The sequence below is a fragment of the Mytilus galloprovincialis genome, chromosome 7, assembly GCF_965363235.1.
Source record: "Mytilus galloprovincialis chromosome 7, xbMytGall1.hap1.1, whole genome shotgun sequence".
NCBI lineage: Eukaryota > Metazoa > Mollusca > Bivalvia > Mytilida > Mytilidae > Mytilus > Mytilus galloprovincialis.
The window spans coordinates 19,868,549-19,940,637 of record NC_134844.1 but is presented as its reverse complement, the minus strand read 5'-3'; the positions used below and the strand labels follow the sequence as shown (position 1 = coordinate 19,940,637).

The 72,089-nt window shown below is 31.7% G+C and overlaps 2 protein-coding genes across 5 annotated transcripts; both read left to right on the top strand.

Moving 5' to 3' along the window:
* Positions 1–10,345: 10,345 nt before the first annotated feature.
* On the top strand, positions 10,346–26,824 carry LOC143082489 (glycoprotein 3-alpha-L-fucosyltransferase A-like). Of its 2 annotated transcripts, none has more exons than XM_076258183.1 (3): positions 10,346–11,147; positions 21,399–22,508; positions 22,991–26,824. In XM_076258183.1, exons 2-3 carry the CDS (start codon positions 21,439–21,441, stop codon positions 23,358–23,360), a joined length of 1,440 nt encoding a protein of 479 aa, XP_076114298.1. In that variant the 5' UTR covers positions 10,346–11,147; positions 21,399–21,438; the 3' UTR covers positions 23,361–26,824. The 2 variants fall into 2 exon arrangements, with proteins under 2 accessions (XP_076114298.1, XP_076114299.1); XM_076258184.1 differs by lacking the exon at positions 10,346–11,147 and adding an exon at positions 11,427–11,539.
* An 11,836-nt stretch (positions 26,825–38,660) lies between these two features.
* LOC143082488 (putative ammonium transporter 1) lies at positions 38,661–69,136 on the top strand. Of its 3 annotated transcripts, none has more exons than XM_076258181.1 (11): positions 38,661–38,931; positions 42,240–42,329; positions 42,923–43,006; positions 43,425–43,519; positions 44,156–44,293; positions 44,895–45,128; positions 45,590–45,728; positions 63,865–63,959; positions 66,017–66,143; positions 66,664–66,804; positions 68,760–69,136. In XM_076258181.1, exons 1-11 carry the CDS (start codon positions 38,754–38,756, stop codon positions 68,876–68,878), a joined length of 1,440 nt encoding a protein of 479 aa, XP_076114296.1. In that variant the 5' UTR covers positions 38,661–38,753; the 3' UTR covers positions 68,879–69,136. The 3 variants fall into 3 exon arrangements, with proteins under 3 accessions (XP_076114296.1, XP_076114294.1, XP_076114295.1); XM_076258179.1 differs by having other exon boundaries at positions 42,779–43,006; XM_076258180.1 differs by lacking the exon at positions 66,664–66,804 and having other exon boundaries at positions 42,779–43,006.
* The last annotated feature ends 2,953 nt before the right edge of the window (positions 69,137–72,089 follow it).

Below are 72,089 nucleotides of genomic sequence, written 5' to 3'. Positions count from 1 at the left end.
AAAACACTATTTGAAGCTTCAAATTTAAAGTAAAGCACAATCCCCTCGTTCTCTCGCCTTATGCTGTTTTTGGTTATTATGTTGGCTTAACGTTGCTTTTGTTTTTCTATGAGCCTAATAATTCGTCGGTTGTTCTGTTGGCTTAGCACTGCTTGGTTTTTTTTCTATGTTCCTAACACTTTGTAACGTGTTTGGCTTATGAACTATATGTTCGTATCCGTTTTCACAGAATCTGAGACACTCCAATATCAATCTTTTAATTAACTCAAAAACCCAACTACAACTTGGAGGCTTTACTTAAAACTACAAGACCAACTTTGAAACTTAATAAAGAAATAACACTATTTACACAAATAACTTTGTATCAAAAAGTAGTCTGAAAACTAGAACCTCAATTTATCCTTGATCCTTTCAATGACTCCGAGGTCCCAACTGATTTGACAAACAATTATATTAAACTTAAGAATAAGCTTCAAAATTCCTAGGTTCCTGAAACACCTAGTTCTGAGACACCCAGTCTCTGACACAACTAGTCTCTGAAGCACCTAGTTCCTGAGACAACTAGTTTTGAAGCACCTAGTCCCCGGAGCACCTAAGTCACCAGATTATTACAAGCTATCTGTTCGAGGGACTGCGACCATTCCCGAGAGAAATTACAGTTTCGGAACAACGCGGTAGCCTGCAATAATTGTAATACCTAGTCTCCGAAGCACCAAAGTCACCAGACTTTTACAAACCACCTGTTCGAGGGACTGCGACCATTCCCGAGGGAAATTACAGTATCGGAACAACCCGGTAGCTTGCAACAATCGTAAAGACTTCAAAAACCGCTTGCTTCAAAACCACAAGCTTTCAACTCAAACTAGGTTTACAAACTTTCCTTTTAAACTACTTTATTGGCTGGTATCCACTTTCCGATGTTCATCCGTCGACGGCCAATTAATAAAAGAGCGACTTGCAATGAATCGGTGTCTTTATGTGGGTCGTTTTCAAAAAATGTCGAATTTTCAGTACACCCATGCTAACTTTTTTATTTCTAATGGAAATTTCAGTTGTAATGGTTTAAATGAAAGCTTGTCGGATTTGTGATTCAGAACATTAATAATAAACACACCTTGCATCTATTTTGATAAGATTAAACTGCATTTAAGACCCATTTTGGGGGTATTTGTCTGCGTACAGTGTCAGAAAAACACATTTCAAATGATTTTTTTGCGATTTTCTGATCGCCTTGATATCTACAAAAGGGACTTTTTAGGAACGTTAAATATTACTCTAACGAAAATTCGTAGCTTCTATATCATTGTATGTAACATATTATCTACAAACTAAATTGAATCTGCGTACAGGAGGTTCATGTCTTTCCTGTTACCGCTACTTAAAACAGCCGTGAAATTATTCTCCCTATGAATATTGAATCAGTCAGTGTTGATTTCAAAAGTTCAAAGTAATCTTTACATTTAAAACGCCTCGTTTCTTGAACGACAGTGTAGAGAAAAGAAATTTCAAGACATTTAGTGAAAAAAATAGAGCGTACTTTTTTTTATGTCTATGCTGTTACCATCAATTTTGATTAAATACACCAACAGTATATTTGTAAAAAGTGCAATAACGTGTTGGAAACCAAATTCACAATAGAAAAACATAATCACTTCACCAAAGGGAGTAGTTATTTTACAACAGCAATCAAAAACGAAGAAATTTGTCTATCCTGTTATGTCTATCCTGTTACTATGGTTGCTATGGTTACAGTAACAGCATAGACAATTGTAGACAAAAACGTCGTTAATTTTTTTATCTTAACATATAGGTGCAAAACGAATGAAATATTTCGTTGTTTGAAGTCATCTTAAGGTTATAACGTCTTAATCTTCCCAATTCAAGCATTCGCAGGTGCAATACTGATATCGGTAACAGGATAGACAAAAAGGTAACAGGATAGACTTTTATATAGTAATATATCAGAAACGTACGTTCCTGTTACCAATGAAATATAGAGAAAAGTAAACTAACTTATGAGGGATTTACTTGATGTTGGGTTTATTTGAAAGGGTGAAAAAATGCAAAACAATATAAATTGCTATCTTAGACTTGCATTACTGGTGGTAATTTTTACAACCTTTGAAAACCAATTTTTAGAGGCATTTTTCAGTACAACCTGGAAAATTGGCAAATAATCTATTATATTACAGAATGAATATATATAGAAGTTTATTCTCTTGAAAACCATCTAATTGTCTACGTAAAACAAGCTTAACATTTTATCTAAACCTTTTCTTAATAACCCAAAATTTCTTTTGAAAATGGTAACAGGATAGACAAAATAATGTACCACCGATCAAAAAATGTTTCAACATATTCTTGTATGACATCATTAAGATTGCATCTTTTAATATGTTGTTCTTAAAGTACTGTTTGTTATGATTTGCTTATGTAGAGGGTTGTTTGAATAAGTAACTTTTAATAATTTTTTCAATTTCAAAATTCGACATTTTTTGAAAATGACCCATATACCTAGAGCGCGGACCTCGAAGAGAGCACCCTAGCAACAATTAACGCGTCTCATAACAACCAAGGATAAAAGACTGATTTTATATGTATTATTCGTTAACGCATTGTTCAAACGGGTAATTTATTATGGATAATAATGCAACGATAAATTACAAATGTTGTCTTATGCCTAAACTGCATTTTTGTCACAACTTCGTCGGTTTTTCTGTTGGCTTTTCACATATTTTGTTTTTTCTATATGCCTTTGGTGGTTGTTATGTTGGTTTTACATTGATTTAATTTCTCTATGTGCCTTACACTTTGTTGAATGTTTTGTTGGCTTAACACTGTTTTTGTTTTTCTATTTGCTTCAAACTTGTTGGTTGTTCTAATGGCTTTACACTGATTTCGTACTGACGCAACGTCAGATATTGCTACCATTTAGTGTAACAGAAAAATGACGTTAAATTGAAAACGCAAACTATCTAATTCTTCCTGCTTTCTTTTTTTGGTAACTGCAAAGTATAAAACACAAGTGTAAATGCCGTGAGAATCCAATCCAATATGATTTTATAATTAACATAGGAAATGCAATTTAACTGCTAGTAATTATATGTGTTTTTGGAGGAATATTGCTGCATTATATATTCAACCCGAGTATGATTTTATTCAAGCAGCAACATACAATAGCTTATAGTTATGATACTGAAGTTTTCTTACTTTTTGATCGTCTTATAGATGTGTATTTTTTTAATGTGTGCATCATTTCGTTTTGTTGAAAGCAGGACATTTATATTTAGTGGAGGAAGGAACAAGCGAATGCAGTTTATGCCGTCCCTAAAGATAGCATAACGCTTCTGGCGACGTCAAATTATGAAAACGGACAAACTTGCAAGACATTTTCATTAATCCGTTTTTTTTATAGATAACCCTGTAATGTTAATGCTATTTGGTGTACCAACTTCAACTTTAAAAGTACTTTTTATTGGTATGGTTATCAAAGCCGAAAAATAATCTTCACGAAATCAAATCTCTGTTTTTTTTGGCCGAAAAAGTTTTGTGAAGGCATGAAAGTTTAACTCGGACATTTCCGCAAGACATTGCAAATTTATTGTTTTGAATTGAATATGTAGCTCAATTTATTTTTCAATTCGAATTTTGGAAGCTTACACTTAGTACAAAACGATCGTGCTTACAATTTAATGAATTTTCTGTCAAAATTTTATTTTTGAACTGAAATGTTTGAAGTTTCCAAATTAAATTTCCGATGGGACATTTCCGTACATCATATTCTTTTGAAAATATGTATGCAAATTTAAATGGAGACAGCCATGTTAACCAATACTGAAATATATCTAGTCATAGAATGTTCATGCAAAATTTCGAAGAGTTGCGTGAACATTTCGCGAATTGTGCGAGTTTTATGTCCCGAGTTTGTTACATGGGACAGCGTTAAGTAAACGTTTTTCGGATAATCTGTGTCTTCCTAAGCCTATGACTATTATATTCTTATTCTTTCTCTATCATAATGTGAAAATGTAAGAATCAATCTTTATTTTCATGTATAATTTGAAATATTTATTTCAGCATTTCTATAAAAAATTTCCGGTCAAATATTTACTTAACGCTATTTTTCGTGGTAGTAGCAATATCTAACGTTGCGTCACTTCTATGTGCCTTACACTTTGTTGGTTGTTCTGTTTGCTTTACACTGCTTTTGTTTTTCTACGAGCCTTACACTTTGTTGAATGTTGTGTTGTTTTTTGTTTTTCTATTTGCTTAAATTTGTTGGTTGTTCTGTTGACTTCACACTGATTTTGTTGTTCTATGTCTTAGCACTTTGTTGGATGTTCTTTTGGCTTCACACTCCTTTTCTTCTATGTGCCTTACACTTTGTTGGTTGTTCTGTTGACTTTACACTGCATTTGTTTTTTTCTATGTGCCTTACACTTTGTTGGTTGTTCTGTTTGCTTTACACTGCATTTGTTTTTATATGTGCCTTATACTTTGTTGGTTGTTCTGTTGACTTTACACAGTTTTGTTTTTCTATGTGCCTTACACTTTGTTGGATGTTCTGTTAGCTTTACACTGCATTTGTTTTTCTATGTGCCTTACACTTTGTTGGATGATCTGTTAGCTTTACACTGCATTTGTTTTTCTATGTGCCTTACACTTTGTTGGTTGTTCTGTTGACTTTACACAGTTTTGTTTTTCTATGTGCCTTACACTTTGTTGGATGTTCTGTTAGCTTTACACTGCATTTGTTTTTTCTATGTGACTTACACTTTGTTGGTTGTTCTGTTAGCTTTACACTGCATTTGTTTTTCTATGTGCCTTACACTTTGTTGGTTGTTCTGTTAGCTTTACACTGCATTTGTTTTTCTATGTGACTTACACTTTGTTGGTTGTTCTGTTGACTTTACACAGTTTTGTTTTTCTATGTGCCTTACACTTTGTTGGATGTTCTGTTGACTTTACACTGTTTTTGTTTTTCTATAAGTCTTACTCTTTGTTAGATTTTTTGTCTGCTTTACACTGTATTTTTTAATTCGTATTTGCCTAACACTTGTATTTTATTATTTCTATGTTCCTAACACTTTGTAGGTTGTTCTGTCGGATTTACCCTTCTTTTGTGTTTCTATATGTCTCACACTTCGTCAGTTGTTCTGGTGGCTTTACAATGTTTTTGTTTTTCTATGTGTTTCACTCTTTCGGTAGTTGTTCTGTTGAATTTACCTTTTGTGTTTCTATGTGCCTTTCAATTCGTCAGTTGATTTGCTGGTCTATTGCTGAGTTAATTTGCTTGCTTACTATACACTGTATTTAATGCCCTGTTTGCTTTACACTGCATTTGTCGTCCTATTGGTTTTACTGCGTTGATTGTTTTATTAGCACAGCTTTTGTATGTTTGTCTTATACTGATTAAGCTGCCTATGTCTTACAAAAATTTATTGTTTTGTTGGTTTTATAAAGATTAATTGTTGTTAATACACTGATTTAGTTGTTCTTTTCTGCGGACTTCTTACACTGAGTTAGTTGTTCTGTTGGTCTTACACTGATGCAGTTGTTCTATTAATCTTACACCGAGTTAGTTGTTCAATAAGTTCTCAAAGTTTTATTCTAAAATGCACCCGCTAACAAATATTCCAGTAAGAAGTGACTTGAGCACTTAAACATAGTGGCATATGCTTATTCAAAACCAGAAAAAGTGGCATTTGAATTACAAAAACAACGCGAGTCCCACGTCGACTTATAGTAAATATGATCAAGTTTACGCCAGTAGGGATGATAATCAAAGCCAATGATTTGATTTGATCGTCGCCAGTTTTTCTATGGCAAGATATGTAATAGAACCTTTGATAATAACTTTATTCTCTCTCTGACTGATAATTAAATGTTGTACTATCAATTACTCAGTTATCAAACATATAAAATGTAACCAAGGACACGCGCTTTTTGGCGAAGTCAATTGAATCGATACAAGATACCAATTTGATAAAATATCTGACCAGATTAAACAAATATATACTTCAGACCTAGCAAAATAATTGACAAATAGCAGACAGTTAATGTTTACAGTAATTACAATTCCTAAAAACGGATGACTATCCTTATGATTATTGACAAGATGCTATTTTGATAAAGATGTTTCCTGAATTAAAACAGAAAAATATAGAAATGTTATGTCAAAGTGTCAATATTAACAAATGGAGGATTATATAGAGTGATGTTGTCGTATATAGAAATTATACTGAAGCGTGTATTTCGATTTGGAAATATTCCAATTCTAAATTTATTTGACAGTATCCATATAGGGCGTTTGTAAAATCATAACTTGATTGGAGTCATAGTAACAGTATCCAGTAGCCTGTCAAATCTGTTGTAATTTTAAACCTCACTCGTGGCAGGAGGTGATCTTTTAAATTGCTAATCCTTCTCCACCTATAAATTCAGTGCGCCATGATTATTGTATAGTCATTGGTATTTAACACCAACGATTAACAAACCAACAAATAAACCTAGGTTTTATGAATTTGTCGCTTCTATCGGTGTAACTAGTCTGACAATGGTGTCATACGCTTTGAAAAGGACTGTAAACGTTAATATTTTAATCCATAAGGAATCAGATTTACTACATGTATGCTGATATTGCAAGATTTATTTAATGTTTTTCACCACTCATTCTCAAAATTGAAAATCTTCTGTTTGTCATATTCCTCATAAAGATATGTTTGCCTTGAAGAACATTTTATATAAGTACATACTATGTATTTGTATGTCGTGTTGTTTATATATGTTTTTTTTCCTTGTTTTGTATTGTTTGATACGTCAGTCTCTTCATTTAGGCAAAAAAATGTCACTAGAAACAACATTCAACATCTTCTCTATTCGGATTGGAGTAGATCAATAAATCTCATTTATATGCACATATATTTGAAACATCTAACTGATATTGCACGACTGTCTTTAACATTTATATATGCCCTTAGGCTATAAGATGACGATCTTTGTATTTCACGATCCATTAGCTTTAATTAATGTTTTCATCTAGATCAAATGGTGATAAAGTTTATTGTCAAAAATCATTCTCCAATTTTAATTGTCTTCTACAATCATGTTACTAAGTGTAAAAAATCTTTAATCAAAAGTATGAGTCAGACATGGTCTTTACCAGTGCATTCTTTAAATATTAAAATTAACATAAATGGTCAGTGATCAGTTGCTGAGAAACCTCAAATTGTTCTTTTCCCAGTTGTGTTGGAGTCACCTCTATGATTCTCGTTGTTTGCCATTTCTGATGTAACTGTTATGATACGGTGATTTAAACTACTGATTCCCAGCATTCGGAGAAGATACCTTAAAACGTCATGCTATGCCTAGTATAATTTATTTAAGAATTCTAATTATTATATAAAAATGAGATAAAGAGCTTGATTTCCTGACCTTATCGTTGGTTCTGTCTGTGATGCTTGCTTTTTTCGTCAATTGTAACTTATAAGTTAGGACATCAGTTTTTTTTTTTTTATAGTTTGGATTGCTTATATTTTTCATATCGGGTCCATTTATGGCCGACTATACGGTATAAGTTTTCTCGGTGGCCTTTTAATACTTCATTTGAACTTTGGTGGATTTTTGTCTAATTAGTATTCATACCACATCTTATGATTTGTATACTTATTTATTTTGTAACTTTTAAGAGCAAAGCAAAAATGACCAGTATTGCTTAACCTCATACGATAGTCATCAACAATTTGTTTGCAGTCATATAATGTCAATATCACCTGTTTGAATTTATATCTACAAAAAATGATGTCGTTAAATGAAATTGGATACCCTGCATTTATCATGCTTTTCAGTAACATATGGTCAAAATTGCGGATAAAACCTATTATTGAAAACTATTATTCTGCATTGACAATACTATCTAGATGTAAATTAGATACATAGTACATCCAATCGGGCTAACGCCTTCAATAAATATCTTATATTTATTTACACACATGTTATAGTGTAAGGACATTAGCTATATTTTGATAAATCATTTTTTAATTAAAGACCAACAGTTAAAAACAGCAAGTGAGACATGTTTAAGTATTAAGACTAAGCATAAATATTCATAAAAGCAAGATAAGGCAAAAGAAACATGTTTCTTTCTAAAACAATATAACAATTTACAGAAATTCTCATGGCAATGCGTCATTTTTTCTTTCACTACTCTTTTTTTTTTTATACCAAAATGATGATATTATTTGGGAAAAAACCTGATGATGTATAAATCGGATTTTTTTAAAAATATATCGTCTTGAGGTTTGAAAAGCTTTTACTTGATGGGACAGATAAGTTATAAGATGCTTTCAGCGATCTCAATCATAGGGAAATGGTAAAACGCTGTTTTAGTTCCATTTTAGAAGGAAATATATGGTTACTTTGAAACCAATGTCAAACTATTTCATTAATCATTATATATTTTATAAGAAAGAATTGAGAAAATTGAAATATGTAAGCTATTCTTTTGGAAATCTTTGAACCTTTAGTAATAAATCAACGAAGTATTTTGTTATCTAGTGCGGCTTCTGATTAGGTGATACGGGATTGAAATTAATCTTAATCTAAAGCTTATCCATTTAGGTTAAAGTTGAAAAAAAACAACCAGAAACTCACATTCACACGATTTGAATGGGTGTATTTTGGACAAAATGAACCTGAGGAAATGTGAATTTGATTAAAATCCTAATGGATTGATTGATTGATTGATTGATTGATTGGTTTAATTATTGCCAATCGCAGTGACGTAGACTTTGTTTGCGGTTGAATGATAAACAAAGAAAACATGTTACTTGTAATTGAAATATAAAGTACGCCTTGGGTACTCAATTGTCAACCGATAAGGTTCGACTTGGTGATTTCCGTTTGATTGGCTAAATCATCATGACAAATGGTTAATTCAGTATGATACATATTATGCCCAGGACCTTTTATCACTTACCATCGATACAATGTTATGTCCGTTTTATCATACACAACATCCAATAATTGCTTTGTATAGAATGTGATAACAATAGATAACGACGAGGAACGCTGTAAATGAATATTGATATCACCGAAAACAGACCATAATTCTGCACTTTTAAGATCAGCGCCACAAGAACAGTAATCGATTACAATGGTATCATGCAACGTTGGAATTCGGAAACTTCTATATATATCATATATACTAGGAAATCAATTTCTAGAGTCAAAACAATATTTGTGCATTGTTGGAAAATGTAAAATTTATTTAACAGGAAAAATCAAACTTTTCTCTAAGAGAATACAAATAAAATATGTATTTTCTTATAATGTAAGTTCACTGTATATTGTTGTACTCTTCAATTGAAAAAAAGTCCTAGCTGCGTTTTATGTTCCTGTCCCAAAAATTAAAATAACAAAAACACCGAACTCCAATGGAAATTTAAAACGGAAAGTCCATAATCAAATGGCAAAATTAAAAGCTCAAACGAATTGATAACAACTGTTATATTCCTGACTTTGTACAGGCATTTAATGGTACATCAAACCTGGTTATACAGCTAGCTAAACCTCTCAAAACAAAACAAGCAGACATTAGTTAACCCTAGCAGCGTTGTTAATGTTCCTGTCCCAAGTTAACCATAGCCGTGTTCTTTGTGCTCCTGTTTCAAGTTAACGATAGCAGCTTTCTTAAGTTCCTCTCCGCGTTTGACACTAGAAAGCATAAAAGATACAAAGTTCAGATTCGAGAGTACTTGCAGTTACTGGAAGTAAGTTCAGAGCAAACAATGATTAAAAAAAATCAATTATCTAAGACTATAATAGCAACCAGTACACATCTAACTTCCAATGGATTAAGTGTAAAGACTTCTTTAAGACAGAGAAAAACATCTCTGCTATGCAAAAGTATAGTTATCGACAGAATTTAGTAAGGGGTTATAATTAATTTGTTGTCACAAAATGATTTACTAGTAAAATATAGATTACGTTCATAGAAATCCAAAACGTCTCTACAGAGACAGCTGGCATATCGGGCGGGTTTGCATATATCAACACCGTAAGACGGTACCAAAAAGAACATCATTGTCTAGAAAAGGGAACCTTCACAATGAAAAGTGTCCCTTTTGTCGTTATGTTTTGTGTTGTGTTTCCCCGTGTAAAACTGAAGTATCATAATCTGGTAAAGGACCGTTATTGCTGTTTATATGTGACTTCTTTAATGTTACTCCACTGGATAAATTTCTGCATCGCATATTTTGTCTCAAATTTGAAGAATACTTCGAATTAAAGTAACTATGTTATTTTCTTGCATTTCAGACGTCATCCAGTATTAACAAGGTAAAGAACAAAGAAGACCATGTACAAACGTGAAAAATCACTCACATTATATATCTACACCTAATCGTTTTTAATCTTGACATAACTACTAATTAACAAACAAGCCGGTAGGTCACCGAACCTGTAGTTTAATAAATGAACAGTTATATCAAAGAAAAGTCTGTTTCTACAGTCATATACATTCCCCTACAGGAACAATCTTAAACCCCAGGGCCCAGACTGAATCGTATCTTGCAACTAAAGAGGATGATTTGCACCTGACTAATGTAATACATTTCTTCTAATTGTATGTTGACATGACTGCTTCGCTAATATTTTAATACATTGTTGTGTCCTGATTACTGAGGGATTAATAATTAATCAGAAGAAAATTGTTTCTCGCATGTATTGTAAAAATCTAAGCAATAAAGTCTATCGCGACGAGCGATCGATCCGGCTAATCTTTTGAATGTGACGAACAAGTGTATTACGGAGCATGTTTGGATAGGACAATAAGTTTGTATTTAAATATGAAATAATGTTTTATTGATGGATTTTATAGAATGGAATTATGGCTATCACATGATCTGGTTTATATTTAGTTTTACCTGTTCCGAAATTTACCTGTATTGAAATAACGTTTTAGTGTATATCAAATACCCAGGAGAAGGAATTTTATTTATAAACACTGGCTGTCATGGATGACTGCAGATTTGTGTGATTGAAAACGATCTACAATGTCGTTTTGGGGTTCAATTTGTGCAACTATAATCGCCATTATCCACCCGGAACAAACCATGGGATTTATCATGTCCATGTAAAATAAGCAGGTAAGTCAAGTTGACAAGGTTACTTGTAATGTGTTTTTAATCTCAAATTGGATGCGTTTTCGTTAATCAGAAAAAGGAGAATGATTTGAATTTAGCAATTTAGAAAAAATTGAGAACCCATGAAAGATTATAGTTCTTAACAGAAATCAATACCCGCACTGTTTACTGTTGTGTTTAACAGGTTTTGTATTTATTACCTAGCTAGTTCACGTTCGTGACACTACAGGTAATGAACATACAGGCAAAGCAAATGTACTTTAAAAAAATAAGAAGATTAAGATATACACAAAATAAAACAAATATAACATCCTGTTTAAGGCGATTTTTAGTATCGTGTATTGCTGTGTATTAGATGCACTGAATCGGATATGGTATTCATTTTTATGTGGCAGGTTAGTCTGTGTCTAATTTGACGAAATGACACCATTATTTTACACACTTAAATAACATTATAAGTTCAAATGTTGCGTCCAATATTACTCATTTACATTTTCCCCCGTGTTTATCGAATCAAGAATTTATAACTTACATAAATATACGCTCTGGATTAAATGTAAGAAACGAATATGTAAATTTTAAGAGTAATTGATTAGCTGGTAAATGTTATTTTGCGTGATATGTTATAAAAAATTAAGTTATTCGACATTTTTTCATGCAACCAAAAAAATATTTTCGCACAGATGCAACTTGTTCTTGTAAGTGAAACGTGTTAAAAATAAGGTCTAATCTGAATCCAAACGAACTATAAAACGTGTAAGTACGTGTATATATATTACATCGATTTTGACACTTAATGTGATTTTATAATTCCAATGAGAGATATTTATTAATGAATTGATAAAAATCAGTCTTTATTTTGATTGAATAAACCGTTGTTGCACTAATATATCACCTACCGGGACACGTTAGATATGGCATGTGAGAACTCGTGGACAGTTCTGTAATTAACGGTCGGATTTTATCTACTATAAATTAACCTATCATATTCATTAATTATTCAACATTGTAACAGGATCTTGTAAATTACATTAACCAATATATAGTCCAACCAATATATAGTTCACATATATTTATTCACACACTCATTGCCTGATCCAAAAAAAAGGGGGACCATTGGTTGTGCCCCTTTTTTTTCTGATTTTTATTAATTAGAAAGTAATTGTTTGAATATTTCATGGTGTTCTTGGATTTTAACCTCATTTTTAAATGGCTGGATCCGCGCCCATAGCTTCAATTCTTCAAACTTTAAAACCCACACGTGGACAAAACAGTAAATGTGTTTAATGCCGTCACGAAACCTCACAACTTTAATATGAGGAAATAACAGCAATATAAATATATCAGCAAAAGATATGTGTGCAATGTAAACACGCTTCGATTTTCTAAAGTTGAAACCACATCAAGCATTTAATTCAAGACATACAACACAATATATCTCAGTTCTGGTACACATTTCAAGAACCAAATACATTATTGTATTATAATCTGTGTACAAAGTTCATAGATATATATAAATCACCGTTTTCTAACAAAAGGTCAAAATAATCCAAAGAATATGTGAACATGTGTATAAACAGTTTAAAGTAGAATAAATGTAGTACTATTTAGAGTAGGCCGATAAATCTATTCCGATGTATTTTATGACGACCAGTTTCCAATCTGACTGGCACCATCCGACATAAAATTAGACCTAGGCTTAGAATAAAATTTTGTTTGTTTCCCCAATCCCAACCGACCCTGCAAAAACATTGATACTCATAAAATTTTCTTGACAAATCTAAGACTTATATTATTTCATTCATTTCTGATTTTCAGGCTTGCTGGATTGATCGATAATGTCAAGCTTTGTGGAAAAAACAAAATCATTTCCCTACCTACCTACCCAAACCTTGCTTGGCAGGGTCGGGATTGGGGAAACAATCAATATATTAATCTAAGCCCTATACGTTTCTATCGATTACTTTTAAAGAATTGAATGCTTCTTTTTGAAACTTTATGGGGGTGTAAAAGCGTTGACCGGAGTACATTTTGTATGAAGCGGGGAAGCGCTTCAGAATAAAAATGTGCGCATGGCTCAAAATAGAACACAGGGGTAAAATGTTTATTTTGGCTTATATCTTTGAAACCAAAGCATTTTATAGAGCAAATCTGATATGGAGTAAAATTGTTGATCAGGTCAAGATCTATCTACCCTGAAATTTTCAGACGAATCGGACAACCTGTTGTTGGATTGCTGCCCCTGAATTGGAAATTTTGCAGCTTTTGGTTATTATCTTAAATACTATTATAGGTAGAGATAAACTGTTAGCAACAATAATGTTCAGCAAAGTAAGACCTACTAATAAGTCAAACATGACCAAAATTGTCAGTCAATCCCTTAAGGAGTTATTGCCCTTTATAGTAAATTTTTAACAACTTTTCGTCATTTTTTGTAACTTGTACAAAAATCTTCTTCTCTGAAACTACTGAGCCAAATTTAACTTAACTTGGCCACAATTATTATTGTGGTATATAGTTTTAAAAATGTGTCCGATGACCCCGCCTACCAAACAAAATGGCCGACATGGCTAAAATTAGAACATAGTGGTAAAACGCAGTTTTTGCTATATATCTTTAAAACTAAGACATTTAGAGCAAATCTTTCAAGATTGTCCATCAGAATAAGAAATATCCCCTCACAAATTTTCAGATGAATCCTACAACACGTTGTTGTGTTGCTTCCATAAAATTGGTAATTTTAAGGAAATTTTGCAGTTTTTGGTTATTATCGTGAATACCATTGTAGATAGAGGTAAACTGTAAACAGCAATAATGTTCAGCAAAGTAAGATCTTCAAATAAGTCAAACATGACCAAAATTGTCAGGGGACCCCTAGGGTAAGGAGTTATTGCCCTTTATAGTCAATATTGAACAAGTTTTTGTCATTTTTGTAACTTGTACAAAAATCTTCTTTTCTAAAACTATGGACAAAATTTAACCAAACTTGGCCACAATCATTACTAGGGTATCTATTTAAAAACAAAAGTGTCTAATGACCCCGCCTACCAACCAAGATGGCCGACATCAGTAAATACAGTTACAGGTGAGCGACACAGGCTCTTGAGAGCCTCTAGTTATCTTACACCACATATACTTGATTTTGAACGATAAGGGTAGTATCTTTTGTAAGCTTGCTTGCTAGCTGAACAACGAAATCAGTGTTAGCTTGATAAGTAACTAGCTTATTTTGGACTAAGCCAACAGTTTAGCAGAGAAACAATCAACATTACTGTGGAAAAGTATTAAACATTGTGAAACCAGTTTTATACGTCAGTATAAAATATGTTTTCAATCTAAATTTAAAAGCTAGTATCAATTATACATACTGTAGGTGTTGTTGATTTGTCAATATAATTTTAGTCAATAACCTCTGCTCGTTTATTAATAGATTTTTTTGCATGTGCAATTATACTCTGTAAAGTATTTAATGATTTAGGGAAGGTAGTCCCCTAACAAATAATGATTTCATGGTTCAGCTAGCAAGCATGCTAACATAAAATACCACTTGTTCTACCACACGCGCAAGTCCATGTGCAGAAAGTAATACTCTCAAGTAAAACTCTCAAACATCTCCGTAGTTTAAATTTAAACTGTGGGATTCTAGTTCTAAACAGTTAATCTAACAATTTATTATTGTATGCAACATATACCTGTTTGTGGATGAACGAAAAAGACCCCATATTCTGATCAAAGTCTATTGTCTCAACCAAAACAATGGTTAGACCTTATTCCGATCATAGTCTATTGTCCCAAACATGACGTTGTTTAGACCTTATTCTGATCATAGTCCATTGTTACAATCATCACTTCGGTTAGATTTTATATTCCATTATCCTGAGTTTTATAAAGAGTAAGTGAGGGATAAATTCCAATAAAAAGCCAGCTCTACTTTTTTTAATAAATCATTTTTTAAAGTTTATTATAATGGCAGACTTTTTTTCTGTAAGAAGTACACTGCATTGATTTGCACATTGACCTGAAATTATATGTAGAGAATAGACTATTTTCATTACACATAGCTGTACAAGACGAAAATATACGAACATGTATTTAAAAAAATATGAATTTAAAAATTATTCTACACCAAACCAAAGATTTTATGAAAAGTAAAGCTATCTATCGCCATGTAGATACATAGTATTCAAATATTATTTATCTTGAGTAATAAAATTTACAATGTTTCATTATATCTTGGATTCTGATAATAATGAAAAAAGAGTCATATACATTCGTCAAAATGAATCCTACGTTTTAGACTGAACGCCAAAGGAAAAGTCGTGTACGCTGGACAAGGAAACAAAATTACCTTTACAACAGTTCAGCATGGGGCCACATTAAAAAAAACATTGTACGAATTTTGTATAATACAACTCTACGTCGAGGGTCGGATTTAACCTCCCCAAGTAAATATTCATGTCTACCAGTTTGATATGATTTAATTTGTAATATTTAATGCATTGAACATTTCAAGTCTTATGTTCAAAATTCTGGACACTGTACAGCAAGCAACTGGGAAGGCACACCAAACTTTAAACATCATCAGATATGTGGAATATAAGTACCATACTCTAAATAATAATGTTAAAGATTTGTCAAAAATGTCATTGAATATTTTCTTTTAAAGCATATGGGAAGGTGAAACTTCATGAACTGGCGAAATAAAAAAAAAAAAAAAAAACGGAATTTGGGATTAATTTGGTTGAAAATGTTGAGTAACTTCTTTAATGAACGCTTCTCTTTACCTTCTATTAATAGTTCGATTTGTAAAAAAAAACCACAATTAAACACTTGATAAATATTGATGAAGTTATCCACAAATTACATACGTTCATGTGCTGTTAATTGATAAATTATCTGTCCCATCTGGTACAACATTTTATAAGATCCAATACATAATATAAAGGTTAGTAGGGAGAATGAGAAATAAAATATAGGAGGGTCCATGATGATGAAAGTAGCACTCTGACCTAGCATAAAAAGACGATTGAATATTTTTGTGACGATTTTTATAATAAAAAAGAGAGGATACGTCCTCACCGGAACTCGCCCCTCTTCTTAATTTGTACTACTGGTGTCCTACAAAAACATATAAGATGTAAGTTATGCATGTAATTCAAGTCAGTACTTAATGATGATCCTTAATGTGAAAACAGATTTTTTTAAAAACTTTAACCGCTGTTCTTATAAATACTTTGATGATCCTTCATAGCAAACATCAGAAATTATGAAAATAATAACCATGCATTGCATCTGAAACAAATACAAGAAATATGTTTTTTTTTATTATTTTATCAGATATTTTTATTCATATTTATAAACGCCCACTTCTGTTTGTGATGATTTTGCCTTCTGTAGCTGTATCGTCCAAAACATCAACACATGTAAGTTTTTGAATGAAATTGACAACCAATGCCCACGTTATTTCGACACGAGCAAGCACGATATCTTGAATACTTAAAAAAAACGTTCAGAAGGCAATGAAAAAGATGGGCTAAATCCATTGTCACATTCCAAGATGAGCCTCACGCATTTAGTCACCGACCGCATCGGCCCTCGGGGTCATAGCTACTTTCTCTCTCAATTTGCTGTCTTTTTTATGTAAAATTTAAACGAAACGGTAGCGAGATTTATTGAACAGTTTTTATAATTGACTATAAAATAGAGTTTTACTCTATAAAAACACAATGTGAAATATTCGATTACCAGAAATGTGGAATAATTTTCGTATTTGGTTTTAAGATGTACCAAAATAAACGTCAAAACATAAAATCGGACTCGAACATGGTTGTCAACGTTTTCCGTTTAAAAAGTTTTAAAATAGTTAGTAATAATAATAATCATGAAAATAAATCTTCAAAACATAAAAAGTAAAGAGTGTAAATGATCTCACCAAACAATAGTTAACGAGTATACGGGGAAATTTGACAATAGATTTTGATATGACATCGGCTGAATCAAGTTTTAGACTCTTCTAAGGAATAATCAGATACTGATTTAGAGTATTCGTCAAATTAGCTAAAAGATTTGCATGTCAAAATACGTACAGAATACTTAAGTCCCGTAAAAAATAAAACGACCCCCCCCCCCCAAAAAAAAACCCCAAAAAAAACGAAAAACAAACTGCCATCTTGAATATTGACAAAACTCAAATATCCGCTCAAAAAAACTTTCAAGGCACTTCTCCTTAACTTCTTCTCTCCCTCCAGGTTTCAAAAAGCCATTTCCTTGCTCTTCAAAACTGCAATGTGAAGCACTGGATAACATTTTAATCATATCGAATAATTGTTGAGAATGTTTTAAGTATTCAGTTTAAACAGTTAAATATTAAAATTGTAGTAGGTTTGAACTAGTTTTTTGTCGAGCCTGCAACTTTTGTTGCAGAAAGCTCGACATAGGGATAGTGATCTGGCGGCGGCGGCGGCTACGGCGGCGGCGGCGGCTACGGCGGCGGCTACGGCGGCGGCGTTAGCTAACTTCTTAAAAGCTTTATATTTTAGAAGGTGGAAGACCTGGGTGCTTCATACTTTGTATATAGATGCCTCATGTTACGAAGTTTCCGTCAGTCACATGTCCAATGTCCTTGACCTCACTTTCATGGTTCAGTGACCACTTGAAAAAAAAGTTCAAATTTTTTGTAATGTTGAATTCTCTCTTATTATAAGTAATAGGATAACTATATTTGATATGTGCGTACCTTGCAAGGTCCTGATGTCTGTCAGACAGTTTTCACTTGACCTCGACCTCATTTCATGGATCAGTGAACAAGGTTAAGTTTTGGTGGTCAAGTCCATATCTCAGATACTATAAGCCATAGGGCTAGTATATTCGGTGTATTGAAGGACTGTAAGGTGTACATGTCCAACTGGCAGGTGTCATCTGACCTTGACCTCATTTTCATGGTTCAGTGGTTATAGTTAAATTTTTGTGTTTTGGTCTGTTGTTCTCATACTATATACAATAGGTCTACTATATTTGTTGTATGGAATGATTGTAAGGTGTACATGTCTAGCGGGCAGATGTCATGTGACCTTGACCTCATTTTCATGGTTCAGTGGTCAAAGTTAAGTTTTTGAGTTTTGGTCTTTTTATCTAATACTATATGCCATAGGTCAACTATATTTGGTGTATGGAAATATTTAATGATCTTTATGTCAGTCGCGCAGATTTTATTTGACCATGACCTCATTTTCACGGTTCATTGCAGTGTTAAGTTTTTGTGTTTTGGTATATTTTTCTTAAACTATAAGTAATAGGTCAACTATATATGTTGTATAGAAGCATTGTTAGCTGTACATGTCTGCCTGGCTTGGTTCATCTGACCTTGACCTCATTTTTCAAGGTTCATTGGTCTTTGTTTAGTTATCTTGGTTAATGTTAAGTTTATGGTACAGTTGTTATAAAGCTTAGCTTTTTACTTGGGACTATCAACATAATATCAATGATTAGTATAGAAGGCGAGACATTTCAGCGTGTGCACTCTTGTTTATTTTGACCATGTGTGTGAAATAAAATGAGTTATTGGGCATACATTATTTAAATACATGCACAAATGTTTACAAATGTAATGATCTTTATACGTGTCGCTTAAGGCAACTATGGGCCCATGATTTTTAATCGTGACCTTCTTCTGCTTGACCAATTTAACCAGTAACTGTAACTTATTATTAGATAAAACATCCGTTTCCTAGAGCTGTGTACATCACTTAATTCAAGGTTGTACCACGACCGTTCACAGATAAAATCTCACAATTTATTCTAATAACTTTAAAACACAACGTTGAACTTTAGAACGTCCTTGTGTTTATTGGAAACATCAGGATTAGTACTGGAAAGCTGCATGTTGATATCGATTAACTGAGTCATTATAAAATTTAATTCGAATATATGCACTTTAACTTTTTTCTGTGAAAGAACGGATACTCAAAAATGCCGATATGAATGATTGACGGAATCCAGGGTATACTTTGGGAGACAGGAGACTGACCCTTGTGAAAGGAAACACCCTTCAAATATATATAAGATGTGGTATGAGTGCCAATGAGACAACTCTTCTGCCAAGTCACAATTTGTAAAAGTAAACCATTGTAGGTCAAAGTACGGTCAACAATACGGAGCATTGGCTCACACCGAACATCAAGCTATAAAGGGCCCCAAAAATGACTAGTCTAAAACCATTCACGGCCTAGTCTATATAACAAAACGAGAAACGAGAATCTCTTATGAACCACATCAACAAACGGCAACCACTGAACATCAGGTTCCTGACTTAGGACAGCTGCAAAAAAAAAAAAAAATGCAGCGGGTTTTAACTTTAAACGTTTAATAGGTACCAACCTTCACCCTCACCTGACACAATAGTGTAACATCACAAAATAGAAATACACACTGTATAATATTAATTGAAAGTGCTTAACCCAATCTAACGACATTAAAACACAAGTGAACAAACACTGAACGAATAAATTTGATCTATGATACAATGTAAAAGCAAAATCAAGAAAATAAGGGGTGAGATTTAAAACAATTTCAGAATGACAACCATAACCTCAATCATAATACCGCCAAAAATGAAATGTGTCCACAGGTAGATGATTTTGTTTAGTGGCGGATCCAGAGGGGACGATCAATGCGTTTGAATGGGGACATATGGTTGGAACCTCCCATTCGTCCTTGGTTGGGAACCTCTATTTTTGAAAATGTCTCGTTCTTCCCCTGATCTTATAAGATATAGAGACTGAGTATAAACGAAGAACGGAAATATCGACAGGCAGTAGGATAGTTAGGAGTTTACCTCTATATAGAAAAATTGACATGGACGTGTAGTTAACCCGTTTGAAAAGAATACAAATTTAGTTATTTTTTTATTTACTGATGACAAAATCTATATTTGTGCGAATGTAAACTATATTCAAAGATCTAATTACAACATTTGTAATATAACCTTTACTAATAAGTTTGTTTAAAGATTTCGATGAGTTTACACGGATCACATATTGATTTCCGCGCTTTTAGTATGTATTACTGTAAAATTAACTAACCAAATCTTTGCATCTATGAAAGAATTGAGTAAACGTTATAAGTAATGGTAACGAAAAAAGTAAAATCATAAAAATACTGAACTCCGAGGAAATTTCCAAACGGAAAGTCCCTAATCAAATGACAAAATAAAAGATAAAACACTTCAAACAAATGGACAACAACCGTCATATTCCTGACTTGGTACAGGCATTTTCTCATGTAGAAAATGGTGGATAGAACTTGGTTTATTGCGATAAACATTTCGATCACTTGTATTCATTTAGTTATTACAAAACAACAGGTATAACATCATTAGTTTTTCACAGTATTTTTATGTATGATGTGTATTATATTGATATTAGCCGATTGCATTGAGTGTGTAGGTACAGGTGATATCTTTATTTAGCCTTCTTGCTATAGCTGAACACGGTTCAAAATCATTATTAGGTTCGGTAAACTACCCTTCTTTTGAGATCAGACTAGTCCGAGAGATAACCAATCTATCTGACCACTTCGAAAGGAGGGTAGTATACCTTACCTAACCTAATAATGACTTCACGGTTCAGCTAGCAAGCAAGCTAACCAAAGATATCACCTTGACCTACACAAGCAATGTAATTGGCTATAATGTTGAACGATGTTTATTTTATTACACTGCGAAGTAATCTATACCTTTTTTGGAAAAGTTAAACATGTTCAACAATTAACATTTATGTTCCCATATCTTGCTATAAAGCTTCAACAATATGTCAGAAACTGCTTTTAGGTATCGGATTTTTTCGAAAAAAAATCAAGGAAAAAAAAAGTATAATGAATATTACCACTAAACTTCGTATGCTCATCAACTGGCTCATATCAACGAAGTCCGGTTCAAAGATTTCACAATCAAATAAGTATTGATCACCAAATAGAGGAGAGATACTATGTCGATGTTTTCTTTCTGATAATGGATGATGGACACAGAAAGTTGCCCATAATTGTACTGTAGTTTGAAAACTTACTGGAATTTAACCTGATCTGAATGAAAACTTTGTTGGGAAAAGAACATTTTCCTGCCTTAACAAAATGCACATAAATTATGTCCTTCAAGCATAAATTAACTTGTTTTATCATAGACAGCAATTTTGATATGATCGATCGATAAAAAGGTAACATACTGCTTAATGTTAAAAGATATTTCATTTATGTTTTCAGATTATATGAAATTATGATAGAAGTTTAGCACCTATGGAAAATGAGATTTCATTTAAGGAAACTAGTGACTTACGTTGTTGCAGCTTTGGTTCTGTTTGTGGTTATTAATTTTTATGGTAATAATACATGGATGTTTGAAAGTAACGAAGCGCCATGGGGACCAAGTATGACCAAGCACATCCCAATTAAGCCAAAATATTCCGGGAAAATAGTGCACGAACATGTGATTCTTGGCAACAAAAACCATTCCAAAAGTAAATTTGCTAATGCATCTAAATTAGAGCCTGAATTTGGATTAAAAAGAGAGGAAGCATTTGTCCTTGAAGACAAAGAAAAAAATCCTTTCGGAAAGAAAGTCTCGTATGATGGTGTTGAAGGTCGCGTGTGGTTCAGTAACGATTACTATGACGATGATCGAATTGTGGCTCAAATGCGATATAAACCTCCGCACATTATCGAAGCAGAGAAGAAAAAAGTACAAGTGCCTTTAAAGACTATATTATTATATCATGGTTTTGGTGGTTGGGCTTTAAAAAAAGGCCAGAAAACATTTGAAGATCAACAGTGTCCCGTCCAACAATGTACAGTGACAGATGACCGTCGGTCAGCAGAAACGGCCGATGCTGTCATGTTTCATCATTCTCCGAGCAAACCATGGACTAAACGACCAAATAATCAGATATGGATATTATTTTTGTTAGAATCACCTTATCATACACCAGGTCTTTCAGGTTTTAATAACGTATTTAATTGGACAGCAAGTTATAGACATGATTCTATAATAGTTGCACCTTATGAAAAAATGGTTCCACACGACCCAAATGTGATAACGAAAAAGCAAGATAAAAACTATGCAGTTGGAAAAACAAAAAAAGTGGCATGGTTTGTTTCAAACTGCGGAGCTCGTAATGGACGCAGACAGTATGCAGATGAGCTAGGGAAATATATACAAGTCGATATTTATGGAGCATGTGGTCCCTACAAATGTCCGCGCCATAACTCAGAACATTGTTTCAATATGTTAGACAAAGATTATAAATTTTATTTGTCATTTGAAAACTCAAACTGCCGTGATTACATCACTGAAAAGTTTTTTGTCAACGGTTTATCGTAAGTATATTATCTTAGACAATTGCTAGTCACACAAATAGTATTGTACACCCCAAAATAGAAATAGGATTCACATAATGAGTATTCATGATACATCTTAAAAATTGATAGCTTTGCAAGCATTGTTATTGTTTTTTTTCCAAAGAAGCATGATTTTTTAAATAAAGTCACACCAAATGTGGCATTGGGTATCGCTATACCAGACAAATACATATATTTTAATGTAACGAGATCTGTTCCTGTTTGGTTTAATTCCAAACACAATTGTATTGCTTATATATACATTTATAAAAACTTATTGTGTTACAACCTGTAGATGTTATTTTTATGACCGTATTTGTTCACTAGTTATAATACTTAACTATACAATAAAATATGAAATATGTTTGGGAATGTGTCAAAGAGAACAACCTTACCAAAGAGTAAAAAGAATATTTATTTTGTATGAGATATATTCCATATTGCATTTTATTTTTTTTTAGACATGACGTTGTCCCAATAGTGATGGGGGCACATCCAAATGATTACAAGCGAGCAGCGCCACCACATTCATACATTCACATTGAAGATTTTGATTCACCTAAAGATCTGGCTGAATACCTACATAAACTGGACAAAAATGATGATTTATATAATGAATATTTTCAATGGAAAGGTACAGCAGGTACAGTGAACACTTTCTATTGGTGTAGGATATGTTCTATGTTACATGCAGCTCCTAGTCATAAACCAATGTCATACAGAGATATAAACCGATGGTGGCGAGGTGATGGGGTCTGTATAGGTCAAAGCAAATGGAAAGATCAACCAGAAAGAAAAGAAATAATAGATAATTATTTTGGAGATGTTTAAATTGTTCTTTTCTTTTCTATACAGAGGATAATCTTAAAACATACATTTATTGAGGGTTACTGCAGAGATATAGTACCCTATATGTGACTCTGGTTACATTAATACATGTAACTTTGTAAAATTATTTACAGTAAGGTGAGAAGATCTGGAAATCCAAGTTAGTGACTTTTAACCAAAGTTCTTAGTATGATTGGTATTAAAGAGGGGCTTTTACATTATGCTAGATATGGTAACATTGAACAAATATTTGTTTCTTTGCAACATGTTTTAAACAGGTAAATTTATTATTATTAAAAGAGGGGTTCAATCTAGTATGTAGATCAATGATAAATTTTTTTTTTCAAAAATATTTTTTTTTATATACATACATTTTTTGTTGATTTAAGCTACACAAGACACCTCTTTGTCTCAACTTGAAGAATACATTTATATATAACTTCTTCATAATTTTGACTTTGTTACTGCTGGTTTTAAGTTAAAAACAAAATAATGTATGCAAACAAATTTGTACATAACATTTTGTGCCACATGCAAAACCACATTAGTACATGTAATTTACTAGGTACTCATTTAATTCGTTTGTACATGTTTCTGAACAAGAGAACAAGTTTGGAATGATTGTTTATAACAATACTCATTTTATATTGCAATGAGAAATCCCAGTTTCAAAAGTTCAATTTATTTTCATTATAATTTTTTATTATTTTTTTGCTTGTTTATTTATTTGTTTGTTTGTTATGACTTTCTGATAAGAAGAAATATGTTATTTTGTTTCTATATTTTAAGTGATTTAAGAATATTTACAAGAACTTGTTAATTTATTATGCTTTTTCTATGTTATTATTTTCAATTTCAAGCAACTCAACTGAGATTTATTTTTGAAGTCGAGTAGAGTTGAGTGAAAATGTGATGACATCATAACCCAATGTCATTGGTGTTGTAAAATTCTTTAAAAGTATTGAAATACAGATTATTTGGACATTTTTCAACGGTGACAAAGTATCTGAACTACATCTCAAATATTTAAAGAGTATACATTTTGATAAGCTTGCAGCCAAAATTTACCAAAAGCTCTTTTTTTCAGATCTATAGATAACATTACTTTAAGGATATTCATTTAAATGATTTATTAATGGCCACTGAATGTCAAATTTAGACTTTGCTGAGTTCTTTGAACCATGTTTTTTTAGGTGGGGAATTGTTTCACAATGATACATCTTTTAATCCTTTTCCTGTCTATAAAATATAATTCAATTTTAACAGAAATAATTCTCTACAAACGATAATAAATAATAATCCTAATAAGGTCCAACAGTTGAAATGAAAGCTCATTGTCTTGCATTTGAAATCAGCCATCTAATCTGAATGCAAAAGAAATTAAATAAAAACTGATGATTTTTTTTAAGAGATCTGAATAAGACCAGTGATCTGAATTTTGAACCTAGAATTCAATATTGTTGTTGATTTTTCTGATTTTAGAGAATATACTCAGTACTAAATGGGATTAATAGTAATTTTTCTGACATAGAAGTCATATCTTTTTGTTGAACAATTTGTTTTTCTGTAAATTGTCCTACAAACTGTATATGTCTTTGTAATTTGGTTATTAATGGATAGTAGAGATGTTTCATTGCCAATCATAATATCATATCTCCTTATATTTAATTTAACAGTAAATGTTAAGTTTATTTTTTCAGGTTTTTGTTGTATGCTTGCTTTGTGTTTTTCTTCTTTCTTTATTTAGAAATAATGATAGATGGCTTTGATTCATATGTGATTGTATGTTGTTTGTGTTGAATTCATACCTTCAAATATTTAGTTTTCAAAAGGTTCACATAAACTTTTTGAAAGTTTGGAACTTGTGTTTTGTTAAATGTGTTTGATGGTATTTTTATGCATTTACCTGTTCATATGACTGCTTTAATTTATAGTGCAATGTCCTAAGCATTACTTTTAATTGTGAATTTAGAATTTTTGTGATGTTTTATTGTTATTACCAAAATTGCACATGGATAGATTTTACCAAAAATATAAACAAACATTTATTAATAGCATTATTGGTAAACCATTTTATTCCAACAATTGCAATAATAAATACACACACCTAAATTTATAGCAGTGTTTTTTATGATCTTTGCATTGTTTTTGAATACCTTATATTACATGTTCCTGTACACATTCCATATTAATTTATTTCTACTATGAGTTTGATATTATACTTTATAAATTCCTTCTCAATGAATGATAAGAGAATATTTGAAAATCTTATATATACAACCAAAGAAAAACCAATTTGAGAATGCATTCCATTTTACACATTTATACATTATAGTTATTTACTTTGTTGTCTATATCTTTTATATTTATTCTTTGATATTTGTTTAACCACTTTTCATTTTCTATTTCTGTCATTTTTTTAACAGCATTTCAGTTGTTACATTTTTGTTTATTTTGTTTCACCTGTATTTTTTCATAACTGTACATTCCAGATTTATTGAAAGATAAGCAAACATTTTTTTAAATTATAGTAATGTAAGAATTAATATAAAAAAAAATGTAAATATTTATAACTTTATGTTTGGTTTAAATTCAGTTTTCACTTTCATATTCATAAGTTTTCATTCAAATATTTAGTTACGTTATTAGCATAAGTAATATATCTGTTGTACATTGCATCATCCAATGTGTTTACTGGCAAAACATACTGACTGTTTATTCCAAGTTGTTTTTATGGATAAAACTATAAAAAAACTACAAGACTCTGAATGTTTGAAAAAACAAAAAGGTATAACATTGGGAGTTACAAAACCAAAGAGAAATGAAAGATGAAGGGCACTTTAGCAGAGATTGTTGATTCAGATGGGACAGTTTTATCACGTTTATAGATTAAAATTAGAATAATTAAATGGCTTTATGTGTTTGTGCTGGATTTATAATGTTTTTGGATTTTAAACAGATTTCCCACTAATTTGAAATGGTTTTCCTTAAATTGAAAAGGATTTTTTTCTTTCTGGGGGACATAAATTAATAAAGAGGTACTTCACCTTATTGTTTTTGACTAGCATTGCTTTAAACTTTGGTTCTATAGTACACTGAACAACACTATAAGATATCCAAAGAAACATCTGAAAATAAAAACAATATTATTGCAGGATGATCTGAATGTCATATACAGCTGTCTGAGTATAAATTCACATACCATGTTAAAAAGACATGGAGTTTATTGCAGCACCCAATTTGTAATAAAAGCACCTTTTTCATTTACTTAAAAAGTAACATGAGAATATATTTTTCAATTGATTGTTGTTATTGTGTGAATGTTTAAAATTGTTAACGGGTTAGTTGTCACTGTGTATAGATGTAATTTGCAAAATTGAATCCTGTTAAAATCTTTAAGAGAATTTGTATTCTCTTATTATCCATAACTTGTGCCTTTTTAATGAAAATAAACATATTTTTGTTGACTTTGTGTTTCTTATTTATATGATGTATTAAGTTCAGGCGATGGAATATCAGTAAATTACAAGTTAAAAACAAGGAATGGAATACAAGTTAAATGAAGGGAACTTTGGCAAGTTATATTTACCAAGTACGTTATGTATGTGTCAGGATTAGAAGAATAGAAATTTTATTTTAAATCAGAGTTTCATGCACATTACAAACATAAGCTCTGTGGAGCTTTTTGCCGACACATCTCTGATTCCACCAATATATCTATAAAATATCAGTACAAATGTGAATCAAAAACTGTCCCCCGAATGTTTGATGAAATAACAAATAATTGTGAGTTCACAGCTTATGGGAAAATAAAGAAATCTTCAATTATTTAAAACTTTTAAAATGCTAGATTTTGAAGTTCACAAATAATCGATCATACATTACTTTCATGGCTCAGTTTTTGTGAACATTTTATTTTATAAAATAGTTTCAGGCACTTTGTAAAGTGCCTTTAAGTTGTTTAGGCATTTTAACAAATGCCTTTAAAGATTAAAATGCTTGAATCATAGAGGCACTGAAGGAAAACATATTTTCGTATCAAGCATTTTACGAAATGTCAACATTTAGAAAATGAATGTAACATATTTAAGTTCATGGAGCACATGCGTATAACACACTTTTTCGTTTTAATGATGTCAAATTACCATACGGTCACAGTCTTTGTTGTTGGTGTATTAGACAATCAGTTGCCTTACTAGCAGTGCATGAAGAATTTTATTAAATGAACGTTTTATGGCTTTTAAAACTCCATGGCATAACTGTGTTCTTATTTCGAAGTTATATGGTATATTTTTCACCTAGATGTTTCGTAAAAAACCAAGGCGGTGACCCTATTAATTTTTCTACACCAATGAAACTGAATATGATGTACCAACAGCATATCATAAGAAAATCTATGAATTTGAAATCTGAGACTTCATGTTTTCAAGGCAAATTTAAGAACGTTTTTATTTACAGCCGAATCAGAGGCGGTATGATTAAAGCCACAATTCGGTCATGAAATTACCAAACAAAAGTTTTTACTTATGTGTTTTTATTATTTATTTAATATTGGAAAGGATATTTAATGATATATTGAAAACTTTTGCGTCGATAGAGTAAAACTCTCTTGTGACGCTTACATTACTCTTATCAAGTCAAATATCAAAGACACAAACACTACACACTGTTAATTACTGTCAGAATAACCATAGGTTGATTCGTGGAAGACTCAAATGTCTATTAAAAGTCTAAAAAAAATACTAGGCTTTTTATAATTTAGAACCCTAGATTCCCATTTAATCAGACCGTGCGAGGGCTGTACAGCCATTCAATGTTGTTTAAAACTCCCCTCATCAGGTGTCCTTTTTTATGGAACAACTGTGCTTCATTTAATTGAATGATTTCTTTCTAGTGCTTTTCTATGTATTATTCATAAGAACCTTTCAAAATTTGATTCATCGGAAACGATTATACACTATGGCCCTGATGTCTGATCGTGACCTTTTTCACTTCACAAATAAACAACGTAAAACATAAAGTTAAACATCGTCCAGTATCCCCAAGCCCTTTATTACACACATCATTCAAGATATTATCAGGCCTATTACTATAAATACATTAAAGTGCAATTTTATATGTAAATTTCACCTAAAGTGTCTTACCTTAAAATGTATATGTATAAGCAACAAACAAGAGTAACCAATTATGCTCTACATTTATTCTCTCCAGTCGTCGACATTTTGAAATTTATGACTTTTGAACTTCATTGATTTGATTTTCCAACTATTATATTTACTCATCACAGGCATAGATTACCTTAGCCGCATTTGGTACAACTTTTTGGAATTTTGTGTCCTCAAAGCTCTTCTTCTTTAAACTTGTTGGGCTTTCTAACTAATTTGATCTGAACGTCACTGATGAATAAATAAAGGCAACAGTAGTATACCGCTGTTCAAAACTCATAAATCTATGGACAAAAAGCAAAATCGGAATAACAAACTAAAACTGAGGGAACCGCATTAAATATTAGAGGAGAACAACGACACAATATTAAAATGTAACACACACAGCAACGGACTAAGCATTAGACAACATCCGATGAGTCTTATGTAGACGAAACGCGCGACTGGCGTATCAAATTATAAGCCTGGTACCTTTGATAACTTTTATTTCGAATGCCACGCACGAGGGGAATTCAAACGCGCATCTGATGTTACAAATTATAAGACTAGTATCTTTGATCCGTTTATATTAACTGATACCTATCTAGCTAGACACTTTCAGTAGTAAACAGGAAAGAAACCCATTGAACTATATTATCAAACGTGTCCCATGGAATCTTGCAACTTATCAAAATCAAATTTTTAAGAGGAAACAGTCAACTCATTGAGCTTTACATCATATACAAACTCGAAACGTAATCAAACTAATTGCTTCGACAAAGTAAAAATCTCTTGAGAAGCTTACATTACTGTTAACAAATCATATATCAAAGACCCAGACATTACACAATTTTAATGACTATCAGAATAACCATAGGTTGATTCGTTGAAGATTCAAATGTCTATTGAAAGTCGTCAAAAATACTAGTTCTTTTTTTATAATTTAGAACCCTAGATTTGCATTTCATCACAATCAGGCTCATCAATGGCACTTTAATCATTTTTTCATTTTTAGTCATGGCGTTGTCAGTTTATTGTCGATTTATGAGTTTTACTGTCCCTCTGGTATCTTTCGTCCCTCTTTTTTAATCAATATGAGGGGCGAAAGATACCAGAGTAACATTCAAACTCACGAGATGAAAATAAACTGACAACGCCATGGCTAAAACTACCAACTGACAAGTAATAGTACACAAAACACAACATAAAAACGTAACACTTAGCAACACGAACTCCATCAAAATATAGCGGTGCTCTCAGATGCTCCGAAAGGGTAAGCATATCCTGCTTCATAAGTAGAATCCGTTGTGTTGCGAAAGAAGTCATAAAGGTATTTAATTACTAAAACAAGAAGCCTTCAATATTTATATAATTACATTCATATTATAACATGAAATCACAAGTTAACTATGCTTTTTGTTTTTCTCCTTATGTATTGTTGTAACGTTTTCTTTTGGTGCACATCCAGGCATGAGTGTTACATTTAATTATTGCCAAAAACTACGGATTCTATAGGAACATATAGGTAATGTTATTGTAGCGCTGTACGATATTTTCGTTTGGTCTAAAGGAGATTTACACAAAATTATTATATTTTGCAATTAACTCTGAAAAAAATCATGTTATAGTCGTTGATAAATGTTGATAACAAATGTATATCTTTAGACCTGAAAAGATATTAAAAAATCTACTTAATCGACCTGCTATAAAAACACATCTGCTACAACTCTTATTACCGTTTATTAACTTTAATATAATCATGAAGTAGTATCGGTGTAACAGGTTGCTGCAATAGAATAATACACTTATTTGGTAATCATAAGAAAAGATCAAATGTCCCTTTTGAACATTAATAAATGTTATCTTTACTTGATAAATAAGTTCATGTTTAATTTCATGTTTCAAGTCAAAAAGTCGTTTTCCTGTCATAAAAGTTACTTTTCATCTACCTAAATAATAGGTATATTTTTGTTTGTTATATGTTTATATATGTTTTGATTTTCTGGTTTTATGACCGGTGTTTTTGTATCTTTTAGGTGGATTCACTTATTTTCATTTACCATTTATATTGTTTTAATATGTTATACTATAATATAAAAGTTTTAAAAGCTATATAAAATTGAGAATGCAAATAGGGAATGTGTCAAAGAGACAACAACCCGACCATAGAGAAGACAACAGCAGAAGGTCACCAACAGGTCTTCAATGCAGCGAGAAATTCCCGCACCCGGAGGCGTCCCTCAGCTGGCCCCTAAACAATATACTAGTTCAGTGAAAATGAACGCCATACTAAACTCTAAATTGTACACAAGAAACTAAAATTGAAAATAATACAAGACCAACAAAGGCCAGAGGCTCCTGACTTGGGACAGGCGCAAAAATGCGGCGGTGTTAAACATGTTTATATGGTTACTTTTGCAATATCCTAAGTTTTTTATATAGTGTTTTGTAGACTATTTGTCTGTTCGTCGTTTTACTTTGAACTATTACATTGTCAATAGTATTGAAATTGCATCACTTTACATTATAGTTAAGTTGAACTATATCATTTGCACATGATAGTGTTTTTAATATCCAAATCAAGAGAAAATGCTGTTACATTCAATAATACCAAGATTGTGATACCGTGGATTTGAAATATCTAGTCTTTAATCAAGATATAAAATTGAGAATGGAAATGGGGAATGTGTCAAATAGACAACAACCCGACCATAGAAAAAACAACAGCAGAAGGTCACCAACAGGTCTTCAATGTAGCAAGAAATTCCCGCACGCGGAGGCGTCCTTCAGCTGACCCCTAAACAAATATATACTAGTTCAGTGACAATGAACGCCATACTAATTTCCAAATTGTACACAAGAAACTAAAATTAAATTAATATAAGACTAACAAAGGCCAGAGGCTCCTGACTTGGGACAGGCGCAAACATGCGGCGGGGTTTAACATGTTTATGAGATCTCAACCCTCCCCTATACCTCTAGCCAATGTAGAAAAGTAAAGCATAACAATACGCACATTTAAAATTCAGTTCAAGAGAGTTTAATCAAGAGATATTCTTTTTCTTAGAAGATAAAAAATTCAAATCCATAATTGAGACAGAAACTTGTTATATCCTATACTTATAACTTATGCATAACTACAAAAGATTAAACGGCATTATTTTAAAAAACCTTAATATCCATTCGTTTGAAGTCTTTGTGCTTTGTTTACATTTGATTAGCGACTTTTCGCTTTGAATTCGGAGTTCAGTAATTTTGTTATTTTACTTTTTGCTACATCATATTAATACACGCTGCAGTATGATTTACCGCGCTGTTTGTTAAAGTTATATCATATATCATTTTCCTTTTATTTACATCTTTTTTACTTAACCTCCGCTAACACCATTGCCCTTTGGAGACAGGTACATTAGAATCTTGTTAACCCTCGGTTTTTTCTTTATATTAATCGACGTTATTATATCGACTACACCAATACCATAGCTAGAAGATATTATGTGGTTATAGTATTTCACACGTTTCGCTCATAGTAGCACTGAACAAATTTAAAAGAAAAAAGAACACGTTATCAACAACTAATAAATATCTTTTATTAAGTGAGGCAAAACAAAATAGTGATGTCTTTATGATCACAACTCGTGGCAAATAAGCCTCTGAAAAACCAAGCATATAAATTACAAAAGGGTGGAGGAAAAACTTGTTCAATTTAGATATTAATCTTAAATTAATTTCTTTCGCTTCTTCTTTATGTCATTTACATCAAAAGAATGATGCAATATGCATCTAATACGATGAATACACGATTCTATGATTTACTTATCATTTATATAAAATAGAAAATGCATTTTATATCTGTCTGTGTAATTCCCTGTTTTAAACATAAACCTTCTCATTAATTGTATTACATACACTGATCTCTTAGCTGCATTTAGGGTAAAGTCGTTTTCATTTATTTGTCAACTGGATGACAATAATTCATGTATCTATCTATAAAATACTGATCATTCTATGATCATTGCATGATCAAAGAAATGATTTAGGGTCAGACTTACATTAAACAAACTCATTAAAATAGGTTGATGATTTGTACGCCAGACTCGTATTTCGTATAAAAAAAGAAAAAAAAAGACTTGTGATTGAGTGACACCCGATCAAACAAGTTAAAAGTCCAAATCGAGTACAAAGTCGAAAAGATTGGAAAACCCGGAATTCTGAGAGGATTTGACAAAATTCTATTCCTGGGGTAGAAAATCTATAGTATTTAGAAGAATTCAAAGTTTTGTAAATTGATCATAAATATGACTATCATAGTGAGGCAAATCATTATGCCGATGCTTTTATGAGTGCAGCTCGTGGTAAATATGTTACTAAAAATAATGTATATGAATTACAAAAAAGTGGAGGAAAAAACTATTTCAATGAAGATATTGATCTTAAATTATTATCTCTAGTCATTTCCATGTAAAATAACGATTGCGATACAAAAAAACATATCTTGCGATACGTCATATCTTTTCGTGATTTACTTATTATTTATACAAAATTTAAAATGTATAGATATTTAAGTCCTTCTGCATGATTCCCTGAAGGAATTGCTTTTGGAAATAACCAACCCAAAAATTATCAATGGTAAAAAAAACTTCTCTTAATACCAAGTTATAAACACAAGTCGTATCCCTTTAGTTTCTAATATCTCTCCGCTTTATTTGGAGTAAAACCGTTTTTATCTTTTAATTGTATGTCATAAAAATAAATAGATAAATAGATAAATAGATTTTATTTTACAAAATAGCAAAGAAGATGAGTCTTATGTAGACAAAACGCGCGTCTGGCGCAAATATAAAATTACAATCCTGGAATCTATAATATGTTTATTGACTTGTCTCATTGCATTGCAATATATAGGATCAAACTATCAAAAAAATCCTGAACAGTACAAGGTTTGTAATTTTATTCGTCAGACGCGTATTCCATCCACAAAAGACTCAGGATTGACGCTCGAATTAAACACGTTAAAAAGGCTAAATTAGGTTAGAAGTTGCAGAATTCAAAAGTTTTGTAAACAGCTAATTTATTACTAGTAATATGGCCTTATTCATAAATGCTGACTACCGGGATGGTTGGTACTTTATGGGAGAAAACCTCCACCAACAGGGCATCGACCTAGTGTTTGTAAAACAATCTCACCAAACATATCAGGTTTATAATTTTCTACGCCAGACTAATGATGAAAAATTGTATCAATCAAAGAACCAAGAAAATTGCTTTGATTATGGACTTTCTGCTTTGAACTTTCGTTGGAGTTCAGAATTTTTGTGATTTTATTTTTTAGTTAACCAATAAACAATTGATAAAGTGACCGATTTCTAATATATTCATTTTACAACATTTTTATCACAAAATTCACAATATCACACTTTATGTAGACACCTTTGAGTTTTAAATGTTTTAGTTTCCATCCTTTAAGCTTCGAATGATAAAAGTAATTCTAGAAACACGTCTCGTCAGCACAGATTTTGGCGTCTTATGTTTTTTTTTTGTCGTTTTCTATTTGTGTTTTTTTTTTTTTTTTTTTTGTTTGTTTCAAAATACGAAATCAAAAATGATATCCCATAGTTTTGATAATGGCCCACCTGAAAGTTGTCATCAGATAGTTGTATCGGGTCTGTTTTCTAAGGTATCGTTTTTTTATTTTTTATTTGGTGTTCAAACTAAAGTGCATACATACATTTTTGCAAGATATAAATGAAATCAAATTGAATTTGAGACTCTGTTATTTTCATTTTAGATATCTAAAGTATACATGTCGCCGATGTGATATCTCAGTATATGGTACTATCCTAAGAATATTTTGGAGTTCATTTAATATACAATTATATTCAAAATAAATAGATTCCATAATTTTCCCATATCTGTCGACAAAGGACTTGTGTTTGTATTTATTAGAAAGATCTAAATATTCTATAGTTTCCAAACTTGTATGCTTCTAATTTGCATTGAAGTTCGGTTGTCCGTTATCCTTTTTTTTTTTTTTGCCATTTTACTGATACTGTTTCAACGGTAGATAAGAGGGTATTAAGATGTAAAACACCAGAATTTCAAATTATTGCTGATTTAACAATTATTTTTTCCGCATGCTATCTACATCCTCTTTAAGTAATTGTATGTTTCAAAATGCATAAAATTAGTTTTTCAAAACTATTATCAGTTGACATCATGTACTATACACCATTCAAAATTCAAATGTCAAAAGTCAATACAATTTTCAGCGATGATGAACAAATTCGAAAAATGTCAACGGTGACGATTTGTTAAAACCATGTCAACACGAAGGGTTGCCCTAAAAATACAAACAACAAATATCAACTCCAGGAGAAGCACATGCTTATAGGAAATGAACAACCAAAAAGGTCAAGCCCATGTGAAATTAACAATGCAAGGAAGTCAACATCATGAGAAAATTAAACGAGAAAGTCCAGTAAAGAAAATATACTGACTAATGCTTATCCGATGGAAATTTGAAGAAATTGCCTGAAGCTTTCACATGTGTCAAGTTCACACACCACAATTAATAAGCCGTTGTAATTAGTAGTGTGTATCGGGCAAGAAGCGAACATGTTTTTTTTTTTAAAGGAGGTCAAATTGCCAGTTCGTTAGTTTTAAGATGTTGTATTGGATATTTGACATTGAAATAAATGACATAAATCTTTTTTGGCACACATGTTTGGAGTTCTAGGTTTTCAGCGCCCATCAGCTTTGTATTAGTTTTGGTCAGCTAGGGTTGAGTCTTAGATGTAAGCATATTAGTATCTTGCATGAGTTCACATTCAATTTGGTGTTGGTTATTGAATGCATTTTAGAATTATGTTGTTCATTGTTTAATCATTGACAGTGTCTCCTGCGTCTACTTTAAAATCTATATGGCTTTTGAAACACACAAAACTTGTGCTAATGTTCAGTGAAAAATGTCATAAAATGAAATTATTTTCAAAATTTGTGATAAGTGAAATATGATAAATGTGACTTAGTGTTATGGTAATTATATGTGCATCTCATCAGTACCTTACATACTAATATTGTGTCATTAAGCTGATATTTTGCAATTATATTTTGGTGAAAATATGATAGTAATATATGTTTGCATTTCAATCACGAAGAACTGTGTTAAATGATACAGACAAAGGGTAAAAGGGAAGAACTATAATGTAAGAAATAATGATAGTGGACATGTGGGATATGCGACTACATATATGTCTCATGTAATGTTAAATACTACTTCACTGTGGTTGATACTTATGTACTTGTCAAATGATTATATGTGTCATTTCTGATAAATGAAGGCAACGGTAATATACCGGTGTTCCAAAGTCTCAAATAGATTGAGAGAAAACAAATCCGGGTTACAAACTTAAGCCGAGGGAAACACATCAAATATAAGAGGAAAACAAAGGAGCAACCGTAACATTGATTGCAAAAGAAACCAAACACCAACATACCGACATACATAGAAACGAAATATTTGATAACAACTGCCATATTCCTAACTTGGTACAGGACATTTTAAGAAAACATGGTGGGTTGAACCTAGTTTAATGGCTAGCTTAACCTCCTCCTTTATGACATTGTTAACAAATGAAGCTAAAATGACAACACTACATGACATAAATACAGTACAAACACACGCTAGAATATTCATCACAGAGAAACGCAAAAACAAATAATATAATAGTCAACACAACATACTAACCGCAGAACAACAACAAACATATTCCATCAACGACAGACACCACATGATATCACAAACAGTGACGCGCTTACGTAACCAAAATGCAATCTTTATATAAATATTTCCACAAAACTCGTCCAAACAATTTTATAACAATAATGTTATGGAAAAGCAATTTTATAATTATTTAGACAACAATAAGACATAACACATTATTGAACAGCCTATAATACACAGGCAATTTGTTTCTTAAAAGTAATTACAGATATACATTAAGAATTGTATTATTAAGTGTACAGCGACAAGTGACTGTACCCTTACGCAAGAACTGTTCGGAAGCAGACTTCAGAGAAGTAGTGTTGAGTTTTGTATAGAGTTATCTCGCTTTATACAAGTATCTTTTATTTTTCGGAATGACTGGCTAATTTGTCAATATCAACCTCAAGCAGCACTGACGAGACATCTTTTGTCGAAGTGTGCAGCTTGTTAAGAAAAATGTTACTTTAAATGTTTTTACAAGATCTATTCGTCTTCATTATTACATCAAATAGTGATGTATAATTCTTTTTCTATTATCATTTGTTTTTTTTTTCTTTTTAATTCAGGCAAATATGAAAGGCCGTGATTAACTGCCATAATAGTAATTATAAAGTCAAAAGTGTTTCTTTTATCTGTGAATGTTTATTGTAAAATTTAGATGTTTCCCTTAAAACGTCCCATGGATCTAGTTTGAAAGTTTTATTAAGTTTTGAAAGTTATTAACAATAATTTAAAGATGTTAATATATTATCTTTCATACTTAATCATTCTTTTAACTTTTGTAACTCAATTCTCTAGCTATTTCTACTTTCTTTTGTATTTTGTTTCACTCACATAATAAAAATGGGGGGGGGGGATGGAAAATGAGTGCATGTACGCTAATTGAATTTGAAAATTTAAGAGTCGTTGTCGATAAAGAACAGTAACAATAAGAAACTAATATTGTATTTCAAGACAAAACAACGTCATATACTAGGCATGAACCAGTCTTCTGTCAAAGTTGGATCAAATTGTCCAAGGAAAATCCGAATGACTGTTCGTCCTTGAGAGTTTTTATAATATTATACCTTATTGTTAAGCATTAGTTTACTCATAGCTATTTTTATTGGATTAATGTGAAACTGAGTACTGGGGTTCGGTTACATGATACAATTTTATAACCATCATATATCGTATATCGTATTCCAGAGAAATAACCTCATAATAGATACCAGGATTTATTTTTTGTATTTGAACCAGACGCGCGTTTCGTCTACAAAAGACTCATCAGCGACGCTCGAATCAAACAAAATATAAAAAAAGCTAAATAAAATTCGAAATTGAAGAGCATCGAGGACCAAAAAAAAAAGTGCGTTTCTGAAAATGAGCGCCCCATTTATCCGATTCAATAATAGAAGTTAATCAAATTACTTACCTATAATGATAGACTGTGAACATTGTATAAATGAAAACTTCAGTTTAGAATTGATCGTCTGAAATTCTTTAACCATTGACTGTCCCAAAAATTTCATGAAGCCCGACTGCGTAATTTCACGTCCATATGTAGGAAACATTGCAATGACTGTTTGAATGTTTATCTAGCAGAGAAATGCATTAGGTTCCGAAAACAATTTCTCTGGTATTTTAAAATCTTACGCTACAAATACTATTTGGGTAATTTAAGATAATAAGGTAATATCAATCGGTTATTTTTTGGTAAAAACCATTGCAGAAACTAAAGCATGAAAATAGCATTAAGGTTTCACCAAATAAGTGTGTGCACTTTTTATACAAATAATGACCATTTCTTTGTTTTGATTTTGATGGTTGGTTCTTGTTGTTGCGTCTTACGTGGTAAAAACGTAATTATGCACATCGATGAAATATAGAACAAAACATATTGTTGAATACATAGAAAAAATATTTTTATTTGATTTCGATTCAAGGGTCTATCACAAAAAATCAGCATTTAACAATGTGCAGAATTAATTTGTTTTAATCCTAAGTATGCAACACGAATGGGTAGAAATAGACCGATTACTGCACATAACGTCTTTCTGCTTGCTTAAACAATAGAATTGTCTCTGATTAAGATTATTTTAAATGTTAAAGAAGGGCATGCCTTTTGCATATCGATAATTGATGAAAAGCAAATACCAAGATTTGATGCAAAATAGCTTAATCTTGGATTTCCTTTTGGTCACATTCGAACAAATACAAAGACAGTTACCCAATATAAACAGTTAGTTGTAGTCTGTCTTGGTCGCCTTGCCTGTAGGGGTTAGTGTAACTGTTCATTGATGACTTTTTAATAAGACTTTTATGTAAAATCTTTCTTAAAAAAAGATAATATCTATACACTAAAGGTCATGCTTTATTTTGGTGATTTGTATAGTTGATTAGACAGTAGTTTCAATCGAATAGCATAAAGTTAACAAATGAATGGTGTACTGCCATGAGAGGTCTCTTAATACGAAAAGCATATAGTTCTTACCCGTTTTGTTAATCATGTCTTCAATACAGGCTATTACAAACCAAGTGTTGGAACTGGAGAAGCTACTGAATTCTTCTCGTGCCAGACTAGATCTTATAGAACACAATTCAAACGCGTCTATACAATGGCAACATAATACAGAGGAAAATGCAGATATATTTTTCTTAATAATGATGGCAAATACTATTTTCTGTAAGTATTGTTTTAAATAGATTATTTAACATGGTAACCGCTGTTCTGTGTATGATGGTTGGATATGTTTCCTGTCTGTATAAATAAGTTAACTTACACATGGAAAGATATTCTAAGAAAAAGTAAATTAAAATTGCATATTCTTTAACTGATTCAAGACAATGACTTTAATATATCATAATAGATACCAGGATTGATTTTTTTGTATTTGCACCAGACGCGCGTTTCGTCTACAAAAGACTCATCAGCGACGCTCGAATCAAACAAAATATAAAAAAAGCAAAATAAAATTCGAAATTGAAGAGCATCGAGGACCAAAAAAAGTGCTGTTTTACATATTAAAAAAATGTGTAAGTACATAAAATCTGCGTGGTCAATCAGATCACATATTGTTACTTAATGATATTTGCTTTCTTGTAATGATTTATATGTATTGATCTCTGCTGTTTATCATTGATCATGTTGTAAATAGGTTTTTCGTTGCTATAGCATATATATGCTTTTTGCAATAAAGTATTCATTCATTCATATCAACATCTCTGTGTGTACGATCGACCAAATAGATATAGAAAGATGTGGTATGGGTGCCAATGAGACACCTCTCCATGCAAGTAACAATTTATAAAAGTAAACCTTTATAGGTCAAGGTACGGCCTTCAACACGGAGCCTTGGCTCACACCGAACAGCAAACTATAAAGGGGTCCAAAATTCTAGTGTAAAACCATTCAAACGAGAAAACCAACGGTCTAATCTATATAAAACGAGAAACGCGAAACACGTATGAACTACATTAACAGACGACGACAACGTCTGCTTTCTGAGAAAAAGAAGCCGTGAACCGTCTATCATCTGTTTACTATAAATATGTTGTTGTTCCTGCAGACAAAGCTTCAAATAATATTGTCTTTTTATGCAAATCGTACTTCTACGAGTCAGTGTCTTGTAAAAGAATAAGAAATAAATTAGCACACAGGTAATCTCACGTACAAAAACATATCTTTTGACAAGGATGAGATGTTGGCGAATCCCAAGTCCTTCGTGGCTTTAATGAACATAGAAAATCTGAGGACTTACCTTGTTTGTATGGGATACCTTAGATTAAAAAAAATCATACAAAAAAACGGTACATTATTGGTTCATCTGCATGTTCTACAAAGGAATTGTCCATTAGATTGAAAAAAATTATGTCCGCAGTGAAAGATCTTCTTCCGAAAAACTGTGAAACTGTTTACTCGCGTAGTGGTATAAACCATTAAATTATGTGGATTCTAAACATTTCTAAAACAAAATACTGTAGAAGGCTATGCATATTTAGGTTTGGTTTTCGAAAATCTTTGGTCAAGGCGTTATAGAATGGTGTCCAAAAATTGCAATCTTACTGTTTCGTACTCCCTAATATAAACAAAAGAGGGTTACTGCCAGGGAACCCATACAAATGAATCGTTAATAGAGAAAAGAGAAATTAATATTAGACGAAGTGCGTGCATAAATGACGCATGCATTTGTTTATGATTATTGTGGTATTTATTTGCATGTGGTCAAAAAGAGCTTTAGTGTTTTTCTTTCAAGCCAAGAATAAAAATCACACAATGCATGATATACCATGTTTTTCGTAAATTTTCGCTTGTCATCCTTGAAAAGAATATTTAAAGGTCAAACACAAACGAATCGATGTTTCGTAACGTCAGTTACTAGATTTGACCTTGTATTACTTTTCAACATTATAACTCTTTATGACAATTTAGATAAAAGTTGTTTCTATTTCAATCATATATTTGTTATTTTATCAGATATTTAATATCTATTTGGATGTCATGTTTATGCTCATACTGAAAAAATTTTTTTAATAGCTAGCCAAACGAGTCTAAATGACCGGTTTCGCCAGTTTACGGTTAAATCATCTTGTTTTGGTTTCTACGTTGCATCAAACTCAATATAAGACCACTGAAGTGTTGTTGTATTTCTTGCTAGTTTTAAAAGGTTAAGAAACACTGCAAAAAATGAAGCTTACTGACAAATCTGCGGACATACATTTTTTAAGCTTTAGAATATTTTTATCTATTTAATTATCAATTAAAGTTAGCAATAACTTCTGTTGTTCACCTTGGAGATGCATTTTATTTTAAGGCTTAATAAGAAAGCTAGACAATCGGCCTAACAATTAAAATCTAATTTTTAAAGAAACTACTTAAAAGTATTAAACTATTTTTGTGATAGTATTTCATTTCTTTTGCCGACTCAGAAATGGAAACAAAATTAGCAAAGCTAGAATCGGAATTGAATCTGACTAATTATAAATTAGCAAGTGTGAAATTAATTCTAGAAAATGTTGCGGGTGCTGGAGCTGTTGATCAATTCTTTTTACTCATTATGGGAATGATCACATTTTGTAAGTATAACAATAAGCTTTTAATGATTCCATAAATTGTCTGCATGACACAGATTTGCTTCCCTGTCTCCAATAAACAAATGTTTTAAATTCCAATATGTAAAGATTGAGATGTGGGGTGCACTGCAATGAATTATGTAAAATGGTTTGCTTTTTTTCGAAACCATAAATAAATTTAGAAATATGTACTTATGAACATGTATTTAATTGCTGATTTTTTTATTTTTTTTTTTTTTTGGTAATCATTATTTCGTACAGAATAAGGAGATTTGCATTTCCCAATGAGAACTATTCAACAGAGTGTACATATATACCTTAAACAACAGAGTGATAATATTAATCGATGTTTGTTTTCTTCATTAACCGGTGCCACATGTGGAGCAGGGTCTTTTTACCTTTCCGGAAACCTGAGATCACCCCCAGTTTTGTTGGGGTTCGTATTGCTCAGTCTTTAGTTTTCTATGTTGTGTTTTGTGTACTGTTGTTTGTCTTTTTTGTGTTTGTTTATTTTTTTAAAACCCTGTCCTTGTCAGTTTATTTTCTAAAAGAGTTTGGATGCCTTTAAGTATCTTTCGCCTATTATTTTCGTCTTTTGTCATCGGTTGTTGCCGTTTATTCCTGTTCAGTCTTGGAAAATTAGCTTTGAACTAGCTTTCAGTAATTGCGAGTAATCATAGTCCGGACGGTTTTGTATGTCTCTTCGTTGGGGTTTCTGTGAGTTAGCTTTTCATTATGTTGTGCTTTGAAACCACTGTACCAAATTAGAGAACGTTGAAGGCTCTCAAACATACAACTTTTTCATTAAAAAAAATAGTGAATGATGTTCTGTAATAATCTCTTTTTTCAGTAATGCATTGAACGGATTAAGTTTAGTTTCCTCCTAATTGTTTAAATAATTAGTAGTTTTTATATTTGCAGTAATGCAGGGAGGTTTTGCCTTTTTGGAAGCAGGTTCAGTACGGAGTAAGAATACTACCAACATCCTCATAAAAAATCTGTTGGATGCATGTGAGTATTTGTAATTTGAGTAAGGTATCCATGAAATGGGGATGGTTGTTGTTTAAGACTGACCAGATCAACGGTTCACATGAAATTCTTGTGGAGTCGAATTTGGGAAAACTGCCACAGTTCAAATTAAAGTAAAAAAATCAGAAATGTGTTAAAAACTCCCATGCCATTTGAGACTCCAGCTCATAAAAGAAATCACAGTTATAAATCATATAAAAAGACGAGTTCTGTGTTGGTATATATGTTGTGTACAAGTTGTTATATTGTACAAATTATAATTTGTACAGTTTTTTAGTCTTCATATGTAAAATAGCGATAAACAGATTATCATTGGTCATCTCAACTCGATTGCTTTTCTCACTTTCGCCGTACCAGCTCAAGCGAGAAAATCATCAACGATAATCTATAAGTATATGAACATCTTTGGTGCGATTTGTTTTCCTTTGCAGTTATATCAGGTATATCGTACTGGATGGTCGGGTATGCGTTTGGCTTCGGAGATGGAAATGCTTTCATTGGTTACAGTGGATTTGCTTTGTCTGGAGTTGAAGGCAGTTCATATGCTTACTGGTTTTTTCAATACGTTTTTGCAGCAACAGCAGCTACCATAGTTTCCGGCGCAGTCGCAGAGAGATGTGACTTTGTAGCATACTTGGTCTACAGTTCGTGTATCACAGGTGAGTAATTGATTGATGAATGGTTAAAGCCCATTTGAAAATATTACTTGCATGTTTGCAGGCGAGAACACGTTACTCTAAAATGATTTGAAATTACCCTGCTTTGTACTCCAGACATACCAATATGGATGCCCATAAACGGGAAAGTTTACAAGATAACATTCCACAGGAAAACATTTCACCCTATTTTGGAAAAATATTCTGGCACTGCACCCGAGCACATTTCCTTGTCTTATATTTTCGAAATATATATTTGACATTTCTATATTTTATTTTCCTCACATGTACCTAAGAAACTACTTACAATTTTCTTAAATAATTAACTGTACCTATATTTTTGTCAGCATCTGATATTTTATAGCTTTTTATTTCATTGTTTACAAATATTATTAATGCTTAATTTCAATATGTTATATAGGATTTATTTATCCTGTTTTAACACACTGGGCATGGTCATCAGATGGCTGGTTAGCAGTTGGATTTACAGACGGGCCTATTGAAATAACATATAGTGTAAGTATGAATTAAACAAATGGTTGGTTATGCAATCCCATGGACTGTTCCAGAAAAGACACATAAATGGCTGCATTTTTATTTGTATACAAATATATATTTTTGAGTATGCATCAACGAGCTAACAGTTAGGTGAAGAGTTTAAAAAGAGTTCCAGAAAAGAAACATATAGGGCTAAATAGGAGAGTTAAAATGACAACAAAAGTACTCTTTTGTATTTTTTGATTTTTTTGCTTATTTTTGTTTTGAACTTTTTTTACAAAAAGATTCAAAAATTTCCAATAATAATCATATACAGACAAGAACGAAATACGACGAAAGCAGGCAATTCCAATTTCTGGCCACGATCTACAGGTCTGGGCTGTAATTGAATTTCAACTAACACTTATGAAGGCTGATTGAATAACATGATTATTCGAAATTAACTCAGTTTTTGTAAAAGACATTCACTGCCATAATACAGAATTCGTTTTAGTTTATCATATTTAACCCTTGTTTATCGTTTCACGTTGATATTATTGGAGTTAACAGAAAGCATTACCTACCTTTTAAGTATGGAATCTTTTATGTCTTGTTGAATGTCAAAACTTGAAAATTAAGTCATACAAAAGCCGAATAATAAACTATTTTACATAGGATTTTGCCGGAAGTGGAATTGTTCACTGTGCAGGAGGTGTTGCAGCTTTTGTAGCTGCTGCTGTAATGGGACCTCGTATTGGTAGATTTGATAAAGAGACAGGAAACCCGGTGGACATTAAAGGCCATTCAGTTCCTGTAAGTGATTTGTCAGTGTCAATATGTTTAAAAATTTAAGATAAAGTTAGTTCTTTTCAAATGAATGCCCTCAACGAGTGTTCATTTTTTCACTTTTTGTTTAAACACATAATTTTATCAGCAGCGACTTTTAAATACTAACAGCAGGGTGATTGACCTTAATTTTAGTATTTCGCGGTTCAAGCTTAATTCACAGTCTTTTTCTTAACGTTTTACTTCAAAACTTTTATCCAATTAAACTATGACTTACGACATGTATACTTTTGTTTGACAAGAGTCAGAGTCGTTTTTTTTTAATCACAACTACAATAATAGAATTGAAATACAGGTCGTTATTTAGGCAGATTTGAGCAAATATCATTTAATTAATTACTTTTTTTTCTCGATCTGTAAATCAATTGGACCAAAACTTTTGCCGAAATTACCTTTCTCATTTCATTCGTTCGTCGAGACATGTTTGCTTGACACTCATCCATTTATCTCTTTAGGGAACAATTATGTTTGTTACAATTATAAACTTGTGTTAAATTTTGATACTATTGCACGAACATATTTCCACTTGAAAGTTGTTATTTGACAAATTGCTATTCATTTGCTTCAGTTTGCAGCCTTGGGAGGATTTATCCTTTTGTTTGGATTTCTTGCTTTCAACGGATCTTCTCATGGAGCGATCTCAAGTGCTGGTGATGGTGTGGCAGTAGCTACAGCTGTTAAAAATACTGTGTTGGGCGGAACTGGTGGTGCCTTTCTCACACTTACACTCAATAGACTAAAGTGGATTGGAGACAGTACTTGGAGCTTTTTAACAACTCTTAATGGATGTTTAGCTGGAATGGTAGTTGTCAAATACGTTCATATTGAATATTCATAAGCCTTTGTGATACACCATGTTGTGTCTTTTTAAAATTTTGGAATTACTTTTTTTGTTCATGCATACTCTTCAGATCAAATGTCCAGTATTAGAAAACGAATTTATAAGTTCATGAGGCTTAATGGTTGGATTTTTGGAAAGAACTGAAACCACAATAAACACTGTTTGATTGAACGTTCAGATTACTTAAACCTCGATTTAAATAATTGTTTAAATAACTTTGCTTCGAATCAAATAGTACGATATGGCATTTTCAAGCTCTCAACAGTCCGAATCTAAACAAAAGTATTAACTAATTCAACAGGCTACTACTAGGTATCAACTGTTTGACCTTAAAACCAATTTCCTTTGAAGTCCAAACCATCTTGCTTATACCAAATCAGAGGCCTGTTATTATTCAAAGTTATTCCATCATTTGTTTGTAGGTTGCTGTGTGTGCCTCGTGTAATCAAATAACAACATACGGGGCATTTATTATTGGTATAATAGGAGGTGTCATGTATATGATAACTACATGGACAATTTTAAAATTGAAGGTTGACGATCCACTGGATGCAACTGCAGGTAAACAATGAAACTTCATATATTGACCTTTCACAATGTAAATCGCAATCACATGTAGATAGTATCAGGCTTGTTACTTGGCTTAAGCGTTCACATGTAGATAGTATCAGGCTTGTTACTTGGTTTACGCGTTCACATGTAGATAGTATCAGGCTTGTTACTTGGTTTACGCGTTCACATGTAGATAGTATCAGGCTTGTTACTTGGTTTACGCGTTCACATGTAGATAGTATCAGGCTTGTTACTTGGTTTACGCGTTCACATGTAGATAGTATCCGGCTTGTTACTTGGTTTACGCGTTCACATGTAGATAGTATCAGGCTTGTTACTTGGTTTACGCGTTCACATGTAGATAGTATCAGACTTGTTACTTGGTTTACGCGTTTCGTCAACACAAGAATCATCATTGATGGCTGTATTAAAAGTAGTGTCAAATGACATTAATGAGTAAGGTTAATACAATCGTAGTGTATCGACTGATTATAACATCGACATTTAAGTGAAGACTATACCCGAATAAGACACATCTAATTAGCCAGATTAAAAAAAAAAGATGATAGGATAGCGATTGAAACAAAAATATGGCAGTGCACTTGAACATGTTGAAAGATTTTACATTTGGTCAACTTTTTAGTTAGCCTCCCGAAGTATTTGGGTTTGTTGTGGGTTTGGCATGTTCTGATAGGTTTATTACTCTGCATGGTATTATTTTCAAATCTGTAATATTTGGATTCGAGCACAACTGACGTGAAATCGTACCAAAGGTCGTAATTGTTATTTAATAGTTACGAGTGTATTGACATGAGCACAAATGTCATTATGAATTTGGTAAATATTACATTATCACTATAATCTTTCTTAATGATTAGCGGGTTCCTGTCAAAGGTTTATCTACATGAGTGGTTCGGACGCAACAAATTTATTAAAGTCATATGAAACGAGTGACTGGTGAAGAATAATGTTTATCCAATTCTTGAACCAATGCATGTATATAGACATTAGACATTAGACATTATTTATTAAACCAATCATGGGCCCTTGTCGGGCAAGATACAAAAACATCGTAATACAATGATTATATAAACATTAGTGAAATACACAATAAGTAATACACAAATAATAAATTGATAACATGAGCAATGTAGGATACAAGTTGCTATCTTTAAAAAAAAGAAATGCAATCGTTAACCCAAAAGCTTAATTGTTTAATAAAGATGTGTTGTTTTATATTAATTTTGTTGTATAAGAGTTATTGTTTACTTACTGTAACTTCTGTTCAATGTGGGGTGAAATATTCTTGTTAAAAGAATATTTTTTTCATCTCCTCTCTCCCGAAAGACAACATGCTTAGTCACCCACCGGATGTTCCATTCTAATGTGCTTTTTTTTTTTAGGTAAGATTTAGTTTTAAGACTAAAGTTCAATTTCAAATGTGAAGAAATCTAATCAATTAATCATGATTATTTGTTTATGTAGCCAGTTTGAAAATAGTTAAAAATTCTAAGCTGCATTTTTTTTGACAATCCCCAACTAAAAGACGTTTTTTTGAAGACGTATCAAACTGGTTTATATCTATATATGTATATTAAGGGTTTAGATACATATAACTATTTAAATATCATAACAAAAATGTCAAATCTGCAAATTGCGGAAGTAAATTTTTGTTTTTTCCTAGCCAAAATACTTAATATACATAATTTCATTTAATGTTTTCATTTTTAAATATTGGTGGTTTTTTTTCTACATAGGCTATCATATAAACGATATTTCTGATTAATCTATAAATACTATGGCAACAAACTCAAATCAAGCTTTTGGAGTGAAACAGTATAAATTATGAACTTTTTCCAACAAATCTCACTTTCTTATTTCTAGCTTATTTTTTTGTAAATTAGCTCAAACAAAAAGAAGCTGTAGCTTTGTTGTTTTTATACGGCTGGGCGATAGAAACTGAGAAGGAAGCAGGAACGAAAAGGGCCAATGCAGTATACATGTAGTTCATGTCTAGTATGTAATTTAAAAAAAAAAGTTTTTCAATCGCCTGTCCGTTGAATAAGGATATTGATTTTCATTTTAAGAAAACTAATTTGTACTAAGGTGTTTTTTTAACGGTTGTGTATTTTATTTTATTTTGCTCATAACAATTCGTCCTAATTGTTCGCAAGACACGCTGTGGGCTTCTATCAACTATACCCTCTAACTTTACTTATGAATACAGATTGCTGCAACTCCTTATAAATGAATCGACGGAATTCCCAAAACTTCCTTTATAAGACTTATAGGACGCAAAGCTGTGTATCTGCTTCATTATGTTTTAACTAGGTTTATTTGGGGAGGGGTCCCACATGACAAAAACAAAATAATGTATTTTACCATTTATAACTATATTTGTGGAGAGGGTAGTAGACACAGGTCGGTATCCCTTTGAACCTCCCCCCCCCCCCCCCAAAAAAAAAAAGCAACAACAAAAGACAACAAAAGAGAAGACAAACGGATCTCTGACTTTATAAGGTATTCATCACTAAATAAGTACGTAAACAATATAGCTTATTTTTTTAAAACCTCATACCGGTAGTAATTACAATAGTTTTCGATGGCAAACATTGAGGAATATATCAAACCCCATTTTTTGTTTATCGCAATGACCATATTTTTTTATAAAGATTGAGGAAGTCAGTGTTCTTGAATCGTTTTACATGGATCTATAGAATAATTTTGAGGATATAGTCTAACGCGTATTCATCAATCAACTGTATTGAAATGACATAATTTTGCATTTAATTGGCCAGACGCTTATAATATTTCACTGATTTAACACACTCAAAATTGCCTTTTAAATTTCGTCTTAATTTCCATTGATAAAAAAAATATGGACATATGCGACGGTATGATTGCCAAAGATAAAACTATCCAATCGAGTTCAAATGAAGTGGAGGTGAGCAATTACTGCAATTTACACATCAACTTCTTTCAATTAACTACTGATGTTGGATATCTGTGACAAAATATACAAGTATTATAGTCCCAAAGGATATCAAATATACATAGTCTCGATAAGCACTTATCCCCTCAACAACGGTACGTTTGACTCTAATTAAAATAAATACGCATATATGTACGGTAAATATTAGCAGCTTGGGTATTACATCTATGGTGCAAGGAAGTATTCAAATGCTCATTAAAGTAGCTTGTGTCAAAATTAATTTCGCATCATATGTAACATATCTCTATAGCAACTTAAAGATGCTAACGCTTATTCAACAGGTCAAATAATAATCTATTGCGCATGTTTATGACAGGTGGCCATAGAAAGAACAGATGTATTCCGAATAACATCCGGTGTTCCGAAAGACTACGGACATCGTCCAATATATACTGCGTAAACCCTCAGGGGTTTACGCAATAATTATAACTGCCGACCATATAATTATGGTAAGAGGCATTGAGTGTAATGAGGCCGATTTAATATTAAAAGAATATGAAATACGGAAACAAAAAAAAAGTAAAAATATATAACCAGGAATATAGTATCTCATTCTGCAGTAGTTCTCCTCATGACCAGTGCACAGCAGTGAGGGACTTTTACATCACAACAATGCAAAGGTCATCAAGGGGAGATCCTTCAGAACTAGCTACAGATACATGAGATTACTCCAATAGTGATTCTCCTCATGATTAATGCACAGTAGCAAGGGTTAACATTGCTACTGGGCAATATTCATCAAGGGACGGTGCTCTAGAACTCACTATATAGAAAATATAAAGTTCAAATTATAAGTAGTAGAGCATATTTCTTAATGAACATGCATAATTCTGATAATAAATTCTCATCTTCATTATTCATTAACCATATCAGTTTTTGGTTAGAGTCAAGATTTTTAAAATTCTTGCAGCAATTGTTTATCATTGTTATCATGTCTTTCCTTTGGTCCGATAAACTATCACAGTTGAAAAGAAAATGTGTTTCATCTTCGACCTCATTACTACAACATCTCTTACATATTCTATTGTGTCGGGGAGTATTACTATATCTACCTCTCTCTATAAGTAAATGGTGAGCAGATATGCGAAATCTTGTTAGACTCCGTCTATCTTCAAATTTTTTAACAATATTAAGATATTTTTCACAACCAAAATTTGATTTAAAGGTAACATATGTGCATAGTTTTCCTTCTGAGTGAGTTTTGAGATTTTTTTCCCAATCTTTCAACATGGCATTTCTTAGTTTTCTGTTATCAATTGGTTTAGCCGTGTCTGAGGATATTTGATAATTATTAATCAGTGAAAGAAGTTTTTTCAGATGACATATACCACGATGGTTTCTTTGACTCGTACAATTTCTTTGATTCTATAAATGCATTATATAACAATGGAAAATTAGTGTCTGATTTTTCTAGTCTGTAATAGTATTTAGTCATTGCTTTAATTATGTTAAGATATATTGGTAATCTTTCCAATTCAGTTAATACTGCAAAATTGGTGCTTTCTTTGGAGCTTCAAGAATAAATTTACAGAATTTAGTATGAAGTTTTTCAGCAGGTAATCTAGAGTAAATATGGTCAAATGAAAAAAAATCATTTCTATATTTAGACGACATTGGATTAAAGGCACCCCATATCTCACAGCTGTATAATAGGATGGGTTTGATGGTATGATCAAAAACATGCATGCTTGTTTTGACTGAAGGATGCAAGGATAACAAATTTTTAGATAACTTAAAATAGGCTTTTAGTGCCTTTTTATACAATGCATCCTGGGCTACTGTAAAGGAGCCAGATGCACAAAAATGTATACCCAGATATTTATATGTATTAACACACTCTAGTTTTACACCATTTAGCATAAAATCATATTTGTTAATCAATCTACCTGCCTTGTTGAATATAAGAACCTTTGTTTTGTTTGTATTCACACTTAAGCACCAATCATTGCAGTAATTTTGCAATGTAAATCTTGATCATTAATATTGAAACTGGGTCTTCAGAGTGTTTTAAATAGTTTGTCAAATTATTAATAAAGATCTTGAAGAGGTTTGGACTAAGATTGTCTCCTTGTTTCACCCCAAGTGTGTTGAAAAGGAATTTGTTAAGTTTTCATTTACTTTTACACATGATTTACTTACTTCATACATGCTTTTAATGATGTTGTGAAAAGAAGATCCCACCCCAATATCTAGTAGTTTCAATTTGATTCCAGTGTGAATAACAGTATCAAAGGCCTTTTTGAAGTCAACAAAGCAGGCATATAGTCTACCACCAGGGTTATTACAATACTTATCAATAATTGTCTTGATTACAAACATGTGGTCAGAGGTCCTAGCTTTCTTTGTGAAGCCAATTTGGCAGCCATCAATTATTTTGTGTTCGACTAGAAATTTGTCAAGTCGGGAATTTAAAATAGAATTAAACAATTTTCCTATTGAACTAGTTATGGTCAAAACACGATAGTTATTAGGATCAAGAATATCATTAGCCTTATGTAAGGGTGCAATATATCCTTCTGCCCATTTTTCAGGATAAATGCCATTACTCAAACAAGAGTTGAATATTTTTTTGAAGCAACCAACTAAAATACTTTGACTGCATTTAATCATATTATTTGTAATATTGTCCAACCCTGGGGATTTATTCCACTTTAATTTTGAGATGGCAGTGATAATTTCATTAGGGAACACCTTTTTTACAACGAGTCGATTGTGAAGCGGAAGTAAAATTTGTGAGACATGCGCGAAACCTACTTTCACTACAGGAAAATAACTAACTACCCCAAATGTGGAAAACAATGTACAGAAATTCGAATAATTCGAATTGAGGTTTAGGGGGTTTAAGTGTGAGAAATAAATTAATTATACAGAGAAACACTGAAGCATGACTTAGAAAGCCCCTCTTATACCGTCAGTGCCCCTCTGCTGGCTATAATTCACCTGTGCATCTATTTTTTTTCTCACATTAACAAAGTGTCCTTTTTTCCGAAGACACATGAAATTAAGAATGAAAAGGGGAATGAGTCAAAGAGACAGCAACCTGACCAAAACGCAACCGCCATGTTTTATTAATCAGGAACATTTCATTTTGACCTTCGATGGTTTACAACAAATTGTCAGATAGAAAGTTGTCTCATATGCACTCCTACCACATCTGTCTATATCTATATGATACTAAGTCTCCAACATTTTCAAATAAGATACTTGAGAAAATTAATAGTTTTGCTCTAGCCTCAAAAGGTAATTCATACCAAGCTGATTAAAAAGTTACTAGCGGTAATTAATTATGTTTTTATCTATTAAAAGAAATTTCGTACCTGAACAGCTAGTCTTCAAAAAATAATAGTAGGGTTGAACAGTAACAAGACATCAAAAAAAAAATCTGAGCAGACTATAACTCCATGAATCCCAATTAAACAATATGATATACATTATCAAATACCTTTTCTTCACAAAACTCTTGCTGTGAGGCTGTGTTATCCTGGATTTTATCAAAAAGATCCACATCTGTGCTTTTCCACATGCAGTGAGCTTAAATTCCAAATATATATTCAGTTTGTCAAAAAGTTTTAAGAGGTTACAATAATTTGGTTGCTGAAGTGTTTCTACCTTTCTATGTCTGAAATCTGATCACTTACATGCAAAATAAGTAGTGAAAATGAAGTTAAAAGAAACTTCCCACATAGATAAATATGCTTCATTTTTTAGACTTTATCCTTGAAGGGAAGGCAAGGGGTTTAACTGTTATGCTGTTATGGGGCATTTTAATTCTTTGTTATCTGTTATTCTGAAAATATATTTACTGTTAGCTGTTATTGTCTTATTCTTTGTTAGCTGTTATAGGACTATTATCTATTTTGTTATCTGTTATTGTGAGAATGTATTTGCTGTTAACTGTTATTGAAAATTGGAATGTTAGCATTTTGACAGCCAATCTTCCGTAGAATTTTAAGATAATTGAAAATTGTGATTTGAATGGATAATAGTCTCATTGACACGCTTACCACATCTTCTTACAATGTATATCTATTGGGGTCTTTCTACTGGTATATCAGGTGGCCCTGTATTTGCAGAAGAATTTCGGTAACATACATCACATAAACATATTAAAATCAATTGGACCCAGGACCATTCCAGTATATATCATTATTATACTTTGTAATAAATTCCATTGTCTGTGAACATGTAGCATTTTGTACAAATTATACTTCACTTATTACTTGTACAATAACTTATAGTATGGATTTTGTTATAAAAAAGCATTGGTACACCCTATAGATTTTTTTTATTCAATGACCACATAATAATCATTATGTTGTACTATTACACCACTGTCTGGTTAGGGGAGGATTATACACCACCTAGCATGCTAACGTTGACACAATCACATTCTGTATGTGCCTACTTTCAAGTCAGGAGCCTGGATTCAGTGGTTGTAGTTTGTTACTGTGTTACTAAGTTTCTCGTTCACTATTTTGTGGATAAATTAGGCAGTTAGTTTTCTCCTTTGAATTGTTTTACATTACTAAGTGGTATGGGTTTGAATTATGGCTTTTGAAATTATACAACATCTTTTTCTTTTATTTATGTTATAAGTGCTACTCCCTCTCTTTTCATTTACATTAAAGAGAACCCTGACCACCATATTTTTAAAAGCTTTTTAACTGCTTCACATGGCGAAAATTGAAGCTCTGAAACCATTGATGCAAATAAAGATGTGTCTTCAGTTTAATTTTTCGACAAATACCCTTTTTAAAATCCTACAGCTTCTCCAATGCTGTACCCAAATTTTCCATATTCTATAATTTCACATAAGATGCATGATTGGTGTTTCACTTGGTGTCATCCAAGTTTTCACTAGGTCCAAATTCTATTTTACTATCAGAATTGTCACTTGAGGCAATTTCTATTTTCAGAAGAACCATAACTGGCATGCGTGTTTCAGTTACATGTCCTGTCTCAACTTATCTGGGTATTTTTGTATTTTATAAGTAAGTTTTATCATGAGGTCATTAAATAAAAAAAATATATTGTGCATCAATGTTTTTTTTATTACTTGTAAAGTGTATATATATTGCTTTTCAGAAGAAAAAATTCTAAAAATCAAATTGATAATAAAGTGTCACTGGCTGCACTATTTTCAAAAATTAAATAAAAAAACCTAAATCATTAACAATTGATCCCACAAATGCCCTAGATTAAAAATATCCCTGTATCAAAAACAGAAAGTAGTAATTTCGTTCAGAAAAATTCAACAATCATACTATAACTTATTGTACAAGTTACGGAAAAAAATCAACCAAGGCAGAACTGCCTCAACGGCCGAAACGTCTTGTTTACATAAATTACAATGTTCTAGGTCCATACCACAAGTTATATACTAAGATCTACGAGTCATCTACTGGATTGGTCCTGGGCAGATTTATTTTCATATTTCATTTACTGTTATCTGTTATTATCCCTTTTCAATTCATTGTTATCTGTTTTTCACCAAATCAATTCACTGTTTTGCTGTTATGGGGACCCCCCTTGCCCCCCCCCCCCCCCCCCTCACTGAACATTTTAAGAAATAACATGACAGATTGTATATATGGTACAGGAAATGCTTATCCTTTCTCCTGCACCTGGTTTGGCTCCAAGATTTTATTTCAGTTTGTGTTTGTTAAATTACTCCTTGGTTTCAATTGTTATTGTCTTCGAGTACATATTGACTTTTTATATAAGCTTTTGATTCATCTTTTTTTCCCCTTGTTGGACCAATATTATTTGAGGAATAATGAGCTAAAATAATGCTATATGCTATGTCAATATAAAAAGAACAGAAATGATGCATTTATAAATTTCATTTATTCTTTTATTAACAAATGAATAATGCATTGAACAATACATGTATATATCTCACATGCATGCCAGTTACACATAAGAAATTTTCATATTTTTACCTTTGTACTAACAGTTTGCCTAACGGCCTAGCCAAGATCAGATGTGCATTTTGTGTTTCACATGAAGTCAAAAATGAGTATCACCTCAGGGAAAAACTCTTTTGATATTTTGGTTCAAAAAAATGGTTTAAATTATGAAAAATTGCTATCGTTAGGCTAACACTGGAAGCATTTATATAATTACATGCAGTTTTTGGAAGAAATATTTAATATTTTTATTAAATAAATGGTGTTTAAAAACTGTATAATTTTCTTTAATGGTTGGCTTCAAGACATGGTCACCAGTGTCAGATTTTTGGTCAATGACAAAGACAACAAAATATGTTTAGAATTATTGAATATGAAACATTTTAATTGAAAAAAAAAATGACAAGAACATGTTTAACTCATAGTTATTTCAAACAACAGTAGCTTTCTTTGATCATTAATCTTATCTGATAAAACTGTATCTAAAATTATCTATAAATAACAAAACTTCCAAAAAACCCCTTTCTTTTGGTGTATAGAACATTAAAATAACTTGATGCATATTCTTACAATAAACAATCAAACTTAGCAATACAATTTATATGTTTTGTCTACGGACAAGACATTGTATTCATATTTAATGAAATGCATTATTAAAACCTAATTTTGATACAGCTGAAAGTGTTCTCTTAAAAAAAAAAACCATACATTTTATCAGGTTTATCTATCAAATGATGCTTAACTTCGAGGAAAATGGAAACAAATACATTTTGATAATGTCTACGGACAAGACATTTTATTGATATTCAATTAAATGCTTTCAAAGATGATTGTTAAAGTTAAGATTAAAAGTTACTATTTAAATTTTAAGCTGTGTTTTTTAAATTTTGGAAAATACAAAAATGTACCCATAATTCTTTACATATCTCATTAATTTATTGATTAAGCCAAACTGAAGACACATTCTTTTAACTGAAATACATATATCTGACTGTTTAAAACAATCAAACTATTATTAAAACTCAATTTTGACATAGTTGAATGTGTTCTCTTAAAAGAATAACATACATTTTACCTATCAAATTAGGCTGAAATAAAGGAAATTGGATACAAATATATTGTAGTAATGTCTACGGACAAGACAATTTCAGTTAAAAAAAAAATCTGTTAGAATTAATTGTTACTATATTCATGTTGAAAATACTGAGTTTTAATTTGAATAGATAACTTTCATCACCTATAAATAAGATTTAAGTTCCATAGCAGACAAATAATTGAATTTAATACTTGTTATGTACAAGTGTCTTGTCCGTAGACACTTCCTCATCTGCTGTTAATACTGAAATGCAAAAGATAAAGTTAGAGAGAGAGAAATACTTTTTCTTCATTTGATTTAGTTAATCTTTTAAGGTATGCATCAACTGGAATAAACAATATTGAAGTAAAATAAGGTATGCTTTTTATGACTGATAATCTGACACTTTTTAAAATCCACTCCCGTAAAGTCATTTTACAAAAATTGAGAACACTTAAATTACCATTCATTTATTAAAAATAAGATATTTCTAAGTTTAAACAACACATAGGACTAATTAAGACCCATAAAGCCAAGCAATATTGATAAAAAGACATGTCTACGGACAAGACATGTGTCTACGGACAAGACATTCTGACATATTTTTGAATTTTTTCCTCTATTAATAGATGGTAGAAAAAAATGTTAGTAGTGTTTTCATATCTACAAAAGAACAGGAACTTAGCAATGCAACATAAATGTAATTATGCTTCCAGTTTACTAGGGAATGCATGTCTACGGACAAGACATTTTTTCACTTTATTTGTATATCCAACTTTGATGGCATATATCTCCAGCTAGGGTACTGCAATTTTGATAAATGAGGTAGTTTCTGATAATGTATATACTAGAAGAGAAAATAAAAGACATAATAGCATAAATTTAATTTATTTTTCTCTTTTATCACTACACTGAGCAAGCTAAAAACAAAAGTACAAAATTGCATAACGAGCGCATAGTATTCAACTTTTTATCATAACTTTGTAACCACTGAAGATTTTTTGTTGCAACAACCAGTAAAAGAAAGAAGAATAAATTGTCTATAACAGTGAACCAATAATGTAGTTCAAATTAAGTTCAATTATTAACTATCAATTGATAAAAAAAGGTAAATTTTAAATGAAACAACATAACGTGTAATTTTGCCCATTTTCAGCGTGTATTTTAGTGGTTTTTTTTTTCAAAACGGTAACACCTATACATGATATTTGATATTCATTGTGAAACCCTACATCCTCTTCTTCAGTTCAAAGATGTATTACTTATGTAAAGTTTATCTTCTTGTCTTTACAAGCCTATAACATAGACCCAATATGAAATGCACATCTGATCTTGGCTAGGCCGCAAAGGGGCACTTAAGCTACGAGATATATACAAAATGTAAAATATCATTTTATTGTTTATTTATTAATGGAAGTTAAAATAGTGGAATAATAATTTGCTTAAAGTAGTCAGCATGGTACATTTTTGTCAAAATAAGCTTAGAAACATTGATGATAAATTATTTATTCACTTACAAGTGAATAATTGACCTCATTGCATTCCTATTGATGTGAACTATAATTTAACCTATTAGCTAGAGATGAATTATACATGTTTAATTATTTAAAGGAAAAGAACACAACAATGACAGTGAAACAAAGACAAATCATTTGATTGAGTGATTCAATCCACAAACAAAAAATCTTATACAGGTTAAAACCATGATTAACATACGTTTTTAATCTATATAATGATATTAAACAGACCACTAAAAATTTAATTACACAATTGAGTTCACTGTATATATATTTATATATGTTTGTATCGCTTATAAATAAGAACATCAGAAGACTTTTTAGACTTTTGATAATTAAATAATTTTTTGACATTGTTATAAATCAAATATGAGAATTATTAGTCAATTTTACAGCTCTTGAAAGACAAGGAAACTTTACTATTCCAATTTTGTTCTGCACATATCACAGTATACGAACCTCAAGAAATCCTACAATAGTATCCTATAACCATTTCACATTGTCAAAATTGCAGAATATACAATGGAAAAACATTGAGGACTTTAAAAGAATTTTCAATCATTTTGTTTTTTGCAATATAACTTTTGGTTAATTTTAACTTCATGAAAAAAGGCGAAGAAAGGGACAATAAACTCAAATGCTTACTAGAACATTAATGAAATCAAACTTTATTCGCACAAAGGTCTATACAAAATAATGTGAGAAACTACAGAGTACTTAGTACCAATACATTTGTACATTTCTGAATTCAAATTTCTGTCTCACAAGCAAAAACGAATTTTGGGGCTATTTATAAAAAATTATGATGCCCAAATGTGACAAACATGGTAAAAATAAAGTCATTGCAAATATATTTTCTATCATTCTACTTGAATCCATATACATTCAAGTTTACAAAACTACCATATGTTAATGCAAAAAATAAAAACAAAACATTTTACAACATTTTACTAATAAGAATTCATCAACTTTTCAAAGGAATCAACATACTGCTATTATCAACTTACAAACATCAATAAGTATAAATATATCGATGTAATGTTTTTATTTGATGCATTAAAGGTAAAAGATGATTTTCCTGCCATTTTTCCCCTCATAAACAGGGATTATTTTTTTTTAAATATATGTAAATTTCACCAATTTTTAGTGTATTCTTTAATATTCTATAACAAAAAGTTTTTATTTCTTTTTGCAAATGCTTAAAACTTTATATAAAAATTACAAAAAAATGGTCTCTTTATATCCTCTGAAAATTTCAGACCAATTGCTTCAATCAATTTTAAGCTTTCTTCAAACAGACATTTTTGATCCTTTTGTTACACTCCTGACATATTTTTTTCAACAACTATAATTCTGTTTTAAATGGAATGTACAGAAAATTAGTGATATCAATTTTAAATTTACAATCTCACAAAAAAATATTCCTATTAGTCACTTGATTGCACATTGTTTCTATTTATTAAGCAAAAAGCAAACTTTTAACAATGTCTGGCGTATATAACACACTATTTTTTTCAGATTCTTAGATAAAAAGTGTCAAGAAAAAGTACTTTGCAAGACAGATTGACTATTCTCCGACTTTCTCACTACATTGTTAAGATGTTACCAATATTGTTATAAGGAATTATGTTGAATTGTGTTTTAGATAAACTACATCAGAAAATCAATGTCAGGAGTGTAACAATTGTTGTGTATTGACATTTTACAACAGTTAGATTGTGATATAATATATCTAAGATGATATATACAAGGAATCACAATCTAAATGTTGTGTATTGACATTTTACAACAGTTAGATTGTGATATAATGTATCTAAGATGATATATACAAGGAATCACAATCTAAATGTTGTATATAGACATTTTACAACAGTTAGATTGTGATATAATATATCTAAGATGATATATACAAGGAATCACAATCTAAATGTTGTGTATTGACATTTTACAACAGTTAGATTGTGATATAATATATCTAAGATGATATATACAAGGAATCACAATCTAGATGTTGTGTATTGACATTTTACAACAGTTAGATTGTGATATAATATATCTAAGATGATATATACAAGGAATCACAATCTAAATGTTGTGTATTGACATTTTACAACAGTTAGATTGTGATATAATATATCTAAGATGATATATACAAGGAATCACAATCTAAATGGTGTGTATAATTATCTTGCAGCAGTTAGATTGGGATTTATCAGAAGATGATATGTGCAGTTTAATGGTATAACTTAGCTTCTGAATTTTTCCTTACCTTGTACTGTGTACTCATGTATATTGCTGCACTGCAACCCAGCTTTTTTGTACCAGTGTTTCTTTTATTCTGTGCAGCTTGTTTATAGACGTGGTCATTTTCATTTTCCTAAAAGAATCTTAAAAGCTTAAAACATTTATTTTTCAAAAGACTGTTAATAAAATTATTGATATGTAATCATTACTGAATTGAACTTTACTATATAATTTTTTAATTAAATCATTTAAAAAAAATATTACCTTTCCATTTTTATTTTGCCTATAATTCGGACCTTGGTGACATTCCATCAAACGGTGACCAGCTATAAAAAATGGAGTGTCCTGGACAGGAATGTGGGAACCATGGGTGACAGCACCATCATCTTCCCAGCGAACAAAATGCTGGACTGAGCATGGTTCTGAAATCAAAAGCAAACAAAGCAATGAAAGTATTATTCTGATTCTAAAGAATTGTAAACATTAGGAAACAAAATGTAAATTGACAAAAACATCAATTAAATAAATTTACATCAGTTTTGGGATGGGGTCCCTTTTTTGCATAAATATAGGTGATTGGATTTCTTTTTTCTCCAGTGTCATTTTCTCAAATTTGTTATTTCTTTTGACTTGAACCCTCTTGATTGACCTTTTAATTTTCTCTTCCTTTCTCTTTATTTACAAACTAAGGAACAATACATGTAAACATCACAAAACTATCGTTAGCTTACATAATAAATTACAGCAGTGGATCGTGTGACCAAAATTTATGGATAGAGGATGTCAACCTGGTCAAGACTATCAGATAAAAAGAATGTGTCCCTTGTATACAGATGCCCCATCAGCACTATCATTTTCTATTTTCAGTTGACCATGAAAATTGGGTAAAAACTATAATTTGATATTAAAATTACAAATATCATATCAAAGGAAATATGTGTACAAAGTTTAAATGTCCTTGCCAAAAACTTTAACCTGAAGCCTGACTGACAGACAGACGGTCAGACAGACCAGAATACATAATGCCCATAAATGGGGAATTATATAATAAAAGGCAGAAAACATAATGCCCATAAATGGGGAATAATATAATAAAAGGATGTTTCTTTCTGAAAGTAGATAATGTATATGCCTAACCACTCAAAGAAAATTGTCCAAAACTTTTAGTACATCTTGGCACTGCGTATGTAGTAGATGTCGCCAGAGAAAATTCCTCCACTATAGAATCAGCTGTCTCAATGTCTTTCACCCATCCATAGTACGGGCTTTTATAATCCACGAAGAGGTCACACCATGGGATTTCCTCCTCATCAGTATTAGACATACCTTTTAAAACAAATTGATTACATTTTAAGATACATTGACTGAGTAGTTGATTGACAACAGTAGGGTTATATGTAAAAACTGACTACAGAAGTCAAACTCTGAAAAAAAAAGAGTTACAGTAATTATCGAAATGCAAGACTGAATTGGAACCGTATTGGAGGCTTGTAAAATTATAGCGATTCCCTATAGACTCTCCTGACCAGTGATCGATAATTTAACACAGTTTTTTTTACTGTTAACCGTCATGTTATTTCTACTTACAAAATATTCACCAAAAGATATTCATTTTAACTTGATTAAAAGAGCAATCTTTAATTTTTAACTTCAATTCACCACTTTGGCTTTATGATCTGCAATTAATTTCATGTTAAGTAAAGAGCATGCGAAATTTACATTTCCGGTAAAAACCCTTTTAAGGAATAAATTCAACAAATATTTTAGTTCAAAATTGTTTTATTTTCACAAAAATAACATTTCTCAATTTTCTGAGGCTAATTATCGAGCACTGGTAGGAATTCCCAATTTTCATAGGTAGTGTAATTTTAGTTAATGAGTACTGGTCAGCGGAGTCTTATATAAGCAATTTCTGGCACTCCATGGCGGGTTGTGAGAAAGAAGGTTAACTGTGGTTATTTTTTATATAGATATATGTGTCAGTGACGGATCCAGGGGGAGGGTTCCGGGGATTGGAACCCCCCTTTTTTTTATCATCAATGCATTTGAAGTGGGACATATAGTTGGACCCCCCCCCTTTTTAAAATGGCTGGATCCGCCCCTGCGTGTAACCACTTCAGTTTAATAGTTTAATGTAGGTGCCGTTTTAGACATGATGTAGGGTAAGACCTGGATATTTTTGTTTTATATTGACTACTGTCTGTGATTTTTGTCCAATGCATGTTTACTCCTTTATTATTCAGTATTTAACGTGAATATGTACTCATTCAGGTAAAGATACAAATCTCTACTTTTTTTACTTTTAATTTTCCCGCATCTTCTTCTGTTATAAAGTGAAAGTAGCTATTGAACATGCGCAATGATAATAATAATAATTTTCACCACAAACTAGGTTCCGATTCCGTATCACAATCGACTCGTTGTGAAAAAGGCATTCATTATCAGTTATTACAAAATCTAATTCATTAAAACGTTTCGGGGATATCTCTGCAGATTCTAAACTCTCCTCAAGATGTTTAACCCTATCTAAAAAATTATTATTAATCTTATTTAAATCTTGAAAGTGATGAAGCCAGTCAGATGGTGATATATTGTTAACTGAGGAATCATGATTTTTGTCCTGTAACTTATTAATCAACCCCCAGTATAGTTTGGGATTGTCCTCATGAAGAGTTTCTAGTTGTTCTAAAATATCTGCCTTAGGCAGCAACCATTTGATTTTCTGGGGGGGGGGGGGGGGGGGGCTATGGTTTTTTTTTTTCTGTACAAACTTTTTTTTTTCGCCTGCGGCGAAAAACAATCTATTTTTTTCGCGACAAGTCGAAAACAATTTTTTTCTTTCAATTTTAGCATTACATATAGTGGCAGCTGAGGGTGAAACAAACAATTTTTTTTTCTCAGAATCAAAAACAAATTATTTTTTTCTCCAAAAACTGGAAACAAACTTTTTTTCCAAAAAAAACCATAGCCCCCCCCCCCCCCCCCCCCCCCCAGAAAATCAAATGGTTGCTGCCTTAAAAACTTTCTTTTTGGTTTTTCTGCATTTGTTATATTCCCTATATAATTTGTAATAATGATTTTTAACCATTGGATCTTTCGGGTTAGAAGAGTAAATTTTTCCATAATTAATAAGATTCTTTCTCATTGAGTGCAAATCAGAGTCAAAGAAATTTTTGTGCTTCTTTTTCTTTTTCCTATATTTAGGTTTTTTTTCAAAGATTGTTCAGCAGCCTCAATGAAAATGTTAGTTAGTTTAACTGAGGCTTCATTTATGTCTATTTTGGAAGTAAAATGCCCCTTAAGCATGAAATCTGATATTTTTGCAAGTACAGATGGAGAAGTTAGAGCCTCCTGAAACACTGTAGCTGAGTTCTCTGACCACATGTATCGAGAAGGCATAGTATGCAAATCATGATCAATACAATCATCTCTTAAATTAGCACTAAATTGGGCTGACATTTCCCATTCAATTTTATATCATAAACGTAGTCTTCTGTGCACGATTATATCATTTTTTACTCAAATATATCGTATAATCGTCAATTTTTTTTTTCTCTCTGTCTGTTATGATTTAACAAATATGGCTGCTCATTAAATGCCGTGTTTTAAAGCCGAAGTTTACCGATTGTCACCTTATAGTAAAGAATCAACAAAAGACATGGGTATTGAGCACTTGTTTGACATGATAATTGTTTATTTTAATGGCAGATCCATGCGTGTTGCGATCACCGGTTGCGAGGAGGGTCACGATTAGGTCACTTTGCAGAAAATATGTCGGCGAATTGCTTCCTGGAAGCAAGCAATTAAAAATAAGTAAACTTCTTCTAAATGTGGACAAGGAATTTTCAAGGAAAAAAGTATATGTACATAAGTTGTATAATGAAAACTATCCTTTTAGTTATAAAAAAAAACCATATGCATATTTTTTTTAATATGAGGTTTCATATGACTTTCAGTTTTATATATTGTATGTTTAACATTTCTCACTCGTTTATTTTCGTCGATTAGACATAACCGGTTCTGGCAAAATCACCTGCCGCTGGATATAACTATGTTATCACATAACATACGACAGTTAAACATGCATGGTACTAGTAACATTTTTGCCTTCAGAAAGCATATTATGACATATATTTTTCCGTATATATATATATATATATATATATATTTCGTTCTTTATAGTACACAATGATTCGTCACTCTTTAGAAAGATTTTAACTGCCTCAGGCAAAGTTGACCGAGATGCGTTTGGTAACTCTTTTTCGTGTTCTTTTAAGTCGTCTAGCTCATTATTAATAATCCATGCACCTTGTCTTTCAAACTTTCGGGTTTGAACATTCCTGATTAAGGTTAATCAAGAAAAGCATATCGAACGTACCAATTTTATACAGCGTTATTTTCATTACAGTACATTTTGGTGGTGGTGTTTGGGGAGTGATAGCATGTGCCTTATTTTCAACAGAATTTGGAGTTCTTTATCACTGGGATAAAAGATCTGCATTGGTTAGTAAAATATAGAACTTCATGACGAAAAAAATATCTGAGTTTTTAGAATTGTAATTCAGAGACATTAGATACTTAACTTCCATTCTACAGTGCCTGCTCGTAAACAATAATAAAAACAAAATGTTTTACATTGCCATTTGTTTGCATTTTGCACTGATTTATCTTTCTTTAACAACGTTGGAATCATACGAATCGCTATTACTAAATGGTAACGTCAATTTCTTACGTTTTACGGCGATTAATGATTATTTGGGATAAGTTTTTTTATTTCGCTTGTAATTTTTGTTTTGCATATCAATACGGATACTTCTTAATGATTAGTTGTACTGAATATGCATGAAATATTTCCCACAGAAAGTAACGTAAGCAACAAACAACAAAATATATCGTATTTGGGTAATGCATAAATCTATATGAAATGAGAAGATATATACGGTATGATGAGTGCCAATGAGACAACTCTCTACCAGAGACCAATTGACATAAAACGTAATAAAATGCAGTGTTTCCCCATTTAGATCCGAAAAGGAGAAAGATATATATTTTGCTTTACTATAAAAAGTTTGTCGGGAATAACAAGTTAAACGGGTCTTGCTTATAAAATTCAATTTACTTATAGCAGTACAATTAGATTAAGAAATGAAACGATTGTCAGAAATAAAAGGTTAATTATAATTCCTCTCATATATTTACTAGCTTTGTGTGATGTAGAGAGGTGTAAACAGCCAATGGCACGCTTTAGGCCCAATTTCATTTTTATTTTCAAGTTCTATACATATGAATCTTATTGCAGAGAAATAAAAAAAAATCGAAGTTTTACGCTTCCCAAATTTGAAAATTTGAAATAGAGGATTTTTTTATCCTCTCATGATACTAACTTTTTCACAACTTAAGAACCTCATCTAAACGAACAACCCCAGTCATCGGGTTTTTTTTAATACTTTATGGTCTTATTGATAGTATCTGACCATCAACAAAATTCTGTCTGAGGAAATATACAGATGATCCACCATAAATAGCGTACCCCGAATAGACAACGTTGAAAGCGTATGAAAATCGTCCAGTGGACAAAGTTGCAAGACATTTCATTTCTTTGAAAACGAAGTCTTTTTGACTACGCAAATTGTTAAAAACTATGGAGCTGTTTTGCAAAGTTAAAGCACAATTACGGAAAAGCACTATATAGCATGCAACTAATCTAATTTTTCAATGAATAGCGTCGCAAATGCCAATTTATTTGTAAAAATCGGCAAAATCCGACATTGGACATCTTGCAAGACATTTGCCAGAAGCCGTTGCATTTTTATATGAAGTGTGAGTGCTGCAAAAATTCGATTCTGATATGGTCTATGTATGTACTTTTGTGAGCATAATTTACACAAACGAAATATCATATAATCTTATATTTTAAAACCTATAAATTTTGATAACTTAACATTTTCCAAAATCTGACCATAATGACCACTATTTGTTTTTACCAACAAATAGCGTTCATCGTTACAGGAACGCAGATTCAGTAATATTGTAATACTTTATGTATAAAGCATATCATTCATTCGAACTTTCGTGGATATAACTTTGTTTTGAAGAACACAAACACCCCTGCTAAAGTTATTATGCGTATAGTCTGTTACGTCTGACAAGCATATTTTTTACGTTTTGTCAATATGTTGTCCTTATTTTAGACTATAATAGTAAAGTATGATAAAAACAATTTGCACTTTTTTCGAAATAGTATTTACCTGTCTAGTCTATGGATATAAGTTTTATATATCTTAACTGTTATGATTTTATAGAAAAGCTGTTTATTAGTGTGGACTTGTTGAATACATAGTACTGACGCAATAACGTGCGTAACGTCTGACATACGATTCTCAAATAGAGTTACAACATGTGCTAAGTAAATGTATACGGGTTGTGTGAGCATAATAACTGCTAAAGGAATCGGGATGTTATAGATTCTTAAGGTCAAAATACTACCGTCTCCTATCCCAAATATGATCTTTTTAGCAGGACCTGGAAGTCTATCTATATTCGTTTAATTTACATTTCAGCAATTAGCTTGGCAGTTGGCAGGATTATCTGCAATCATAACATGGACAGCTACTTTAAGCTTTGTAATGTTTTACACACTGAAGAAAGTTTCCCTGCTTCGAGTTTCATTTGAATTTGAAATGAAAGGTAAGACAAGACAAAACAAAAAATTGCAACAATTATTTTAAAAGTATAAGTTTCTGAAGAAATGGTTCTATTTAATATTTTATGATGTTAATTTAGTTTACAAATTTAAAAAAAAAAGGGAATTAGATTACATAAATTATTGGTATGAAATGTTTGAACTAAAATTTTCTGATATTTCTATTTATAATTTTAAATTCAATATTACATTCCACTATTATGTAATGGTACACATAATTTCTTATGTGGTATAATTATCGTTGGTCATTAAAAATAAGTACTGCATGTCATTTATAAAACAGAGAGAGAGAATCACCATAGAAAAAGTCGAAGAAAGACCAACAAAATCATGAAAATATAAAGAATAAACATCAGTCTATAAAACAAGACAAAACAGTAAAAAGATTAGGACTAGCATATCCTGCTCCACAGTTAGACTCGTTGTGTTTTACTAAGAAATACTTTTTATAGAGACAATTATGAATGTTTTTTTGGTAATGTATGAATAATTCATATTTTATAGGTCTCGATATACCAAAACATGGTGAACCAGCGTATCCTGCCGAGTCATACGGTCATGGTTGGGGCGAGACGGGAGATGCTTTAGGTTCCATGGTAGAAAAGTTGAGGAATAAATCGCCCACTATCAACACTAAGACGTCAGGTAGATTTTGTATACGCCCGTCAAAATTTTGACGGGACGTATTATGGTATACAAATGTCCGGCGTCCGTATGTTGTACCGTCTGTCCGTCTTTCCGTCTGTTCGTCCCTCTGTCCGGCGTAAACATGTCGCGCCGTAACTTGAGAACGACTCATCCAAATTTCATGAAACTTAATACAGTTGTTCTTTATAATGGTCAAACGATCTGTATACTTTTTGGTGAAAATTATATTAAAACTTTTTGAGTTGCGGGACTTTGTAAGTAAAACATGGGTGTGGTTTTTCACATGTCACGCTGTATCTCAGAAACGATTGATGATATTAATTGCTTAAAACTTTACATATTTTTAGTTGTTGAGTATTTTGTATAAATGGGGGATGGGGTTTTTACATGTCGCGCCATATCTCAAAAACGATTTATGATTATTGCTTAAAACCTTACATACTTATTAGTTATATTAATCTAAAGATCTGTATACTTTTTGGTTTTGATTCAAAATTTTATTTTAGAAATATTGAGTTTTTGTAAAACAAAAAGGGGGGGGTTCACATGTCACACTGTATCTCAGAAACAGTTTATGATTATTGCTGATTATTGCTTAAAACTTTACACACTTCGTAGTTATATTTATCTAAAGATCTGTATACTTTTTGGTGATGATTCAAAATTTGATTTTAGAAATATTGAGGTTTTTGTTAAAAAGAGGTGTTTTTTTAACATATCACGCTGTTTCTCGGAAACTATTTATGATTATTTCACACAAGACGACGGGCGTATCATGCGCTCATGGCGCAGCTGTTTATTTTAAATTGACATTTAAGTGAATATTTTGAACAAAGTGATTCTAAATTTTCAAGTAATGTTAATTAAATATGGCGTAAGTTTTGCTTTGTGTGCACAATGTAGTGTTTTTGTATGTCTGCTCTAGTGAAAGCTTAAAATGTACTATGTACAATAATCTGTTTACTGTAAATTATTAAAAAGTATTGGTTATACAAATTTAAATCTCTCAGGAACATGTCCCTGATAGTCAAAATTTGTGAATTAAAGACATTCTTTTTCTTAGGAATTCCGAAATTAAAAATGAATATCTCTCCGACAAATTCATTTCCACTGTTACAAACATTAATACACATCTGTGCAAATTTTCACGCACTAACTTTAATTTCATACATTTTTAAACCAATTTTGGTATTTTTTTTACTTTTAGTATTCGAGCGTCACTTATGAGTATTTTGTAGACGGGAACGTAATGAGCGTCTAGCGTACAGAATAGTTATGCTGATATGTATGATGAATTTATTGAGAATATATTCGGTAGAAAATATAGTACTGTAACAGATTTATGAATGGTGTAATGGCCTAAATCACATTTTGCACAACGTTTTACAATTTTGAGGTTTCGAAGATCTGTAACTTCGTTATTGATTTGCCTGTCCAATTGTTTTTATTTGAGCACCCTTGGTGTGCTCTTTATGTAGACTAATCGCGGGTCTGGCTTACTAACACTACACAGCTTGTTTCTTTGATGAGTTACCAGTTTCAAACAAACCTATTTATTTTTACTACATTTGGGCCGCGTGTAGTTATTTAAAATTTCGGAAACTCAAAACAAAAATATGCATTTATATATAAAGGAGTTATACTGACTAGAAAGGTGCTTACAGGAATGGTCACATCATCTAGTTAATGTGTTCCCTCGGTTTTGGTTTGTAATCCGGATTTGTTTTTTGTTTTCTCAATCGATTTATGAATTTTGAACACCTGCATACTACTGTTGTCTATATTTAGGTGACCTTCATATGATCAACTACAAAACTCTAAAACATATGAACTAGGCATGGCTAGAAAAACAGTCATCCAATTCATATCGAAATAAATTAAAGATCTATTGTCATAAGAAAATCATATCAATACTATTTGTTTCTGAAAAATTAATTGAATACTCATTGCAGGATCTCCTGAGGTAGATTCTCTCAATAAACTGAATTCCAGTGTGAGTACTATTAATACAATGGTTCAGAACGGATCTACGGAAACAGTTCCAGAAAAACAGGAACAGACTAAAATCTAACGTATATGCAGTTTTACATTTATATAGTTAATGAAGATCTGTATTGGAAATATAAGCCTTGCCAGATTTTGAATGCAGTGTTGTTGGCCTTAAATTATAGACAGGAGCCCCAAACTCACCATATGTAAACGGAATTATATGACCATAATCATTCTTATTACATTATTGTGTACAGTTCAAACATATATCTTGTTTTTTTCATATAGCCTATTACTTTTCTCATTTCTGTTCTTATATAAATAAAGAATAAATTTCGCATTTTTCTTCTTTCTATCTTATAGATTCTGTGGTTGGACATGTTAGTCATCAGAGTTGTTCCCTGACGTGGTATTTTATATTTTTTGTATTTTCTGCTCGTTCAGTGCTTCAATGTTCATCGAAATATGATTAAAAAAAAAGAGGGTTGTTGAAAACTCACAAGATCGTTAATGATAGTTTGGTAGGCGTTTCGTATAAGACTCACCAGTGGCACTCTTATCAAGCCCAGATGGAAGGCTAATTCGAGTACAAAGTTGTAGAGCGAAATGTTGTACCAAAAGACAGTGAGAGCAATCCATGCCTAGTGATAAGTGTTACGCAAAATTTTATAAACTGTAGATTAACAGAATTACATAATAGTAATAAGTAAGATGTTACTTTTGGAACAGCAATTACTGATCATTGTGAGTTCCTGAGTCCACCTCATCCTCATTTGCTCTGTCGTTTTAATTTTTTGCCATAGGGCTGAGTGTTTTCGACACAAACTGAGACACCGTTATAACTGTTAAACTAATTTCATCAGAGGTACTCATGTTATAGTTGCAGTGTATTTCCTCGAAACCTATTTTAACCATATCATAATATAAAAAAATAGTAGTGTTTGATTTAAGAGCACATGAAAGATCCATGTGTAGGTAATCCTTGTTGTGAACAGTCATCTTAAAAAATAAGAAAATCTTTTTCAGTTTTATTTTTTAAGAAAAACACTTCTTGAGTACACAATTTTAAAAAAGGTTTTCGTTGATGATTTTTTTTTACCGCTACTGGTTCCATACCACTGCTGTTCAACATTCGGTCTCCTTTAATACCACCAGTCTAGCAAGTCAGCACTTTAAAGTGTATGTCAACATGAAATTCATTGAAAAGTTCATTTTCTGAAAAATGCAATGTTTGTAAAATGTTGAAATCTTCGACACAATAACAAATTACTACCCCAGTCACATAAAGTGTTTTCCGAATTTTTTATTCTCTCTAACTTCGTTTTTGACTTGGCCTAACATATTTTGTCATGACTTGGCCTTACATATTTTGTCATATAAGGGCTACGGATGAGTATTATATAAACAAAACATTCGTCTGACATACACATAAATAATCTTGGTATCTTTGATGAGTTTTTACAACCACTTGGTCGATTTAAGTGCTGAGGTTATCACCAGAATAGAAGTCAGCACTATTGTTTCTACATGAAATATCTTAAAATGCTCATTTATTGGAAAATTACATGTTTAATAAATGTCGTATTTTGGAAATCTCTTCAAATTCGTATTTTCTTTGAACGTCACTTATAAGTCTTATATATGTACATGAAACGCGTGTCTTGGCTTTTTGGTGAGATTTTACAACCAAAGGATCAATAATAAAATTGAGAATTGAAATGGGGAATGTCTCAGCGACAATAACCCGACTAAAGAGCAGAAAACGCTGATTGTGGGCGTTAAGTTATCCGACAATAAGTCAGCACTTTTCTGATGACATGAAATATAAATAAAGGCAACAGCAGTATACCTGTGTTCAAAAGTCATAAATCAATTTCGAGAAAACAAATCCCAGTTAAAATTAAAACCGAGGGAAACACATCAACTTTAAAAGAAAAACAAAGGAATACCGAAGAGCAACAAAAACAAACGCCAACATACATAGAAACGAATTATACCCCTCTCCAAAATATTATAAATGATAATGAACTGAATGATACTGTATATGAAGATGAGGAGAAATGTAATTTGTTGAACGAATATTTTAGTATGATTTCAAAATTAGATGAGGATCATGTTGATTTGCCCGAATTTGATACAAAAACTAATAGTAAGTTTTCAGATATTCAAGTAAATATAAAAGAAATAATAGATATTATTCAGATATTAGATCCAAACAAAGCATCTGGTCCTGATGTGATCAGTCATAAGATGCTAAAGCTGTGTCCAGAAAAGGTAGCAGTTCCACTCCATATTATATTTAATAAATCCTTAAGAGAGGGAATTTACCCAACTAGCTGGAAGATAGCAAATCTGATACCCATTTTCAAAAAGGGAGATTCATCCTTGCCATCAAATTATAGACCGATATCCTTAATTAGTTGTGTAGGAAAAGTTATGGAAAGAGTAGTGTTTAAGCACTTATACAATCATTTAAAAGCTAATAAATTAATTTATGAGTATCAATCAGGATTCCTCCCTAAAAATTCAACTGTTCATCAACTCTTAGAAATATATAATTGCATATTAAACTCTTTGGAAAAAAAAAGATATAAATTGTTTTGTATTCTGTGACTTCTCTAAAGCTTTTGACAAAGTTTGGCATAGGGGTCTTATATATAAAATGAAAGCTTATGGTGTTGACGGAAACGTATTGAATTGGTTTCAGGATTATCTACACGACAGAAAACAGAGAGTAGTATTAAATAACTCGTCTTCTTCCTTCTGTAATGTCTCAGCTGGTGTCCCCCAGGGATCAGTTCTGGGCCCTCTTCTCTTTGTCTTATATATTAATGATATTGCTGATAAGCTTACTTCACTGTGTCGGCTATTTGCTGACGACACATCATTCAACTATTCTGGTAACGATGGAGAACAGATTAGATCTGTTATTGATCGCGACTTGAAAGAGCTGGATGTTTGGTCTTCTAAATGGCTTATGTCATTCAACCCAGATAAAACCGAAATTATGATTTTTTCAAATATTGAGACTCCAGACCTCAGCTTTTCCTTAAATGGTAAAAATATACCTTTAAGTACATCTCATAAGCACCTGGGAGTTAATTTCAGTAGTGACGCAAAATGGAACAATCATATTGAAAGTATAATTACAAGTGTAAAGAAACACTTAAATGTTTTACGTAAACTTAAATATCGATTATCTCGAAATAATTTAGAAAAACTATACTTAGTTTTTATTAGACCCATTTTCGAATATGCCACGGAAGTGTGGGATAATTGTGGAATAAGCTACT

Coding starts and splice junctions, on each gene's coding strand:
- LOC143082489 (XM_076258183.1), top strand. CDS start 21,439: ATGAGATTTCATTTAAGGAAACTAGTGACTTACGTTGTTGCAGCTTTG. Junction 22,509..22,990: donor TTTTTTGTCAACGGTTTATC/GTAAGTATATTA, acceptor ATTTTTTTTTAG/ACATGACGTTGTCCCAATAG.
- LOC143082488 (XM_076258179.1), top strand. CDS start 38,754: ATGTCTTCAATACAGGCTATTACAAACCAAGTGTTGGAACTGGAGAAG. Junction 42,330..42,778: donor AAAAAATCTGTTGGATGCAT/GTGAGTATTTGT, acceptor TTTCCTTTGCAG/TTATATCAGGTATATCGTAC. Junction 45,129..45,589: donor ATGGATGTTTAGCTGGAATG/GTAGTTGTCAAA, acceptor ATTTGTTTGTAG/GTTGCTGTGTGTGCCTCGTG.